Source organism: Phascolarctos cinereus, unplaced genomic scaffold (genome assembly GCF_003287225.1).
Source record: "Phascolarctos cinereus isolate Bilbo 61053 unplaced genomic scaffold, phaCin_HiC Scaffold_2;HRSCAF=192, whole genome shotgun sequence".
In the NCBI taxonomy this organism is placed as follows: Eukaryota; Metazoa; Chordata; class Mammalia; order Diprotodontia; family Phascolarctidae; genus Phascolarctos; species Phascolarctos cinereus.
Genome location: NW_027555625.1, coordinates 241169099 through 241241187, shown reverse-complemented (window position 1 = coordinate 241241187; position 72089 = coordinate 241169099). Strand labels below are relative to the sequence as shown.

Genomic DNA, 72089 nt, shown 5'->3' with positions numbered 1-72089 from the left:
CCCAGTGAAAGCGATCAGGAAGGTGAGCTATGAATGGGTCCAACCTTGAGCACATCATTTGTATCCTCTAGGCCTCAGTTGCCCAATTTATAAAATAAGGACGATATATTGCCTTCTTGAGGGCAGAGGACTGGACCACACGATCTTTTGACCTCCTCTCCAGTGCTAAGAATTTATTGAGTGTATACACAGCAAAACGAGGGTAAATCAGGCCTCAAAGTGGATTTTTTGTGTTCTAATTTCCCATTCTGTCTTCCTTCAATACCCATGTACAATGGGTGGTAAGCAGTAATCACCTTCATTCTAGGTTATAAAGACAGACTTAAACTCTATGGGTATAGTGACCAGGACAAGCTGCAGCTTCATTTCTCTAAGGCCTTTGATGCATGTTCCTGAAATAATCTTAGTTCTTCTAGAACCATCCCTTTAAGCAAAGGAATCAGGGAGGAAAAAAACTCTCAGTCTGATTTTATCGATGGGGAAATTGAGGCACAGAGAACTCAAGGGACCCTTTCCAGGGGACACAGCCCATTTGTGGTAGAGTCAAGAATTAGAATGAATGTTGAACCTGGCCCCCTCACCATTGGGGTAATTGAAAGAATGTTTCCATTTCCACTCCTGATGTTTGGGGACGTGTAAACCCAGCCACAATATCAACTGAATCAAGTTCATGTAAACTAAGATTGCAGAAGATTGTGGTCCCCCCTTCCCCCCAACCAAATAGCTGAACAAACACAAGTTCTGTCAGGAAGTGAATTAAATTTGCACTTAGATTAATGATCTTGCAGAAAGCTACCGAGACACATCTGCAAGGATATTAAATAAAGGAGACTATGACACACACACATCTATTAAATTCATCACAGCCACATTGGTAAGCCTCCAGCTTCAGCAGCTGGGGGTGTCTCTGTTTCTCACCTACTGAAGAAAACCCAGGCCCAGAAGTTTCCTTGTCTCTCATCATTAGCATTGTCTGCAGAACTGTGGGGCTGGCAGACCACTAACCCAAGAGAAATTTCTCCAGTGAGCCACCTGACAAAATCCCTTAATGCCCAGGCAGGCAGGCCAGGGCCAGTGGACGTGGAGAAATGATCACAACACTGTCACTTTGGAGAAGGGATCATTCCAGGGCTACTGTAGCACAGAATCAAATTAAGCCAGCCTAACCCACTGCAAACGACTTCTGCATGTCTTTCTAGCAATAGTTGTGTATTTTGTAGTATTGCTTTTGTAAATGTCCCAAGTATGAAACTCAGTTATTCAATTTGCTTGGCTGTTCCCTAATAGAACAACCTAATTAAACATGATTAGTTTTCTCATTGCATTAATCTAGATCCCCACATATAGAAAACACCGAATCTAATTAGAGAATACAGCAATCATCTGAAAAATGTACAGATAGGCCAGCATACTTTAAGGCAAAAAAAGAACAAAAAAAAAACTCAATGCTGGCTAGATTTTATGCTTTTGGTTTCTCTCTGATGAGGAAAAAAGTGATAATAAAATAAAATAAAATACCATTTTACAGTTGTGGTTTGACTATTTTCATAAATAGCTTCCTATTTTAAACACAATACGTTCTGGTAGATATTCCAGAAAGGAAGTGATTATAAAATGTTTTATCAAGGGGATAAGATGGAGATGTTACTATAGAATTCCCCTCCTACCAGCTCCCGTAATTCAGAATGATTTTACTGAATTCAAATAGTCCAATTCCATTCCAATCAATTCAATTAAAAATACTTATTAAGAGTCTGCTACATTCAGTCTCTATCCCTAGCATGAGGCATTGGGCCACAGGTAGGGATACTATGATAAAACCAGACCCTACCATCAAGGAACTTACTTGCCAAGAAAGTAAAAACAAACCATGAGCAAAGTGATGTCAAGCAGAAATTTACAAGAAATGTCTTTGGTGCAAAGAACAGAATCAAAAGGATTATTGGGGCTTGTAGGTCCGGAAAAGGAGGCAGGCCAGTGGCGAAGGATGGCGAGGGAAAACTGATAAACAGACTGAACACTGCCTTTGTACCTGCAAAATAGTAAAAGAAACAGAGGAAGACATCTGGCATTTTGGGTGGATTGTCTATGGACGATTTAAAGAAAGAAAAACTGAAGTTTCATGGAATGTGGAGTTATAGATAAGGCACAATCTGCAGCAGTGGAGAGACTGCCATTAATGAGATCAGAGATCTAGTGAATTAATGGAACATACATAAAATCAAACCAATATGGATTTGGTTTGATCAGGATCAAATGGGATCAGCAAGTCAAGGAGAAGAGCTAGTCTGTAAGTAGGTATTGATGAACACTTGAAGTGTCTTGAATTATTTCAGATGTTTTTAAATGACAGAGAGAGAGAGAATGACAGAGAGAGACAGAAAGAATGAGAGGGAGAAAGAGAGAATGAGGGTGGGAAGGAGGGAGGGAGGGAGAGAGAGAGAGAGAGAGAGAGAGAGAGAGAGAGAGAGAGAGAGAGAGAGAGAGAATCAGTAAAATGGAAGAATTTTTTTTTGGTATGGCAGCCACCAAGCTTTGTCATTTCATCTGCGTGAGGATCTCTCAATGTGGAAACTTCCTCCATTTAGGTAGACTGGCACTATTTCTGTAACATATAGTCTTAAATGGGTGTGTGGGCCTCTGAAAGATGACGTAATTTGTCCAGGCTCAAACAGCCATTGTTTGTAAAAAGCAGGACTCATATCCAGGTCTTGATTAGGTCAGCTCTCTATCACTATACCATAATGCCTTTCATGTCTCATAAAAGTGTATAATTAAACAAATATGATCACCAACCACAGGGGAGGAAAACCAGGCTGTTTGTGTCAGTACAGACAAGGGGAGAAGTGCTAGATTTGGAGTGAGAGGACTTGGGTTTAAATTAATCATTCAATAAGCATTTATTAAGTGACTTTTTTGTGCCAGACGCTGTGCTAGAGATACAAAGACAAAGAATTAAATAGTCTCTATTCACAAGGAGTTTATGTTCTATTGGTAGACTTAATATTAATAGCAAAATAATAATAACTAGGACTATTTTAAAGTTTGCAAAGCACTTTACAAATGTCATCTCATGCGATCATCACAACAGCCTTCTGGTGTTATTATCCCCATTTCACAAATGAGGAAATCGCAACATATATATGTGAGCATACACAAAATAAATAATTTTTTTTAAAAAAGGTAATTAAGGAGGAAGATCACTAGTGGTTGAAAGAATCAGGAAAAGCTTCATGTAGAAGATCGTACTTGAGCTGAGACTTGAAGGAAATGAGAGCTTCTATGAGGTGGAGGTGAGGTAGGAATTCATTTCAGGCATGGGGGCTGACCAGTGAGACATCATGGGGATGAAAGCTGGAATGCTGTGGAGACTTCCAACCAAGATGCCTGCCTGAATGGGAAGCAAAAAACCCAGCTCCCACTGGAGCTACTCCAGCAAACCCCTGAAGTTTGGACCAGACCAAATAATGATCACAAAATCATCTGAAAAACCACAATGATTTCTTTCACCTCAGAACTGCATGAGACATCAGCCAGAAGCCTGAGGACAGCTGGGAAAGGGGGCCACCAGAAAAGCCAGTGCCAGTGCAGAATGGCTTCCCAGATCAGTCAGAGACAGACCAGTGGCACATACAGCCTGAAAGGTTCTGTGTTCATGCAAAGAAAGAGTGGAGGGCTCCCCCAAGAAAGCTCCTGCGTGGGGAATTTGGCAACCCCAGAGAGGCACAGTGGGAAGTGAGCAACCAGTACTGACCAGGATGATACTTCAATGCTCAAACTCTGGTACCAGGGCTCTGCGGGCCCTGACATTCTGTCCTGAGACACCAGAAAGGGTACTGAAGATACAGCACTCTGAACCTCAAAGATCTGGGGAGGCCCAAATATAGGAGGAGGTGGTCACAGAAACCCAAGGCATCCAGGTCACCACTAAGCAAAGCAGGCCACTTCACCCACAAATATAGCAAGGCAAAGAGTCTAGCCCTGGCACAAAGCCCCAGTTCAGGAACTAACAAGCTGGAGAGATAAATAAACCAAAGAAGATACCAACCTGTAGGTCTAGAGATCCCCAAAAGGATGGAGAAAATAACTCTAATATTTGCAAATAGGGTCTTAAAGGGGAAAAAAAGGATTTTCTACAAGGACTATAAGAATACCTAGAAGAAATGAGGTAAGCAATAAAAAGTGAAATAAGAGCTCTGGAAGAAAGAATTGAAATAATAAATGTCTTAGAAGATAAAATGGTAAGTATTGCCTAAGAAAATGACCCCCTGAAAATTAAAATGATCCAAACAGAAATCAATGATTCCATGAGACATATATGTGTCCCTAGTCTGTCTCTGACACACTAAAATTTAGACATAAAAAAATTAGAACAGAATCAAAAGTTTTTTTTAAATAGAGGAAATGCAAAACACCTGATATCAAAAACAACTGAAATGGAAAACAGGTCAAGGAAAGATAATTTTGAAATCATTGGGCTCTTTGAAAACCATGATGTTGTTTAAAACCTGATACCTTTTGTCAAGAAATAATAAATGTCCAGATATATTAGAACAAAAGGGCAAAGTAAAGATGGAAAGAATCTATCAATCATCTCCTGAAAGGAACCTCCAAAATGAAAAGTACCAGGAATATGATAGCCAAAAATCCAGAGCTCCCATGTCACAGAAAAAAAAAGAAACTACTCTAAGTATCCTAGAAAGACACGCTGCAGGTACCAAGGACCTACAGAAAGGATCACATAAAACCTAGCACCTTTTACCATAAATGAGAAAAGATCTTAGAATACAATATTCCAAAAGGCAAAGCCTTACAATAAATAGTAACTTACTTTGCAAAGCTGAGTATAATTCTCCAGAGGAGAAAAACATATCTTTAACAGAAGAGGGAACTGTTATGCATTTCTGATGAAAAGACCAGAGCTCAGTAGAAATTTGGAAATACAAACACAAGAATCAAGAGAAATCTAAAAAGGTCAATTTATTTGAGCAGTTGGGAGGCAGTAATACCATGGTAACAATATGGTAGTAATATTCTAATAGGGGAGAAGAAATAAGTATCTCTTTAGAACTTTAACGTCTTTAAAGCATAATGAGAGAGCAAAATAAGAAAAATAGTCTGGGGTATGGATTAGTTCTGTTCTATGGGTTTGAAAAGGGAAAAGAGAAGGAAGGGGATTAATTTAATACACCAGCATAGAATGGAAGAAGAAGAGGTGGAATTTTCTATTTCTCTGCAAATATGGGAAAAGGGTGGGGGAATGAACATTAGATGAACTTCACTCATTTGAATTGGACAAAGGATGTTTGAACACACACAAATCATTTGGTGTAAGAATACATCAAACTCAACAGGGGTACTAGAGGAAATGGTGGGGTGTGGGAAAGAGAAGCGCTGGAGGAACTGAGGAACCAGGAAAGGAACTGAGTCATAAAAAAAAAAACTTCCTGATCCTGAAAGTGGGATTAAAATGGGGTAAGGAAGGAGAGAAAAGAAAAGAGCTAGACTTGAAAGGAGTGTCTTAGATTTCCCCTTAGACAATTGCAGGAATAGCTGAACAAGTTGTGGTTCATAAATAAAATGGAATATTACTGTACATAGGAAATGACAAAAGAGGCAATTTCAGAGCATCGTGGGCAGTCTAGACTAATGCAGAGTGAAGTCAGTAGAACCAGGGACACAATTTTATACAAAGATAATAACATTATAAAGAAAAAGCCCTTCAAAAGACTTAAGATCTCTGATCAATGGAATGACTCACCACACTACCAGAGAAGCCATGATTAAGTATGTTATCCACCTCCTGACAGAAGGGTGATGGACACAAGGTGCAGAGCCATACTTCTTTGGACGTAGACACTGAGTAGATTCATTTTGCTTGACCATACTTACTTGTTACAAGGTCGGTCTAACCCTACCCTGTCTTTCTTCCAGATCTTAATTGGGAAGTGGGGGAGGGAGGAGGGATTAGAAATAGAAATACCAAAAAAAGGAATCTTTTTTAATGTACAGAATAGAACAGAAGGAAGTTCAGAAAGAAGCATAGACAAGCAGGACAGTTTTGAAAATAATATGTTGACTTTATACATATAAAAAGAAGCAGCATGAAATGGATATTCATTATTTCCTATAGAATTTTATTTTTGTATTCTGCTGGGAGAATGAAAATGCTCTTGAAGTTCAAAATGAAAACAAAACAGAACAAAATAAAAAGACATAAGAAAAGATGAAATGTTGTACGTGAGTAACAAAGAGAAAGCCATTGAGTTTAGAAAGGGGAGTAAAACATGACGAGGTGGCAAAGGAAGTTTGGGGTCAAGTTGTAAAGATTTTTAAAAGCAAAAGGAGTTTATAGTTCTTCTAGAGGAAATAAGGAGTCATTACACCAGGGGTGGGGTGGGAAACCTGCGGCCTCGAGGCCACATGTGGCACTCTAGGCTCTCAAGTGCAACCCAGGCCAGAGGCTCCCCACTCCTGCATTAGACTTTATTGAACAGGAGAGTGATGTGGTTGGAATTTTGCTTAAGGAAAATAATTTTGGCAACTGTGTAGAGGAAGAATCAGAGTGAAGAGAAACTTGAGTCAAAGAAGCAGCAGAGGAAGGAGGCCCTTTCCGAAGTCGAGGCAAGAGGGATGAGGCCTAGAGCTGACATAGTAACAGTGAAAATGGAGAAGGGCCAGGTGTCAGAGAGGTTGTGATGGTGAGGAATTCCAGGAGAGGCACCAAGGTGAAAGAAATGTGCCCCAAGTCACAAAATGAGACAGCATCGAGGCAGGACCAAGCCTTGGCTTCTCTGACTCCATGGTGAGCTCCTGCTCAGTTACCTGAAATCTTTGTTATCTTAGGCAGATCATTAAATCTCTAAGCCTGTTTATTTTTAAAATGAGTGACATGGGCTAGATGACCTCTAAACTCCCTTACGCCTCTAAATTTATGATGATAATAGTATGATCCTACGAACTTAAGTAACTTCACATGTTTTCAGAAGATACATGTTTTTAATAGAGACCAAACCTGTGTTGTAGAAGAATTTTTTTTTTGGAGAACAGGAAGGACTTTTTACCTACAGTGGTATCAGAATTCCTCCCTCCACTGATTCATGTTTTCAGTTTATAGGCTTAGAAAGTACCTTGAGGAATTGAGAAATTAAATGACTTACTGTAGCTAGTATGTATATAAGGCAGGATTTGAATCCAGGGCTTCTTGGCTCCAAAAATAGCTCTCAGTCCACAATGCGACACTCAGAAGGGGCCTGATGCTCTTTAGGTAAGTTAATACATCATTAAAATTACATTGGTTTTTACTCAGCATATCAGAAACTATTAAAGTCATATTTTCCCACACATAGCAGACTTTCACTCTCCCCTTGACTGTCTACATAATCCCAGGCACAAATTGTACATGTTTGACATCTAGAGTTCATGAATTCACTTAATAACCATTGTAGAATCATACAGCTAGACCTGGGAGGGTCCTGAGAGGCCATCTGATCTATCCTTTCATTTTACAGATGGGAAAACTGAGGATGAAAGAAGTTAAGTAATTTGCCCAAAGTTACACAGGTACTATCAGAGCAGGATTTGCATCCTAGACCCTCTCTCCAGAGACAATGTGCTTTCCACTGTGCCACACAACCTCCCATCAAATATAGGCAAGTTAGTATAAATGTGGTATTTCTGTTCTCAGACATAACTTATTTAAATCAAAGTTTCTGTCATGAACAGGATCTTTTAACATATAAGTGTTTTCATCTTTGCAGATGATATGACGGCATTCTTAGAGAATCCTAGAGAATCAACTAAAAAACTAGCTGAAATAATTAACAGCTTCAGCAACATTGCAGGATATAAAACTATTTCATATAAATCATCAGTATTTCTACATGTTACCAACCAAGTCCAGCAGGAAGAGATATAAAGAGAAAGTCTATTTAAAATGACTGCAGATAACATAAAATACTTGGGAGTTTGGGGCAGCTAGGTGGCGCAGTGAGCAGAGCTCTGACCTTGGAGTCAGGAGGATCTGTGTTTGAATCCAGTCTCAGATACATAACACTTACTAGCTGTGTGACCCTGGGCAAGTCACTTAACCCCGATTGCCTCATAAAAAAAAAATAGGGGGCAGCTAGGTGGAGCAGTGGATAGAGCACTGGCCCTGAAGTCAGGAGGACCTGAGTTCAAATCGGATTTCAGACCAAACACTTGACACTTACTAGCTGCGTGACCCTGGGCAAGTTACTTAACACCAATTGCCTAAAAATTAAAAAAAGGAATTCACACACACAAAAAAAAATACTTGGGAGTTTATGTGCCAAGACAAACCCAGGTAGACTCTGGGTTTTGAATTTGAACTGAATTGAACACAATTACAAAACGCTTTTCACAGAAGTGAAGAATTAGAGAGCTATACAATTGGAGAAATATTAATTAATTAATTAATTAATTAATTCCTCATGAGTAGGGATGTAGACCTAGCAGTGCTATTGCCAGATCAAAGGGTATATGCATAGTTTTATAGCCCTTTAGTCATAGTTCCAAATCACTCTTCAGAATGGTTGAATCAATGCACGATTCCACCAACAGTGCATTAGTGTCCCAGTTTTCCCTCCAATACCTATCAATTTCCTTGTAAGCCAATCTAATAGGTGTGAAGTGGTAACTCAGAGTTGTTTTAATTTGCATTGCTTTAACCAGTAGTGATTTAGAGCATTTTTTCATATGACTATAGGTAGCTTTAGTTTCTTTGTCTGAAAACTGCCTGTTCATATCCTTTGACCACTTGTCAATCAGGGAATGACTTGTATTTTTATAAATTTGACTAATTTCTCTATATTTTGAGAAATGAGGCCTTTATCAGAGATGATTGTTATAAAAATCTCCCCCCCCAGTTTTCTACTTTCCTTTTAATTTTGGTTGCATTGTTTTTGTTTGTGCAAAAGCTTTTTAATTTTATATAATCAAAATTATCTATTTTATATTTTGTAAAGCTTTCTAAATTCTTTCGTTATCCATAGACCTGACAGATAAACTATTCTATGCTCTCCTAGTTTGCTTATGGTATCACCCTTTATGAGTAAATCATATACCTATTTGGACCTTATTTTGGTATATAGTGTGAGATCTTGATCTCTACCTAGTTTCTACAGTTTTGCTGTTTTACAGTTTTCCTAGAAGTTTTTGTCAAATAATGAGTTTTTGTTCCAAAAGTTTGGATCTTTGTGTTTATCATAGACTAGATTACTATGATTGTTTACTATAATGTAATTTGTATCTAATCTATTCCATTGATCCACCACTCTGTTCCTTAGCCAATACCAGATGGTTTTGATTTTGATTACCACTTTATAACACAGTTTGAGATCTGGTACAGCTAGATCACCTTCCTTCACATTTTTTTTTCATTGATTCCCTTGATATCCTTGACCTTTCTAACAAGTCTTTATTAAGGGCTTATTATGTGCTAGATTCCGGGCAAAAGCCAACATTCAACAAGTTTTTATTATATACCTATGTGCCAAGTTCTGGGCAAAGGACTAACCAATCAATAAGTTTTTATTATATGCCTATTACGTGCCAAGTTTGGGCAAAGGACCAACCAATAAACAAATCTTTATTAAGTTCCAGGTCCCAGGCATACAAAGGCAAAAATAAAACAGTCCCTAATCCCAAGGACCTTATATTCCATCAAGGAAGACAATATGTACATACATAAGTATAAATGAACCATTTACAAAATAAACATAAGGATGAATGAACAATTTTACCATGTAAAAGGGGAATAATTGGTTGGAGGCAATATGTTAAGGGATGTTGCATAGTCGACTTGTACCTAGGATTGGAGTCAGAGGACTGGGTTGGAGTCCTCACTAGTGACACTTGCCACTCTTAGAACCTAGGGCAAGGGCCTCTGAGCTTCCATTTCTTCCTCTGCAAAGGAGAAGCTTAGCTATCCCTCCAAACTCTGGAATTTTAAGAATCTATGAATCCTCCAATATCACAGACAAACATCCCCACTTTATCATAGTTCTCCTCAGCTAAACCTCCAGGACTTTGGCATTTCCAAGCTTCATTGTACTATTTGGTTCTCAGCATTTTCAGTCTTCTTTCACCTTACTATCCCCATCATAACCCCCAACACAGTCTTCCATCTAGTAGCACGGACCTCCTTGCTATTCTTCCTATATAATGCTCCATGGATTCCAAGTGTTTTCACTGGCTGTCCCCCTATGCCCGCCATGCTCTCCCTCCTCGTCTCCACTCCTGGCTTCCATGGCTTTCTTCGAATCTCAACTAAAGATCCATTTTCTGCAAGGAGTCTTCCTCTGTCCTTAATTTTAGTACCATCCTTCTGAGATTATCTCCAATTTGTCCTTGTATGTATCTTGTTTGTACAGGGCAGCTAGGAAGCACGGTGGATAAATCACTGGGCCTGGAGTCAGGATCTGAGTTCAAATCAGGTTTCAGACACTTCCTAACTATGGAACCCTGGGCAACTTATTTAACTTCTGCCTGCCTCAGTTTCCCCAACTGCAACATGAGGACAATAATAGTACCTACCTTTCAGGACAGTTGTGAGGATCAAATGAGGCAATATTTGTAAACCACTTAGCATAGGACCTGGCACATAGTGGGCATTATATAAATGCTTATTCCTTTCCTTCCCTGTCTTTCTCACCTGGTTTGCATGTTGTCTCACCTATTTATTATACTATGAGCCCCTTGAGAGCAGAGACTGGCTTTTTGGTCTTGGTTTGGAGTGGGTGGGGGTCACCTTTGTATCCTTAGCACTTAGCACAGTGCCTGGCATGTAGGAGGGACTTAATAAATGCTTGCTGCCTTGTTATTTTTAGTTTAAGGTGAGATAAAAATGTGAATTGGCAATAGAGATTTTTTTAATGTTAAGTGTCCTCTCTTAGAGACAGAGTCTGGGCCTGGATGGACAATAGCAAGGACTTGGGCTGTTACCCCAACTTCCAAAAAGTCACAGAACTAACACCTAGATAAAAAGATCATCATTGGCTTAGAGCCGGGAGCCACTTTAGTGACCTGTAGTCCAGCTACCTTGTTTTACAGTTGAAGAAATCTAGGCCCAAAAAACAGGTTTGCCTCAAATCACACAGGTACTAAGTGGCAGAGCCAAGATTCAAACCCACGTTTTTTGACCTGAATTATTTGAAGTAGCATTATACTGTGCTACACTATACTATACTGTACCACATATCCTATAAGATATACTGTACTATATAAAATATTTTGTATTATATTAATTATATTATATTAATTATATCATGTCATGTCGTATCGTACTGTATCATATCGTATTATATATATTATATTATATTATATTATATTATATTATATTATATTATATTATATTATATTATATTATATTATATTATATTATATTATATTATATTATATTATATTATATTATATTATATTATATTATATTATATTATATTATATTATATTATATTATGCTATGTTATGTTATGTTATGTTATGTTATGTTATGTTATGTTATGTTATGTTATGTTATGTTATATTATATTATATTATATTATATTATATTATATTATATTATATTATATTATATTATATTATATTATATTATATTATATTATATTATATTATATTATATTATACTATTATACTGTACTACTAGGAGAGTCAGAGGACTGATTTTCAGACCCTTGTTCTACATTGCAAATAGGTGGTGTAATGGAAAGAGTCCTGGGCCTGGAGTCTGGAAGATCTGAGTTCAAATTCAGCCTCGGATACTTGCTAGCTTTGTGATTCTAGGCAAGTCACTTAACACTTATTTGTTTCAGTTCCTCATCTATAAAATGGGGACACAATGGAGAAGGAAGTGGCAGAACAGGGTAGGATCTTTGCCCAGGAAACCCCATGGACACAAGTCACACAGAGTCGGACATACTTGAACAAAAACAAAGTATTTACTATCTTGGGTAAGTCAACATCTCTGCACCTCAATTTTCTCATCTGTAAATGTAGATGAAGATGATCTCTAAGGTCTCTTGAAGTTCTAAATCAATGGTCCTATGATCCTCTGTGCCAAGGTTTAAGAGTGTCACGAGCCATGGGTTGGCAGTACTGTGTGCTGTGGTTGGGTAGTACCAAAATATGGTAAAAACAGCCCAGGGACAGGAATCAGGAGATGGGCACTCTAATCCAACTCTATCACTAACTTTGGCATAGGACTTTCACATAATCTGTTCCCCTTTCTCAAGTTCAGTTTTCTCCTCTATAAAATGAGGGGGATTAACTAGATAATCTCTAAGACTCTATCCCATTCTAAAATTCTGCATCTTTCTCCTGTCTGCTTCTTAGTGAGATCAGTGAGATCTCTATATAGGAAGGTTTTCTCAAACAGACATATGGAATTACATTAGTTGGGAAACCGGAGGTATGAGAACAAAGAAAACAAAGGCAGGATATGGAAGAAGTCTTTTCAAGTTAAAGCTCTACAGATGGAGTCTTATCCTTGAATTTAAACCATTCGGGCCCTCAATAACATCTGGGCCATTTTCCTTTTCATTCTGACGGGTTCCCACATGCATCGTTAATTTCAGTGCTCTAACCTGAATCATTAAAGGAAGCAATCTTCTGACACACGTGGACCATTGGGTGAGTTGGGCATTTGGGGATGGTTGGTACCAAAACATATCTTTTTTGGTTTGTTGTAACCTTTCTAGGGTGCCTGTTATGCTATCAGATTGGGAAGGAAATCAAGTATGGAGAAATATCAACTGGGAAATCAAAGCTGAACAGATGGCCAAAGAGCTAAATGGCTTACAGATCAGCATTTCCCTGAATCCTGGCTCGGCCAGAATGTCAGTTACTAACGAGTTCCGTCTGAAGGCCTAACCACACGAGAACGTGGGCCCAATTATGAGGGGCAAGATAACGGAGGGTCTAGCTCAGTTCCTTTTTGAATCCTGTCAGCAGGAAAGCAGTCCAGAAATTATAGCCTTGGAAAGCTTTATTGTGGGTCTCCTTGGCTTCCCCACATTGGCTTTTCCTCAGCAATACTCACAGTGGGAGCTTCATGGAAAAGCTGCCCGTGGTAAGCTGAGAGCCCATGGGAGCCCAGGAGAGCACTTTACCTAATCAAACATCTCTGCCTTGCAAAGCACACCCATTTCAGCAGAACCCAGACAACAAGCGCAGAAGTGATTGGTTATGTGACTTATCCACTCATAAAGTTTTTAGAAACATTTTTCTTCTTAATAAAACTATTGGCTTTGTGAACCACAGACCTCACTCAGTGTAATCACATATTTTGGTAACCATTTCCCACAAGCCAAATTCAATTGAAATAAGTTTAAAAATGCTCACTGAAGTCCTCCTCTGGTGCCTCAAAATGACATGGAGGTGACCCTGAATTTTTGATGACAGCTGTGTCATTGGAACACAAGCTCTGGATGGTCCTGTCCAGTAATGGACCTAGTAATAGGCTATTATCTAAGAGCTGGACTAGGTAACTTTGGGGAAGCTCACTCCAAAAAGTTAGCTACCCAAACAATATAATTTTGGAGAGGCTTTCATCTCTAAATCTTTGATCTTTAAATTAGTACTATGACTCTTTGGAAGATAGGAAAACAGGAAAGAAGATAAGAATGCCCGATTTTCCATAGCCAACTCGTTATAATTGTCCACCCAGATCCAGAGTCTGTTTTTAAGAGAGAACGGTTACATTAAAAGATAGATATATTAACTCTTTACACTTCAACTCCAACCTTAGCATAAGCTCTAACTAATACACATTGAGACCTGAACAGTACATTACGGTAGACGAAACTATCAACTAAAGCATGGAGTGGTTGAGACCAATGTCAATGGAAGGACATCCCATCAGTGAAGTCATAGATTCCTTGGAGTACTAAAGCATGCTTACAATTACAGAAAATGTGCCCACCTTAAAAAAAAAAATCTGGTGGCCATTTTGCCTTTCAAAAATAGTCTGAACTAACAATCAAGAATCAGATGTGCCTTGTGAGACAGTTGTGGGAATTGTGTGAACCAAATTGATTCCATCTTGTGACTCAATTCTGCATCTAGCTCATCTCCCTTTCTCTTCAGTTATAGGTCTAGTCTAATTTCTGTCTTGAGAGAAAACTTAATTTTGTTTGAACATAGTTCTGCATTGCTAAGAAGCTTGACCACTCTACCTGTTGCTTAGAGACCCTTAACTAAGGACCTAGGTTATGATGACCAGAAACCTAGTCAGATCTGAAGACTGATGCAAGAAGTTGTTTCATAATTATACATCTTAAGCACCCTATACGTCTTATCTAAAAACTGGTCCTGTACTTAACAATTGTTTACTATTTCCTTGCTCCTTTGAATACAGACACTTTGGGGTAAGTGGGACACCTTTTTTTCTATTTCAGAGAATTGTACCTGCTCACTCTGCCCCCTCCAAACTGTTGACACTCACTCATCCCCCTTCCAACTCAGAACACCCCTAATCTTTCCTCCAATTAGAAATCAGATTACCTAATCTTGTATCCTGGTTTATATACTGTTAATTGTTTTCTTTTAATGCATAAAAATCTGTCTCCTCCTGTATTCGGGGTCCAGTGCCCAAGATGAGGAGGTCTTGTCCTGATTTGCTGTGCAATTGGCATGAATTGCTTAATAAATCGATAACCTCGGAAGCTTGAACTTGTATTTCTTCAGTTATTTCAGATTTCACTTGTCACATTTCATAACCATTAGCAGCATTCTAAATTTGACCAAAATCAGTTGACTCCCTCAAGATATTATAAAACAAAGAGTCAGAGAGATAATCTCTAAGTTTAGAGTGGCTGAGTTGAATCAAACTTCACTGGTCAATGGGTAAATAAATTACATTTTGTAAGAAATGCATATGTCCTTGATGACATTAGTGGTACAGGAAGAATCACAATTATAAGGAACTCAAAGGGCAATAGGAAAACATCTAGTAGGTGTAATCAGACTACATATTGCCAGCTAGGTAGTACAGTGGATAAAGTCCTGGGCCTGGAGTCATGAAGACCTGAGTTCAAATCTAACCTCAGACACTTACTAGGTATGTGACCCTGGGCAAGTCACTTAACCTCTACTTGCCTCAGTTTCCTCAGCTGTAAAATGGAGATAATAACAGCACTTAGCATCCAGGGATGTTGTGAAGATCAAATGAGATGATATTTTCAAAGCACTTAGCATAGTGCTAAATGGCATATAGTTGGTGCTTAATAAATGCTTGTTTTTTTTTTCTTCCTTACCACTATGATTTGTGTACAGGGTTGACATAAAAGATAGAATCAAAGACACATATAAGATATGATAGCATGCTGGAAATAACACTAATTTAGAGTGAGAAGATATGGGTTAAATCCTAGCTCTGCTGCTTACTGCCTGCATGATCTTGGTCAAGTCATGTAAAGCTTCCCTCACTTAAATCCAATTTACTTGCAAGTCACATGATCACCTTCCTGATGTCCTCTCCAAGAATGAAGGACACATAACTCACCTTTGGGGGAGAGGCCTGTCAGTTACCTTCAACCTTGTTTGGTCCGTCAGCCAAGATGGTTTACTGGGGTATGGCCAGTGCTCATGCTACAGCTTCTTGGAGCCACAGGTGAGAGTTGAGTGCCAGGTAGACACCAAAAGTGAATAAGCATAATGGACTTGGAGAGAAGCATCAAAGAATCTTAGAGCTGGAAGACCCTTCAGAGGTCATTTAATTCAGCCCATGGAAGAAAAAAAATCTTTTCTACAACATAGCTGACAAATGGTCATCCTGACTTTTCTTGGAAACTTTCAATGAGGAGAAAGTCACTGTCTCTCAAGGCAACCCATTTCAAGTTGTGGGTAGCTCTGATTGTTAGGAGTTCAGATATTAGGATATTCTTACTAGCTTCTTGAAATGTTATGTGAATCTCTAAACAACACTCCAAACTAGTTTATGTCCTCAAACACCAATTTACATTTTTTAAAGTCTCTACTCTTAAAGTAGTTGCTATCTATCTGTATCAATGACGGTGGGAGGTACCTACTTTGACATATCCTGAAAGAATTGAAGACAGTCTAGGTTCAAATCTCACCTTTGACCCTTAAGAGTTATGTGACAGGAGTCAAGTCACTTCATCTCTTTGCTCATCTGTAAAATGGGGATACCATTACTTGTTATATATCTGCCTTACAGGGTTGTGGTAGAGCTCAAATGGGAAAATGTAAAATGTTATCAAGTGTTCCCTAAATGTTAGTTATTAAGTAGTTTTCTCATGTTCACATAGCTAGTGCCAGAGATGGGATTCAAGCCCAAGTCCCACTCCTTCCAAGTTCAGCACACTACCTATTAGGCAACACTCCCTTTCTAAATGCTTAGTGAATTTCCTTCATCCCTTTCTCAGTCCCGAGCAAAATTCAACCTTGAATTGTCACTCTGACTGCCTGTCAGCTCTTATTGACTGTCCAATTCTTTGGCAGTGCTATTAAAACAGACTATGTGACAGTAATCTATTGAACAAGAATTTATTGAGCTCTTACTGTGTGCTTTGGATTGTACTACGCTGTGTGGAGACACAGAAGAAATATAAGATAAAATCCCAACCTTCAAGGGTCACAATGTGCTATAATAGGGAAAAGTGTTGAATCTATTGTTAATAATCATAATCATAATCATAATAACTAACATTTGCATAGCACTTAAAGGTCTACAAATATATTATCTCATTTTTTCCTTACAAATAACCCTGGGAGGTAGGTGCTACGATTATCCCTATTTTACAGATGAGGAAACTGAGGCAGGAATAGGTTAAATAGTTTGCACAGGCTTATATAGCTGGTAAGTATCTGAGACTAGATTTGAATTCAAGTCTTCCTGACTACAAGCTCAGCATTCTATTGTACACTCCTCCCCCTGGTTGCCCAGGTCTGCTATTCCCTGGTTGTATAACCAGTCATTTCATCAACCTAAACCTCAGTTTCTTCATCTCCTAAATGGGGATAATAACATTTACTCTACCTATCTCACAGCACTTACTCTAAGGAAAGTGCTTTGTAAGCTTTAAAGTAAGAATAGAATTATGAGCTATTATGATGGTGATCATAATCATTATTATTCAAAAGTTCTAAAGTCCTTTGGAGGAAATACCATTTTAACATAAGGAAACATCTTGGGAATGATAGAAGGCAGGCTATAATTAAATGCAGTCTATGTGGTATAGACTGTAGAGATGGGACAGATTGGAGGAGGAGATCAATGAGAACTGGGGTGACCAGCTAAGGCTTTATGAAAGAAGTGGGTCTTGCATTGTGCCTTTGAAGAGGCAGGATTTGGAGAGGCAGAGTCCAGGGTCCTTCACTCTGGGTGATAACACAGATGTAATAGTGAGCAGCCATCACTTGGGTACCAAGTATTCATTAACACAGTGCCTTCCCATACAAGGCTATCCTACATCTACTTTGTATGTATCTCACATATACTTACATTGTAAATATTGTCTCTCCTGATAGACTATAAGCTTCTTGAGGGCAAGGACTGCTCCATTTTTGTCGTTGTATCGCCAGTGCCCTGCGCAATACCTGGCACATAATAGGCAATTAATATATGCTTCTTGACTGAAATCTTGAAAAGTCAAACTCATCCCTCTATCTATAGGCACCTCACTTTCTCAGCCAGATGACAGGTTTGGGGTTTTTTGTTTGTTTGTTTTCATTTTAAGCAATCTGGAGAAGGAATTTCTATCACCTTTCCCATTCCAATACTTAATAACCTTCAAAAAACAAGTGGTAAAAAAAAGTCTCCCAATCTACGTCAACCCTCAGGCAGCAACTCCAAGCTATTTCCTTTTTAAATTTGCCTTCAATGGAAACAGATGACAGCTGTTCACTTGATAGATTTAAAGGTTGTCACTAAGTCCAGATCTATGCAGCCTTTGCCCTTCTAAGGTGGAATATATCTGCCTTTCCTGGATTCTGGTCTTTTTTTCTATCTCACCTTTGATACGGATTCACCTGAGAGAATAAGATTCACAAAGTGTGGTCAAGGATGAATCTTCAGTGTTCAAACACCCCAAACCTCAGATAGCTTGCCTTGGGGTGGGCCACACAGCCTAGTCCCCCTTTCCCATCCCCACTCCCACAAATACACAGGGGAGAAGCCACTTGTTGTACTAGGTGAAAATCTGTATTCATACCCTTACTATTACTTACTACTCTTGTGACGTTGGGCAAGTCACTCAACCTTCCTGGGTCTATTTCATCTATTAAAAGAATGGGTTGGACTAAAATACCTCTAAGTTTCCTTCTAGTTCTGATCCTACAATCCAGTAATCTCACTCCACACATGCATTGATTCAGCACCTTTCTATACAAAGCTACTTTTCATCAGGTGTGTGTTGTTTCTCCTGAGAGAACTTGAGCTCCTTGAGGGCAGGCATCGTTCCACTTTGTGTCCCCAGTGCATCGTGCAAGACCTGGTGCAAAGGAGGTGATTAATAAATCCCTATTGATTGACTGAGACCTTGAGAAATCATTTAAACCCATCCCTCTGTCTACAGGCACACAGGGAACACAGACACAGATGCCTGGGGAGAGCCATTCAGCAAGAACAGCAGCACCATTTGGGGAGATGTCACTGGCTTTGGAGTCGGAGACCTTGGCTTCAAATCCCAGCTCTTGTACTTTATTCCCTGTGTAACAGTAGGAGAGTCAGTTTAAGCCTTCCAAGCCTCAGTTTCCTCATTTTAAAAACGAGGGGGGTGGACTAGATCATTTCAAAGGTCCTGTTCAGTTCTAAATCTTTGAGCTTGTGACCCTGCTGCCAAAGCAGCTGGGTGGTGCAGTGGATAGAGCACAGGGCTTGGAGTCAGGAAGACTCATCTTCCTGAATTCAAATCTGGCCTCACTTACCAGCTGTGTGATCCTGGGCAAGTCACTTACCCCTCTTTGCCTCAGTTTCCTCATCCGTAAAATGAGTTGGAGAAGGAAATGACAAACCACTCCAGTATCTTTGTCAAGAAAACCCCAAATGGAGTCAAGAAGAGTCGGACACAACTGAAAATGACCGAATAACAACAACAACAACGACACCCTGCTAAATCTTCTACTTGGAGAAAGACAGAATCACAACAGATGGGAAAGTTTGGAAGGCTTACATGTAATCTGTAGGAAGGGAAGGACTCCCAACAATGAGAGCACAGAGCCTTTGAAGGATTCTTAAACACAGGGCCTATTCATTCAGCCAGACCTGAGCAAGCTTCAGTCTGGTGATGTCTGTACTAGCCACATTCCCAGAGACGGGAGAGCAGACTGCAAAGCTGTCTGCTAGGCAGGTTTCCTACCTCCCCTTTGTGTGCATACATGGAGGCCTTGCCCAGATAACAATTAGCAGGGCAAACTAGCGCCTGAAACAAGTTCCCTTTGTAAATAAAGGTAGGTGTCTGGACGTGGCTGATCCTCTTTCCTTGACAGGCTCGGAACACCTTTGGTAAACACACTCATTCAGTCGTCCTGTGAGAGCATGTGAACACACCGATTTCCAGCCTGACTGCAGATAGGCCGCTCTCCCTTTTTGTGAGCATTGCTTTTTCATTCGGCTTAAGGCAGTTTCTTGAGCCACTGAAAGACTAGAAAAAATCTACTCAGTTCAGTTCAATTCAACAAATATTAAATGCCTGCTGCATGTGTGATCCTGTGCCAGGTGCTGAGGAAGTCACAAAATTGAGATGACAGACTTGCCTGCCCTCAGAGAGCTTACTATCTACCAGGAAAATAACAAAAACCAGGAATCAGGACCCAGAATTACTGTGTCTAATCTAATTTGGTGTCAAGGTTATTGTCTCCCCTGCTAAATTTAACAACATTTTCTTTGGTTCCCCAAAAATCTGTGATTTGGGAAGTATACTATTGCTACCTCCAAAGTAAATCACAATCCTTTTATCAGAGGATCAAAGAATCCTTGATTTTGAACTGGAAAGGACTTTGGAGGTCATCAAGTCTACTGAGGTGCCTAGAGGTAAAATGACTTATCCAGGGTCATATAGCCACCAAGCATCTGAACAAAGATTTGAGGCCAGGTCTTCCTGAGTCTAAATCCCAGCATCCTCTCCACTATGCCATTTTGTGGCCAAAATATGTATGGTTCTCTCGGCTGGTCTTGTGATGAGCCTCTCTGGACCTAGTAACGCTGGTCCTTGGACAGTGGACATATAGTCTATGACCAAATTCACATTCAGGGTTTTTCCAGTTTGAAAGGACCAGATACCACTTAGTAGGGAAGTAAGATATTTAAATTAATACCAGTAATACAATCTCGGGTATGCTAAGTACAAAGGAGAAGTTCACACAAAACGCTCTGAGGGCTCATTTGGCACTGAACAGAGACCATGTGATCATAGCTTTAGATCTAAATAGGGACCTTTGAAGCCATCTAATCCAATTCCCCTCCTTTCACAGATGAGGAAACTGAGGCACAGAACAGTCAAGTGGCTGGCTCAAGGTCACCCACATTGAAAGTAGCAGAGCTAGCATTCAAACTCCAGCTCTCCAACTTCTATCAATCAACCATAAACATTTATTAAATGTCTCTATGTGCCGGGCACTGTGCTAAACAGACACCAAGCTAACTAAATGATTATATTATGACCTTGCTTTTTGATTTAGGGAGTGGTCAGAAAGCTCAGAGACAGCCCTCATACTCAGTGTATCCACAGTCATAGAAGTGAGCCTTGTTACATGTCATTGATATGTTACCTAAGAAACTCTGTATACATTGCAACTTTTTTAAAAAATCAACAATAATAACACCTTGAGGGCAAGGACCATTTTGGTTTTTTGTCTTTGTATCCCCAGTACCTAATATACGGTAGATGTATAAAAAAATGCTTACAGAATTGAAAAATAACTTATTAAAAAATTATAAATGCATTCATATTTTTAGATGTCATTTTTAGATCACTGAAATAACAAGAGGTTTGGTGGTATTTGTGTCCTAGAACCCTCCTGAAAGTCCCATTGACAGAGAGGAAAGAACACATACATGGCTCCATTTCTGGAGAACTCGAGGCTGTCCTTGAGAATAGGCCTGATGTGGATGGAGATGGAGGACCTCAACCTCTTCTCCCAGATGCCATTGTCAGTGACCTTCTTGCTCCTGAGCTATCAATGAGGACCCCAACCCCTTCTGCTTTTGCTATGAGGAAAAGGTATTCTTTTTGGCCTTGGAGCAATGAGGGAGAAAATGGCCATTTTTAATCACCCCTCCAATACCTCTCAACCTAATCAATGCTTGGTGGGGTTCAGAGCATCAATGAGAGTATTGATCTGAGCCATGTCAATGTACCAGTGGGGCTTGTAAGCTGTTTCCAAATTGTCCTTTCAGCTGAAACCCTGCAGCCAGTTGGTGAGTGTATTTCACAGCAGGCACATTGGAGGGGAAAGAGATGTGGAAAACAGCCCAAAGTGGGAGCATGTGATTGTTCCAGAGGTCCAGCTTACACCCCAGTCTGCCAGAGACGTGGTAAGTCTAGAGACAGAGCAATGAGTCAGAGTCCAGACAGAGAGTCATTGGAATCCTGGCTCAGCCAATACTTCCGTGGCCTCGGCAAGTTCCTCCAGCTCTTGAAGACTCAGTTTCCTCCTCTACAAAATGGGGGTGATAGTAATTAACATGAACCTACTTCATAGAGTGGCTGTAAGGAAAGTAATTTGTAAACATCAAAATGATATGTGTAAATAAGTTATTACTATAGTGACTGCTAATAAGCTAAGAGGTAGCAAATTTCTATTAGCCTTTCAAACCGTTTGTAAAAAGGCTCGCCAAGTCACTAAGGCAAAACTCCACAATGACTCTAGGATGAAGAACATTAGCTTCAGAGTCAGAACCCATTGGCTTCAATCCCGTTCTGCTGCCCCAAGGTACTATCACGTAGTGAACAAAGGTCAAGAGACCTCACTTTTGTCACCTGTCAGCTTGTGTGACCATGGGCAAGTCAACATGTCTTTAAACTCAGTTTCTTCATCTGCAAAATGGGGATAATAAGATCTATAGTACAAGCTTAAGCGTATTGCTGCAAAAATTAAATGGATGATTTATGTATAGGACCTGTGATTTCATTGATGGAGGGGGCTTCAGATAAGGAACTCCCTCTTCCAATGCAGTTGAGTCCTTTCTCTGAAACCTAATTTGAGAGAATATCTCCGAGCAGAGGTGTCAGACTCCCCACCCACTGGCCACAACTTCCAAGTACAGCTCAGACCAGATTGAAATGTAATTGGGAAATGTTTAACAAAAAATAAATAAAAATACCATACAACATAGATAATGTCAATTTGTGGTTTTCTAGGTCAATAGTCACCTCTCAGGGATCTATCTCTATTTGAGTTTGACACAACTGCTGTAGGGCAATGAGAGATTAAATGACTTAACCAGAGTCATGCAGCCAGTGTATAATAAAGGCATTTCTAGAACCTAGGTTTCCTGGTGCCAAGGCCAGTTGCTCCCTTAATCTACTACACTATGCTGCCTCTCGTAATGTTTATAAAGCACTTTCCAAAGCTTAAAGTCCTATATCATTGTCAGGTATTGGTTGTTATTCTTACTATTTGTGCGACTTGGGCAATTTCACCCTTTAAGTATTTTGACCACCCTGGCAATGAATGTTTTGTCCATCTGAAACAAGAGGTTGGACTAAATGTTTTCAAGAACCTATAGCACCTCTGAATCCCATGATCTTGTGGATTTTCCCAGGCTGACCAATAGTGGAGAGTTCATGGCAACTCCTCAAGTGGTTCCTGTTGGGTACAGGGAAAGGTCTCATCCTCATGGCTTATAGGAACAGCACCAGGAATCAGCTGCTGAGACACTCCTCTGCCCAGGTGTCAAGTAAATATTTGCAAATATTTGGCCAGGTATGAGGGAAGAAAAACTAGGTGAGGCATGTGGACGTAAGGTAATGACAAAGTTGGCACTTAAACCCTGTCACCTGATTTGGGTTGGGAGCAGTAGGTTTGGGAAGACCCAGTGAATTCCTATAACCGACTCCAGGCTTATGAACCCACAGTGACTGTTTCAACAGCTATGTTGTCCCACCATAGCCCATCAGTGCAGCAGAAAGAATGATGAATTTGGGGTCAGAGGACCTGGGTTCAAATACAGGCTCTGCTACTTTCTGCCTACCTGTGTGACCTTGGACAAATGTTTCCTCACCTGTTTAAGAAAAAAAGATGATCTCTAATGTATCTTCTGTAGCTAGGTGGTAAGGTGGATAGAGTAGTGGGCCTGGCGTCAGGGAGACTCATCTGAGCTCAAATGCGGCCTCACATGTTTACTAGCTGTGTGACCTCGGACAAGTCACTTAACCCTGTTTGCCTCAGTTTCCTCATCCGTGAAATGAACTGGAGAAGGCCATGGCAAATCACTCCAGTATCTTTCCTGGAAAAAAAATGGGGTCACAAAGAGTCAGACACAACTGAAAAACAAGTGAACAACCATGTACCTTAGAGCTCTAAATTTATAGTCCTATGATGATTCTAACCACGTTAAGAAGAAAATACATCACCACATTCTTTCTTGTCTCTGAGCCTTGGTTTATGCCACTTCCCCATGCTGAAGTCCCCTCCTCCCTCCTCTGCACCTATTTTTCCATCTCCCTTCAACCCCATTCTGTAAAGCCTTCCCAGAACATCTCACCCATCTGAGATCCTATTGTATGATCTATATCACACATTGACATTTATGATAATAGTTGTCTTTACAAACACCCTCCCCATGGGTTCCCCTGACATTCAAGGGACCCTGAGTTCTTGAAGCCTGTCAAAAGGCTCAAGTGTAGGTGCAGTGATGGACTGTACCTACATACCCAAAGACAAGACGAACTAAGCATCCCCAGAGAAATGGGTTCTTTAGACCACAGCAACCTTGCAAAAGGCCTGGGATCTGCCTCCATGGATTGAGTGCCCACACTGACAAAGCCATAGGATGTTGAAGAACTGAAGTGACAGAAATAGGGAATAAAAACTGGACTAGTGATTTCTTTGAAGCTGGGAATTTCCTCTACCAATGCAGATGAGCACCTTCTCTTCAACTTATATTCTTAGAGTTACCTGGGGCAGTAACTTGCCCAGGGTTGCAATCTGTATGTGTCAGAATCAGGATTTGAACCCTGGTCTTTCTAACTCCAAGAGCTGTTTTTTAGCCACTACACCATGCTGCCTTTCATTGGGTCGAGGTAACTTGCATTTCTAAAGTGTTTTCCTTTCCACTGCGAAAGTGGTGCAAATATTACTATCCCTATTCCATACATGAGGAAACTGAGGCATGAGGAGGTTAAGTCATTTATTCATGGTCCCACAGCCAGTAAGTATTAGAGTCAGGGCTTGAGTCTTCTGACCCTAAGACCCAAGGGACTCTTACATCACAACACTTTGTCTGCCTCATATACTCCCTTGTATTGTGAGTTCTCTTCCCATGAGTATATGTGAGGTCTCTTCAACTAAATTGTAAACTCCATAGGGACAGAAAGCATGTTTTATTCATCTTTTTACTGCTCATGGTGTCTACCCTGCTACGTAGCACACTGTGGCTAACAATAATAACAACAACATTATATACCATAAATATATTATTATATGTATATAGTTATAATGTAGTACATAATATAAATAGTACAATAAATATAATTTATATACTTAATATACTTAACATAATATGATTAATAATAAAATAACAACCATCAAGCATTTATTACCTGCCGATATGTGCAACATGCTATGCTAGGTATGCAGAGACAAAATATTCTCAAGGAGCTTTTTGGATCATAAGATCAAAGGTTTAGAGCTGGAAGGGACCTTCCAGTCAAACCCCCTTGTTTTATGGGTAAGGAAACTTAGACACAGAGAAATTAAATGACTATCAGGGTCCCACCACCAGTAAAGGCTTAAGGTGGGATTTGAACCCCAAAGTTCCCAACTCCCAGTCCAGTGTGCTTGCTACCCACTATAACTCTATGCTTCTCAATGTAAATGACTCCTGCTTACATTCTACTAGGGACATGAAACTTTGAAGCAACCATTCTATAGGGCTTTGGGCTTACCAAGAAGCATCTAAGATAGGTGGTATGTCATTATTCCCATTTTAGAGATGTAACACCTAAGACACAAAGTGACTTGTCCAGGTGTCCCCTGAGCTGGCCTCAGGGCTGATTCTTGGTTCCAAGACAAGACCAGACAGTGCTATTGCTTCTAACAATAAATGTTTGTTGAGCGACTGACTGATTTGGTTCAGCTTCTTCTCCAAAAGGAGAAGGACCCCGGTGGTTAGGCAGAGATGATGACCTTGAGCACTGAGAGTAAACGGATCAGAGTTGGCTGCTTTTAGAAAAGGTGGAAGGTTGAACATTTGACTACTCCTCAAGTTCTAAGGCAAAACACCTGATGTCTTGCTCACATCATTCTTTTGCCTAACTGTAAACAGGCTTAGGCTGTATCTTCTTTCTTTTCTTTAAATCCAGAACTACTCATTCATTGAACTTCTGGTGTGGAAATTTCCTCTACCAACAAATATTGGTCATTCACAGGTAATTTGCAGGATTAGTGAGATGTCAGAGACTAGACTTAATCTTAGCTTTTCCTAAATCTAAATTTAGCTCTCTCCCCACTATTCCACACTGCATCTGTGGACTGCCTCTGCTTATGAACTGAAGTACATGCTGCAGGGCAGTTCCTCCTTTCAAGCACACAGGATTGAAACCATAGATCGAGTTGGAGTTGGAGGCTGCCTTCTGATCATGACTCAATCCATCTGGTTGATAGGGAGAAGATGGGGGAAACTAACAAACAAACCCTGTGAAACAGTTGTCAACTTTAGAAAGACAGAGTCTCAATATGACTCTGAGAAAGGAGTGGAAGGAAAGAAGGGAGTGGATTTTTATAACGTTTCTATAAGGTTTCCAGTTCTCTCAAACACCACCCCCAATTACTGATAGGATCAAAGCTTTAGAGCTAGAAGAACCCCCAAACGTCATCCAGTTCAATCTGTTCATATCATACATGAGGAAACTCAAGCCCAAGGAAATTAAACTACTTGTCCAAAGTCATAAAAGGAGTCAATGGTAAAGTCAGCATTTGAACCCAGATCTTTCAGTTCTAAATCCAGATCTCCAACTATAGAATATTAGTAAAGCTAATCTAAGTACCAGTAATATAATTGATCATTTATACTTTTTAAATTACCCACCCCTCTATTCACTATGCCACAGTATGTTTGGTATTTTTCTTAATTTACTTAAATTTGCTTCCCTTTCATTACCTTACTTGATTCTTATAGAAGAGCTGGGAGAGAGCTTAGCAACTGCCTCACCTAATCATCTCATTTTTAACATAAAGTGTAGCTGGACTTGGCATCGGGAGATGTGGGTCCAAAGTGTGAACTAACAGTGCCCTGGGCAAATCGCCTCCCCTTACTGATCTCAGTTTCTCCGTGTAGACACTGCCCCTCCAATGACAAATGAAGGGATTGAATCAAATAACCTTCAAGGCCCCTTCCAACTCTGGTATTCTCTGCATCTGTGAAACTGAGGCCCATCGAGGAGATAGGATTTTGGTCCTTTTGTAGAACAAAGGACAACAACCAGCCAACCATGATTTACCCAAGATCACAGAGAGAGTTGGGGTAGATCTGGGATCAGAACCCAGGGATCAGACTCCTAATCAAGGATTCTTCCTGCTAATTACATTGCATGGCTTCCAAAAACTTAAATTAAGACAAGAAAGAAGCTAATCTTGGTTCACTGGGACTTTTCCAGCCACACCAAGACGTTTCAGAACAATAATAATAATGCCTTGAGTATGTGTACTTATGTGTATAGCATTTTTAACTTTTCAAAGCTCTAGCTGAGCTATTACCTCATGTTATCTTTTATACCTTCCAGCTGAAGAAGTTTTTAATAACCAGCTGGCCCTCTGTGGGTCAGCCCTGGCCTCATCTGTTAACCCAGGTGTGTTTCCATAGCAAATGATGTGATTGGCACCTGAGCTCATTTAGGGTCCTCATGGAGCATGGGCAGTGGACCCTGTGTTCAGCTGAAAAGAGCCCCAGTTCAGATAATGAGAGGTGACATGATGCTGGCAGCCTCCCCTCCCAACCATAGCCATCCCTGAGCTACCAGCTCAGCCTACATTCCTAACCTGAAGCAGTGCCAACCTATGGAGGAGATGAGGCTTTGCTGATGAAAGGGTAAAGAATAAGAGGCAGAGGAGAGAAAGATAGAAGAACCATTTGCTCAAGCCTGTGGCAGGAAGCTGGGTGGGGGGGGCAGGATTCCCATTCCTGAATCACTGCTGCCCCAATTCCAGAGGCCAGATTAAGTAAATGAAGCTGTCAATCTGGGTTTGCACAATTCAGATGCATTGTATGCACAACCAAAAGGGATGCTGAGCAGGGCGGGGGAAGGGTGGAGAAGGCCACTACGACACCTAAAGGGCTGGGAGGCTTGAAGGGCTTCTTGGTAGAGGGGACCCCATCCATGGAAGGGGGAAGCACAGAGTATTCCCGAGATGCCAATGCCTCTGCCTTGTAAGGATGCCAGAGACACATGCTGCCAATTTTGCCTCTATTCTCTTCCCTCTTCTTTCCATCCTTCACACAATGAAATTTTCATAACACAATCCTATCATAATGTAACTTCTCTATGAAGAAAGCTTCAATAGTTAACCATTACCTACTGAATCGAATTAAAAATTCTGACTCTGGCATTCAAGGGTTTCCACCGTCTCTCAGGCGTTATCTTATATAATTCCCCTTTATGTACTCTATGTTTCAAGTCAAAAATGGGCTCTGTGTGTGTGTGTGTATGTGTCTTTGTCTCTCCCCCTCTGTCTCTCTCTCCCTGTCCCTGTCTCTGTCTCTGTTTCTCTCTCCCCTTGTCTCTGTCTCTCCTCTCTCTCCCTCCATCTGTCTCTCTGTCTCTGTTGGTCTCCTGTCTCTCTCTTTCTGTCTCTGTTTCTCCCTCCCTCCTCCCCATCTCTCTCTGTCTCTCTCTCTTCTCTCTCTCTCTCTCACACACACACACACACACACACACACACACACACACACACACACACACACACACTCTGTTTCTCTCATTCTCATCCTACAATAGACTGTCTCCACGTCTTTTCTCACACCGTGTCTAACTAGGACATTCCCCCATCCCTTATCTACTTCTCAAAGATACTCCCTTCTCTCAAGGTAAACTCAAATGCCTCCCACTCCCTGAAATCTCAGCCCCCACCCCCTGCACTATTCTCAGCTGAAAGTGATCTCAGCCTCCTCAAATTTCTCACTGAGTTTTGCCTGAAACTCTGCTTTGCGCCTAGCTGACTTTGTTTCAGAGTTATCTATGCACTTGTCCTTCCCCCATCTGACTGTTAGCTCCTTGAGAGCAGGGTTGATGTCATATCTTTAACTGGGGATTTGTATCTGAAGAAGATTTAGAGGAGAGTAAGATGGGGGAAAGTGCAAACAACCAGCACATAAAACCTTTTCAAGAAGTTTAGCTGAGGAGCGGGGGAAGAGATAAAAGAAATTGCTAGCTGGGATAGGAGGGTTAAGTGAGGGGTTTTTTTTTAAGTATGGGGAGATTTGGGCAAGTCTGGAGGCAGCAGGAAAGGAACTAGTAGATGGGGAGGGGTTGATGATCACAGAAAGGACATGATAGTGAGGAATATCTGCTGGAGAAGAGAAGAGTAATTTGTTATTGTTTAGTCATTTTCAGTTGTGTCCAATCTTCTGTGACCCCATTTGGGGTTTTCTTGGCAAAGATACTGGAGTGGTTCACCATTTCCTTCTCCAGCTCATTTTACAGATGTGGAAACTGAGGCAAACAGGCTGAAATGATTTGCCCAGGGTCACATGGCTAGTAAGTATCTGAGGCCAAATTTGAACTCAGGTCTTCCTGACTCCCCACCAGGCACTCTATCCACTATACCATGTAGCTACCCCAACAAGGAGGTTTAGGATCAAGGAGATATGTAGGGGTTGGCTTTGTCGAGGGCAAAAGTCACCTCTTCATCAGAGACTATAGTGAAGAAAATAATAGGGAGTGATAACAGGGGATGTGAGATGAGGAAAAGGTGGGAAATTGTGGACTCATTTTTTTCAGTAAAGTAAGAGGGGAGGATTGGGAAGGGGGTAATACAAGAGACTTGAAATGAAGAGAAAGTTTAGAACAGTTTCTCTAGTGAGTAGAATAGAGACTCAATTAGGAAGGAGTAGAAGGATTGCCTTGCTACAAAAGGGGCCCATTTGAGATTAAACAATGTACATATGTAGCAAACACAGTCTCTATGGTTTTATGACTTCCTCTAGCCCTATTCTGCAGCATATGAGTAGTAGTGAAAGAGGAGTACAGTGAGGGTGAGTTTGGCAACACATGGCCAGGGACAAAAACAGGGAGCAAGGGATCTGAAAATAGAGGAAAGTTCTTCTTTGTTCAACAAGAGTTCAAGGTTAGGAAGGGAGGTAAGTGTAGCTAGAGCAGGAGTAAGGGCCCAGGAAAGTACTGAGGGGTATAGAGATTGGAGGTCATAATGAGGACAAAGACAGGCTTAGGTGTTACATGGTGCAGGGACAGGTGGGATGAAGGAGAAAAGATTAGAATATGAGAGGATATACAGAATTCTTTTGAAAATGGAGGGGAGGCCATGATGGCAGAGTAGGGGCAGCTCCCCAGCTGAACTTTTGTGACGTTCTCCTCCAAACAACTTTAAAATAATGTCTCAGATCAAATTTTGGAGCAGCAGAGCCAACAAAAAGCTTCTGGCCTAAGAAGACTTAAGAAGTCAGCAGGAGAAGTCTGTGACACTGTGGTGGAGACTTGTCTGGAGCCCATACACACTGGAGGCAATAGCAGCAACTTCAGCAGCTCTTAGCCCAGAGATGGTAAGAGGGTTGGACAACTGATCAGAAAGAGATTATAGGGGATCCTTCATTGGAACTGGGTTCAGCTGGTGCTGAGTGGCAGCTCTGTTGCCCATATATAGTTCTGAGTCACAGTTCCAGGGTTAAGAGGAACACTGGGGGTTCGTCACTATAACTGCAGGGGACCAAGGGCCCTTCCTTGGTGAGCACAGACCAGAAAAGCAGTAACCATACTTTTCCCAAAATCACATCACTTTGGAAGCACCAAAAACATGCAGACCTCCCCCACCACCCGAACTATCTCTGAAAATAGTACCACAAAAAAAAGCCTGAAGCTTAGAATAGTGCCTTCCCACCCCTAGGTGAACAGAGCCCCACTTCAACATAAAGTTCAAAGTCAGGAAATAGGCTGGAAAAATGAGCAAACAACAACAAAAAGAATTTTACCATAAAAAGCTACTACAGGGGCAGGGAAGATGAAGACCTAAATTCAGAAAAAGAAAAAAATGTGAGAACCAAAAAAAAAAAAAAGGCTCAAAGAAAAATGCTAATTGGACCCAAATGCAACAAGAATTCCCAGAGGAGTTAAACAAAGAGATGATAGCGGCAGAGGAAAAATTGGGGGAAAATGAGAGTGATTCAAGCAAATTATGAAAAGAGAATTAATAGCTTGGTAAAAGAGGCACAAAAACACCTTTAAAAACAGATTGGGCCTAATGGTAAAAGAGGCACAAAACTTCACTGAAGAGAACTCCTTAAAAAGTAGAATTGACCAAATGGAAAAAAAGGTACAAAAACTCACTGAAGAAAAAAATTCCTTAAAAATTAGAATTGGACAAGTGGAAGCAAATGACTCCATCAGGCATCAAGAAATAATAAAATAAAGTCGAAAATAGAAAAAAATGTGAAATATCTCATTAGAAAAACAACTGACCTGAAAAATAGATCAAGGAAGGATAATTTAAGAGTTATTGGATGACCTGAAAGCCATGATCAAAAAAGAGCCTAGGGGGGACGGGGCCAAGATGGCAGAGTGAAAGCAGTGACTTGCTTGAGCTGTCCCCCAAACCCTTCCAAATACTCATAAAAAATGGCTCTAAACAAATTCTAAAGCAGCAGAACCCACAAAAAGACAGAATGAAACAAATTTCCAGCCTAAGACAACCTGGATGATTGATCAGAAAGGTATATTACACCAGGCTGGTAGAGGAGCACAGGCTGCAGTGAACCTGGAGCAGGCCTCAGAGGACTGAATCACGGGCACCTGTGGAGGTTTCCAGACTCCTCAATCCACGAATGCCAAAGACAACTTAGAAGGTCAGTGGGAAAAGTCTGTTTCTGTGGTGCTCAGAGAGGAAGGCGGGGTCAGCTCCATTCCCCAGAGCCGGGGAGCTGCTCCTGAGCTTTGGCCCACAGACTGAGGGGGAATCCAGTGGCTGATCAGAGAGGATTGCAGGGATCTCTTTGCCAGTGCTGAGGCAGGAATCTCTTGACCATGTTTGGATCTGGGTCACAGTTCTCGGTGGCAGTCCTGGGGTAAGGAGGAGCGCTGGTGTGGTAGAATGCATAGTGGCTATGGAGAGGAACCCCTCCTCACAGTTACAGGACAGAAAGGAGTACTTGTGGTCACAGGCCAGGAAAGGAGTAAACCCCTTGCCCCTTATCATACCACCTTGGAAGAACTGAAAATTTACAGGTCCCTACAAGTATCTCTGAAATCAGCTATACAAACCCCCAAAGCCTGGGACAGTACATTCTCCACATTGGAAGCAGACTCTTACCTTAACAAAGAGTTTAAAACTCAAGTAATTGGCTGGGATCATGAGCAAGCAGCAAAAAGAGTCAGACTATATTATCTTACTTTGGTGAAAAAGAAGATCAAAATATACAACCAGAAGAAGACAACAAAGTCAAAGCTCCTACATCCAAAGCCTCCAAGAAAAATATGAATCAGTCCCAGGCCTTGGAAGAGCTCAAAAGGGATTTTGAGAAGCAAGTAAGGGAAGTAGAGGAAAAACTGGGAAGAGAAATGAGAGTGATGCAAGAAAATCATGAAAAACAAGTCAACAGCTTGCTAAAGACCCAAAAAAATACTGAAGAAAATAACACCTTAAAAAATAGCCTAACCCAAATGGCAAAAGAGGTCCAAAAAGCCAATGAGGAGAAAATGCCCTAAAAAGAAAAATTGGCCAAATGGAAAAGGAAGTCCAAAAGATTACTGAAGAAAATACTTCCTTAAAAATTAGAATAGAGCAATTGGAAGCAGTGACTTTATGAGAAATCAAGACACTGTAAAACAAATCCAAAAGAATGAAAAATTAGAAAACAATGTGAAATATCTCATTGGAAAAACAACTGACCTGGAAAATAGATCCAGGAGAGAGAATTTAAAAATTATTGGACTATCTGAAAGCCATGATCAAAAAAGAGCCTAGACATCATCTTTCAAGAAATTATCAAGGAAAACTGCCCTGATATATTAGAACCAGAGGGCAAAATAGAAATTGAAAGAATCCACAGATCTCCTCCTGAAAGAGATCCCCAAAGGAAAACTCCTAGGAATATTGTAGCCAAATTCCAGAGTTCCCAGGTCAAGGAGAAAATATTACAAGCTGCCAGAAGAAACAATTCAAGTACTGTGGAAACACAATCAGGATAACACAAGATTTAGCAGCTTCTACATTAAAGGACTGCAGGGCATGGAATATAATATTCTGGAGGGCAAAGGAGATAGGATTACAACCAAGAATCACCTACCCAGCAAAACTAAGTATATAACTCTTCAGGGGAAAAAATGGTCATTCAGTGAAATAGAGGACTTTCAAGCATTCTTGATGAAAAGACCAGAGCTGAATAGAAAATTTGACTTTCAAATACAGGACTCAAGTGGAACATGAAGAGGTAAACAGGAAAGAGAAATCATAAGAGACTTATTAAGGTTGAACTGTTTACATTCCTGCAAGGAAAGATGATATTTATAACTCATGAGACCTTTGTCAGTATTAGGGTAGTTGGAGGAAAAAAATTATATGTATGTATATATAGATAGATAGAGGGCACAGGGTGAGTTGAAGATTAAGGGGTCATATCTGGAGAATAAAATTAAGGGATGAGAGAGGATGATACTCGGAGAAGAAGAAAGGGAGAGGTAGAATGGGGTAAATTATCTCACAAAAAAAACAAAAAAGAAAAGTCTCTTACAGTGGGGGAAATGGGGACAGGTGAGAGGGAATGAGTGAATCTTATTCTCATAGGATTTGGCTTACCAAGGGAATAGCATACACATTCAATTGGGTGTGGAAATCTGCCTTACCCTACAGGAAAATAAGGGGAGAAGGGGACAAGAGAGCAGGGGGATGATAGAGAGGAGGGCAGATTGGGAAAGGGGATAATCAGAAGCAAATACTTCTGAGGAGGGACAGGGTCAAAAGAAAGAATAGAATAAATGGAGGGCAGGATAGGATTAAGGGAAATAGAGTTAGTTTTTCACAACATGTCTACTATGGAAGTGTTTTGCATAACTGCACATGTATAACCTATATTGAGTTGCTTGCCTTTTCAATGAGGGTGGGTGGGGAGGGAGGAAGGGAGAAAATTTGAAACCTAAAGTTTTAAAAACATATGTTTAAAACAAAATGTTTTCACATGCTACTGGGAAATAAGAAATACAGGAAATGGGGTACAGAAGTCTATCCTGCCCTACAGGAAAATAGAAGGGGAAGGGGATAAGGGAAGGGGGGGAGAGATGGAAGAGAGAACAGACTAGGAGAAGGGATATTCAGAATGCATGCCATCTTGGGATGGGGGGAGGGGCGAGATGGGATGAAAATTTGGAACTCAAAATCTTGTGGAAGTAAATATTGAAAACTAAAAATAAATAAATTAATATTTAAAAATAAATAAATAAACAGCCTAGACATCATCTTTCAAGAAATTATCAAAAAAGAATTGCTCTGATATCATATATACATAGGGTAAGATAGAAATTGAAAGAACTCATCAATCCTGAAAAAGATCCTAAAATGAAAACTCTCAGGAATATTGTAGCCAAGCTGCTAGGTCAAAGAGAAAATACTTCAAGCAGCCAGAAAGAAACAATTCAAATCTTGTGGAGCCACAGTCAGAATCATACAAAATTTCAGCAGCTTCCACATTAAAGGAGGGCTTGAAATGTGATATTCCTGAAGGCAAAAGAGCTAGGATTACAAGCAAGAAAAACCTACCCAGCAAAATTGAGTGTAATCCTTCAGAGGGAAAAACGGATGTTTAATGAAATAGAGAATTCTCAAGTATTCCTGATGAAAAGCCCATCACTGAACAGAAAATTTGATATTTGAACACAAGAGTCAAGAAGCATAAAAAAGTAAACATGAAAGAATAATCATAAGGGAGTCAAAGTTAAATTGTTCATATTCTTATATGGGGAAATGATGCATGTAACTATTAAGAACTTTATGATTATTAGGGCAGTTAAAAAGAGTCTACATGGAAGGCATGGATGTGAGTCGATTATGCTGGAATCACCTCCAAAAAAAAATGAAGGGGTGAGAAAGAATGCACTTGGAGAATTTGGAAGGGAGAGGTAGAATGTGAAAAATTTTCTCACATGAAAGAGGCACAAAAGAATGAGCTTTTATAATGGAGGGGAAATTGGGGGGAGTGGCAGGCAATGCTTGAATCTCACTCTCCCCAGAATTGGTTCAAAGAGGGAAGATACACACACACACACACGCACACACACACACACACGCACGCACACACACACACACACACACACACACACATACACACACTCAGATGTGTACAGAAATGTAACTTACCCAATAGGGAAAAAGAAGACAAAAAGAATAAGAAAAAGGGGGGAGGGTTGATAAAAGGAAGGATGGATTAAGGGAGGCAGTAGTTAGAAGCAAAATAAACTTTTGAGGAGGGACAGGGAAAAGGGAAAGAAAGAGAGAGGAAGAAACAGAAAGAAATGGGGTGGAAAGAAATACACAGTTAATAATCATAACTATGAATGTGAATGTGAATGGGATGAGCTCATCCATAAAATGGAAACAGATAGCAGAACAGATTAGAAACCAGAATCCAACAATATGTTGTTTACAAGAGATGTGCTTGAAACAGAAAGATACATACAGAGTTAAAATGATGGGCTGCAGCAAAATCTAATATGCTTCAGTGGAAGTAAAAACGGCAGGGGTAACAATCACCACCTCAAAGTAAAAGACTATGCTAAAAGGTACCACAGAGAGTGAAGTAATACCAAAACTTTTTACCATTAGTTGCTCTGATAAAGACCTCATTTGTCAGGTATATACTGAGTATAGAACTGAGTCAAATCATAAAAATAAGTACCATTTCCCAATAGATAAATGGTCAAAGGATATAAACAGTTTTCAGAAGAAGAAATCAAAACTATCTATAATCATATAAAAAATGCTCTAAATCACTATTGATTAGAGAAAGACAAATTAAAACAACTCTGAGGTACCACCAGTGACAAATGCTAGCATTGATGAGGGAAAAATAGATACACCAATAATTTCTAGTGGAGTAGTGTACTGGTCCAACCATTTGGGAAAACAATTTGGAACTATGCCCAAATGGCTATAAAACTGTGCATGCCCTTTGACCCATACCACTAGGAGGTCTGTATCCCAAAGAAAACTAAAGAAAAAGGAAAAAGATCTACACATACGAAAATATTTATAGCAGCTCTCTTTGGCAGTGCAAAAGAATTGGAGATTGAGGGGATGCTCATCAATTGGAGGATGGCTGTACAAATTGTGGCATATTTATATATAGTATTATAGTACTATTTTACTATAAGAAATGACAAGTTGGGGGTGGAGTTCAAAAAAATATGGCAAGACCTGTATGAGCTGATGCAAAGTAAAGTGAGAAGAACTGAGAGATCATTGTACATAGTAACAGCAATGTTGTAATGATCAACTATGAAAGACTTGGCTACTCTGGTCAATAGAATGATCCAAGACAATTCCAAAGGACTCATGATGAAAAAATGCTATCCATCTCCAGAGAGAGAACTGAAGAACTCAGTGCAAATTTCTCACTTTCTTTATTTTTCTTGCTTTTAAAAAAATGGCTAATATGAAAATATGTTTTGCATAATTTCACATGTATAATTGATATATTTACTTGCCTTCTCAGTGGGTGTGGGCAGCTTGGGAGGGAGGAAGGGAAAGAATTTGGAACTCAAAATTTAAAAAGGGAAAATGTTTAAAAAGAAATAAATAATGAAAAAAAGAAAGTGGAGAGAAGAAAACAGGATACTTGTTGGTAATGGCAAGATCAGGCAGGGGTAGGGAACCTGTAGCCTTAAGGCCACATGTGGCCCTCTAGGTCCTCAAGTGTGGCCCTTTGACTGAATCCAAACATCACAGAACATGTCCCCTTAATAAAAGGATTTGTTCTGTAAAACTTGGACTCGGTCAAAAGGCTGCACCCAAGAACCTAAAAAGGCACATATGGCCTTGAGGCTGCGGGTTCCCCACCCCGTTAGGCCTAGGTGTAACTGAGGTGGAGTATAGAAATAGGTCATGGGTGTTGAGCAGATTGAAGAATTGGAAGGCTAGAGTATTTTATTTTAGGCAACATCCACATGTATGTTGAAATCTCCTGTAATAGGGCAGGAGTTGGAGAATGTGAGTCAGGCAATGAACTTGGTGAGAAAAGAGGGAGGATGTCCTAGAGGTCAGAAGATAAGGCCCTCAGAATCTGGATTTGGGGGATAAAATTGATAGAATGAACCTCAAAGTGCTGAGTAATGGAATCAAAAAGAAAATCTGGAAGTGAAAATGGATACCAAGTATTCCAACTGCCAGTATCATGAAAGATGTCACATACAGAATCCAGAAAACAGAGAAATTGCCTAGCAATGGTGAGATTCTCTAACAATGCTTTATGGCTGCTAAAAATAAAGTAATTCAGTCATAACTTACCTTACTTGAATGCTTTAGTACATTAGCAATCTGATTTCATAGACTCTGCCTCCAATGACAGATTGCAAGCCCTCTGTGAACCGATGATGAGTCTTTCAGAACTTAGCCTGGCTGGTCCTAAGATAATAGATGTGGAATCCATACCTCAGACTGAATCCTTTCCAGCTTGGTTACAGATGTAACAAGATCATTGCCAGTAGGGACTGTTTCCTTCTCTGTGCTTATACTCCCAGTGACTAACAGTGTCTGGTAGATAGTAGATATTTAATAAGTACTCACTGATTGAATGACTGATTGCCAGAGTTTACGTTCCACTAGCATAGCCTTCAAGAACACAGGGTCACTTCCGTGCCACGATGAGATGTCATCATCAGACATTACTGGGAGTAGACTGGATTATTAGAAGGGTATTGTGCAGAACAGTTGGTGTGGAGGAAAGAACACAGGGTTGTATAATATGCTTCACATGCCATCCAGCTAAATGCCCCAGTGAAATAGAAATAATAATAATAGCACCTGCCCCATGGGGTTGTTGTGAGAATCAAATAAGGTATATGTAAAGGACTTCGCAAAATTGAAAGTGCTATATAAATGTTAGCTGCTATTTATGATGATTATGGTTATGATTGCAATTATGATTATCATTATTTAACCAGAAAACGCAGGCCTGTTGGGTCATCTTGCCAGCTTCCCAACCTCAGCATAGGTATCTCCCCACCACCACCACCCTCACCATGGCTCTATTCACAATCCCAATGACACCCCAGACCAAAAACCACTTCCCTGGCTACCATTCCTCTATAGGATTGTTTCCTTAAGTCTTTGAGGGCAGGGACTGTATCTGTATCCCTAATGCCTAGAACACAGTAAGTAATTAATGAGTGCTTTTTTCATTCAAATCTTTGATATGGTATTTGCTACCAATATAAACCTTAGCAATTCACTTTGGATCATAATTCTAGAGCTGGAAGGAACCCCTCAGTCAATCTAGTCCAACCCCTGCATTTCACAGACAAATTACAGAGGCTGACCCAGAGATTAAGTGACTTGGCCAGGGTCATAAAAGTAAATATTAGAATTAGAATTGGAAGCCAGGTCCTCTACCAACCAATCCAGGATGCTTTCTATCAGACCCATGCAGCCTTCCCTTCTTGGAGCCTCAGCTTCCTCATCTGTAAAATGAGGGGCTCAGACAATAGTGTCCATTACCCTACCTTAGTCATGGCTCTGACCAGCATGAGAAGAATATTCCGACCACTTACTTACTGGCCAAGAATAATTAGCAACAATCAGCAATCTCATCCAGTTATGGAGCCCTTTTTGACTCAGTGCATTATTCCCTCCTTTAGACTTAACAAATACCTCCCTTACTTTGTATTCTTACATGGTTTGTATTGTATTATGACTTGTATCACCAGCCATGTTGGGAGTACCTCAAGGGCAGGGATTGTGTCCTCTAAAGCACAGGCATAGGAATAAGGATACAGTAGGTGCTAAATGTATGAATGGATGGCCACTTTCCCAACTTGGTCAAATGGTGGCCTTTCAGTTGGTTGACTGTCTTCTGGTTTAGAGAGGAAACATGGTGCTTAGGAAGGGTATCCTGAGCACCTGGTATACATTTAGGAAATATTTGATAGATGGATGAATGAATGAATGAAAATTATGTGAGGGTCTAGCTCAGGCCCTGTCCAATGCCTCCAATTCTAGAAAGTAATGCTGTTTATGAATCCCAGAACTCTAACCCTGTCATCTCCCCTGTGAGAATATTGTAACAGGCTGTTAAAAGAAGCCCCAAATCTTAAATTGAATCTGCATGTTTACAACCAAAGCAGCTATGCAAGGCATACAGTATGAAATTTTAATATTTTAGGTAAGCAAGCCATACATCTTGTCTAGACACCAGAGAAATTTTCAGACGCAAAATTATTTTAAATGCTTAAGCAAACAATGCAGACTTTACTTCACATCCCTACCAGATTATGGAATGTCATTTACTTTAAATTTGCAAGCAGACATCACAGAGCTAGAGAAATTGCCTGCAAGAAAAATCGTCTGACACTTATCACTGCATTCCAGTGGGACTCAAGTGATGTCAGCTGGCTTTCTGTTTCTCCCAGACAATTGAGCTGCTTACAAATCAATAAAAACAAGGTTTATTGGGACATTTTCTTTATCATCCTTGAGTCCCTCTCATTGTCATAGCGACAAAGTCTGCACAAATTGAATCATTAAGCACAGAAATTGTCTTTCAGAAACATTTTTTGGTGGGAGGTGGGAGAAAGAAAGGGATGCTTTGCTGGGGTATTTATGACAGCAGAATTCCGATTTATAATGTTTTGCTTTATTTCTCTTTTATTTGCAATCTGGAAAGGAGGGAGGGAATTCCCCAAGGAGGGGAATCAGACAGTTGTATTGAACAGAGACTTTTTAATGTTGCAGTCAGGGCTGAGAGTTGGAGGGGGTGGCAGGAAGATGAGAAGGTTGGGAAAGAAGGAACTTTTCAAAAGCATCATGTTTCAAACTCAATTGGAAAAGGATGGGTCAGCCCAGGGCCAGCCTGTGGCACAACTGTGAAAAGTTGGTCTCCAGTACCCTCTCATTTTCCTTCATCCCTGAAAGAGAGCATAATATTCAGAAAAGAGTTTTGGGTTAGGATTCAGAAGAGGTCTGGGCTAGGATCCCACTATTGACACTACCTATATGGCCAAGGACAAGCCAGTTAATCTCTCTGAGCCTCAGTTTCCTTATCTGTAAAACAGAGATAATAGAACCTGTAGCACTTAACTCAGAGGGTTGGTGTTAGGTTCAAATGAAACTATGTATGTATGGTGCTCTGCAAGCCATAAGCCACATATAGATGAATTCATTCCCTCTGGATACTTGGGGTCTGAGATGTCAGAATCCCCATCTGGCCAGGACCCTGTGGTTTATTTGTCTCTTTCCCAGCAACCTAGCATCTCAGCCATGGAAGGTAATTTAAAAGTTACTGCCTCCAACCTCCTGCTCTGTAGTGTGTAGGAACCTCCTCTGCAGTATTCATGAGAAGTGGCTCTCCAGTCTTTATTCAAGTATTTCTAATAAAATGGAGCTCTTTACATAACAGTCAACAAGGATTTATCTATGTGCCTGGCACTGTGCTAAGTGCTGGGAATACAGATACAAAGAGAAAGAAAGACAGTCCGCACTCTTACAGAACTTACATCCTAATGGGGAAAATAACACATTAAAGAGAGCTGAAAAGGGGGGAAGTACACACATATCCTATTTGGGGAGCCTAGTCAAGAAAGTTTGGAGTACATCCTGGAGAGGAATGAAGAGGTGACTCACCTCGGCATGCTCTGGAAATTGGAGCAGTGGAGGCTACTTCCATGGTGTGAGTTCCAGGGCTGAAGAGAGGATGAAGGTGTTTCTGGGGCATGGCAGAGAAAGTCTGGAGCGCAGCCTGGAGAAGAATGAGCCATTTCTAACAATCCCATTTGTGTTTTGGGAAGCTCTCACTATCTGGAAATTCTTTCTTATATTGTTCCCAAATTTGCTTCCTAGTAATCCCTTACATTTCTACTGGGTAATATGGAGAATGGGCACCTTTTATTGTGTAAAGTCTTGGTCTTCTGGTCAGGAAGACTTGGGTTGGAGTCCTGCTTCTGACCCATACTGGCTATGTGACCCTGGGCAAATCACCCAACTTCTCAGTGCCCAAGGCTACTCTCTAAGACTATAAATTCAACAGGAAGCCTTCCCTAACTCCTCTTAATACTAATTTAAATGCCTTCCCTCTGTTAATTATGTCCTATTTATCCTGCATATAGATGGTTTTGTATGTATTTGCATGTTGTCTCTCCCATTAGATTGTAAACTCCTTGACGGCAGGAACTATGTTTGCCTCTTTCTGTATCCCCAACACTTAGCGGAGTGCCAGGCGCATAGTAGGCACTTAATACATTTTTGATTGATTGATAGCAAGTGCTGATTGTCATTCATAGGGGGATTGCTTTCTGCCGATGAAATTACGGGTATGGTCCAAAAATATCATTCACATTGATCTTAATTCTGCTCTGTGGGATCACATTGAATGCTTGTTTTTTTCTCATGACAATGCTTTGAATCCTTGCAGACAGTCATATGACCCTATGGAACTCGGGATTTGGAGTCAGAGGGATTTGAGTCCCATCTCCATCTTTTTCTACCTGTGTGACCAAATCACTGTCCTTCTTTTGGCTTCATTTTCCTCATCTGTAAATTGATGAAGTTGAGTTAGAATGATTTCCAAGATTCCTCCCAGTTCTAGAGATCTAGGATTCCTAAGACCCATTCCTGATATGACAGGCTTTCTACAGCCTTCGTTATCTTGGTTTTCATCCTTTGAATATGCTTCTGTTGGTCGATGTCCCAGAACTGACACAACATTTCAGATATGTCTGATTAGGGCAAAGTGCAGGGCAAGAGGGCTCCACCATCTCTATGTGATTACTGATTATCCTTGGCCAACAAGTAAATGTCAGAATATCCTTCTCATACTGACCAGAGCCATAACTAAGGTAGGGTGATAAAGGCTTTCTCCCAAGGGACCAAAATTTAGAGAGCACTGCTAACAGTCACACCCAACGAGAGTTCTTTTCTGACTTGTTTCTATCATGCTCCCCACTCCTTTTCCAGTGATTACAAGAAGGATCGCATCAGTGACCCAGAGTCTTTTCCTACTCTCTCAACTGAATTTGATATAAAAAGTTGATTTCAGAGTATGCTTTCTGAAGCTTGCAAGGTCCCCAGATGTCTAATTGATGTTCCATTTGTTACTGGTAGAATAAGAACAATAATAATAAAAATGATGATAATGGTGAGTATGATGATGATGATGATGGAATATACAGTCTTAGTAAGCTATAGTAGCTTAAAACTGCACTAAAACTTTTTGAATTCTACAGTGTTTTAAGGTTTGCAAAGTGCCTGATGGGTTATTTTGCTTAATCCTCACAACCACCCTGTAATATAGGTGGTATTATTGTCTGCATTTTATAAATGAAGAAACCAAAGCTAAGAGGGTTAAGTGACTTACCCAAGGTCACACATCTAGTAAGTGTCTGAGGGAGGATTTGAACACAGGTTTGACTGATTCGAAGACCAACTCTATATCCAGTTTGACCCCCTAAGAGTTTGTGATGGGTTGTATTGAGGACAGAGTTTGAGTGCATAGACAACAAAGGGGATGTGTGTGGGAGAGAGAGAAGAAGGAGAAGAAGAAGAGGGAGAAGAAGAAGAAGGAGGAGGAGGAGGAAAGGGAGGAGAAGGATAACTGATAATGAATAGAGTTAACTGACTATGTGAGGTTGTGAGACCATGAGAGTGATCTGTGGATGTTTCTCGATCCCCGAAGTTTGCTGGTTTATGGGTGTATCTAGGTATGGATCTCCAGAATGTTCAGTTCGCTCCAAGGATGAGCCTTGATTAGTAAGTGTAGGGGGTCTAAGAAGTATAACATTGGTGACTGATGAGATTAAATAGATGTCAGGTCCTAGTTCTCTCCCTAGAGAGGAGCACCTGGGGGCAGTAATGTGAGCCCTAAGAGATGGCCTATCTAAATGACATGGTTCTGAGCCCCTAGTAGTCTATTCCTGGAAAAGAGGGAGTGGGGCAGGATATGGAGAGAGGACTCTAGTCAGAGTATATAAAAGCAGGTCTATTGCAGGTTCAGAGGTCAGCAGGGAAGGGTTCTTGGAAAGGACAATTATTCCTGTTAATTACTCTCTCCATCAAGAAGTTCTTCTCTAATGACCTAAATTATTCTTGTTGTAACTGAGGCCATAGAAAAGCTTGTCTTTGAGATGAGACTATCCTTCTTGTGGGTCTGGGTAGAGGTAATTGTCCTCAAGCTTCGTATCTTTCTTGGGCCATGTCAAAGAATAATAGAACTTCTTGATTCAAGGGGACCTCAGAAGCCATCTAGACCAATTTGGACCTGAACAGAAATCTCCTCTTTTTTTTTTCTTGGCTAGGCAATGGGGTTAAGTGACTTGCCAAGGATCACACAGCTAGTAAGCGTTATGTGTCTGAGGCCAGATTTGAACTCAGGTCCTCCTGAATCCAGGGCTCTATCCACTGCACCACCTAGCTGCCCCCTAGAAATCTCCTGTGTAAAATGCCCAGTAAATGGTCCATGTGCAGGAGACACCAAGAGGCTAGAATTTGGGTTGTGATTAGGGGAAGTGACTGAGAATGTAAATGTAGAAGTGGATATGAGATTACCATTTGGACTGGGGCTCAGAGTACATGAATGTGGGGTGGCAATGGAACTATTGTAGGAGTCAGATAGACTAATTGAAGGGCTTTGTTTGGGCAGAGTGGTAGAATGGAAAGAACACTCAATTTACCTGACACATAGTAGGCACTTAATAAATATTTATTGATTGATTGAATTTGGAATCAGAAAACCAGGATTCATATCCTAGCTCTATTACTTAGTACCTGTGGAAACCTTGGATAAATCATTTAACTTCCTTAGGTCTCAATGGATGGATCAATTGATCTCCAGAGTCACTTCTGCCTCATAATTCTATAAATTATTGTTTTTGAGATCACTCAAATCTCCCTACCACTGATTCATGCCCACATTTAGCTCCCCTTCTTCCAAGAGCACCCCAGCAGGGTTAGGCTGTCACAGGAGGAAGAACTTGGAGAATTTGCTATTGGAGACAATTCATTTCCTCCTAGGCTCTCTTCTCCCAGCAACAAAATAAGACTTGAAAACAAGGAAGGGAGACTTTAAGACTCTGCATTTTTTGCCTTTTCCTCATGGGACAAGAGTCCAAGCTGAGAAAAACAGTACAATTCAAAAGGAAAATAAAGAATAAACAAGGCTGTAGCCCAAAGCTCCTAGTCTTGGCTCTCTCTAAGTAAGTGAATCTTTGACTTCTGCCTGCTTCAGTTTCCCTCTTTTTTGGGAGGGCAGCCCATGGACCTTCTGCCTAAAAATGATCTGATGACTCTTTGGGAGATTTCTTCATTTTCCAGCTCCCTAACCCAGGGCCCTGGTAGCCGGCAAGTGAAAATAGGCAGGGACAGGCATGCCACGGTGCAGGTGTGCTGGTGTCTAAACTATCCATCAACACTCCAGAAGAGGCCACCAACAGATGCTGAGGGAGTTATTCACTTGAGTAAAGAAATGGCACAAGAGCTGCTTTGAATGGGGAAAGTGCCTACGCTTGTTAATCCAGCAGGCTACCAAATCACAAGTGTGCTATCTGAGAACAGGATGGGGAGCAGGGAATGGATATGGAGGGAGAGAAGGAAGAAGAGAAGGCATAGAAACCAGGGAATTGCACAAATGGACAGGATCTTGGTGTGCATCTGGTGGTAGAGCTTAGGCCAATTCACTGCCTAGTAGATCTGAGTTCAAATCCTACCTTAGACATTTATTAGTAGCATGCCTATAGTCAGTCATTCAACACCTAAGCACCTTAGTTTCTTCATCTGTTAAATGGGGCTAGTAACACTTGCATTACCTACTATATAAGGTTGTTATGATGATATTGATGTACGCTGTTATTTTTCCCCTTTTTTATGTTTTACATCGAAGGTACTAGGAAAAGACCATTATCCAATTCAAACCAACAAATATTCATTAAGGACCTGCTATATGCAAGGCACAGTGTTGTGCCCTGGGGTTACAAAGACAAAACAAAAGAATCGTCCCTGACAGAAGAGAGGTTATAGTTACTAAGAGGATGGTACATGTGTATAGGTAAGTATATATGTGGAGAGAGAGAGAGAGAGAGAGAGAGAGAGAGAGAGAGAGAGAGAGACTAACAACTGGGGGGGGGGGAATCTGGAAAGGCTTTCCATAGGAAGTGACCCCTGAGCTGAGATTTAGAGGAAAACAGGTCGTCTAAGAGGCACAGGTAAAGAAGGACTATCTTCTTTAACCATTAATTATGAGGCAATTTAAATCTTTATCTTTGATTTCAAAATATCTGTATTATAATAATAAGATGTGATATTGCAAAGTGGTTAGAGTGCCAGCCATGGAGCTAGGAAGACTTTGGGTTCAAATCTGCCTCCAACAGTTACTGCAGGGGTGACTTCCAGAGAGTTACTCAATGTTTTTATTGCCCTTTCAATAACTCTAAGGCAGAGGGTCTTATGGAGTTGGTGAATTTTTTTAAAAAATTAGATAACTGTATTTCAATATAATTTATTTCCTTTGTAATACTATGTATCTTATTTTATGCATTTAAAATTTACCCTGAGAAGAAGTCTAGAGGGTCCACCAGACTGTCAAAATTTTCTATGATGTTAGCTAAAATTTATATATAGACTTCTAAGTTTCGCAAAGCACTTTACCAACATTATCTCATTTTGTTCTCACAACAACCCTAGGAGGTAGGTGCTATTATTATCCCCCTTTCTCAGATGGGGAAAGTGAAGACAGAGAGGTTAAGCATCTTATCCAGGGTCACACACCCAGTAAGTGTCTGAGACTGAATTTGAATTCAGGTTTTCTCACTCCAGGTCTAGTACTTTTATCTAATAGGCCATTGAGTAGTCATGGCACACAAAAAATGTCAAGAACCCGAACCCTAAGGCTGTAAGTTACCAAAATTTGCTAATATTTAATCAATGGAAGGAGTTTCCATACCAGGAATTGCTCACACTGATAAAGTTGCAGGCCCAGACAATAACAATAATAATAGCAATTCATATTTCTAATGTACTTTAAACTTTACAAAGTGTTTTCCTCACAATTATTTTGTGACATCAGTAAGGCAATGATCATTATTCCCATTTTATAGATGGAGACTGAGGTTCAGAAATATGCCCATTGTCACACAGCTGGTCAGAGCTAAGATTTGAACCCACATCACAACTGAATTAGAAATGTATCTTCATGGGTTCAAATTCATAGAATCATATCTAAGAAGATAGCTATATTCTCTAATTCATGCTACATAGTCACTGTGTGACCTTGGGTCAGTCACCTCAGCCTTTTATTTCACACCTAGAAAATAAATCTTAGTGACTAGATAATGTCTAATAAGCTCCCTTCCAATGCAAAGATGGTGTTTTAATCTGGTCTAAGGTACATACAAAGCTCACTTGCTAACTAGAAAGAAAATAGGTCCATTTTGTTTCCTCAGTAACTGTTCAATTTCAGATGAAGCAGGGCTCAGGTTCGGTAGTCATAGACTGCTCAAGCTGGAAAGTGCTCTTTAAAGACTTTCTAGCTCAATCTCCCATTTTGCTGAGTTCCAGAGAGGGAAAGTAGCCTGTCCAAAGTCACAGAACCATAGACTTAGAGCCAAACGAGAGCTCAGAGGCCATCTGGTCCACCCCCTCACTTACAGATTAGGGAGCTGAGACTCAGAGTGGGTAAGGGCTCTCTTTCCTTTCCTAGGTGGTGCAGTTCCCTCTGACCTTCTGAGACTACCTCCAATTTAAACTGTGCAGATCCTGTATCTTTGTTGTTGTTGTTATTCATTCATTTCAGTCCTGTCTGACTCTTCACAACCCTGTTTGGGGTTTTCTTGGCAGAGATATTGGAATGGTTTGCCTTTTCCTTCTCCAGCTCATTTTACAGATGAGAAAACTGAGGCCAACAAGATTAAGTGACTTGCCCAGTGTCACATAGCTAGTAAGTGTCTGAGACCAGATTTGATCCCAGGTCTTCCTGACTCCAGACCCACTGCTCTATCCACTGCACCACCTAGCTTCTCTGAATATCTTGTATGCACATAGTCATTTGTGTGGCATCTCCTCCATGAGAGGTAAGCTCCTTGAGAGCAAGGGCTAGGTTTTTACCTTTCCCCAAGACTTAATATAGTGCCTGGAATGTAGTAGATACTTTTTAAAAATAAATGCTTGTTGACTGAGTGACGTTACCCATGGTCATGCAGCTAGTATCAAAGATAGAATTTGAGCCCACATCTTCCTGACTCAAGGTCATATATCTTGTAAGTAGCAAAGCTGGACTGAGATCCCAGGTCTTCCAACTCTGCCATTTTAATTTCCTACCCACCCACATCCATTCTGATAAAGAATGGCTTGCTGTTCATTAGCAGCAGATGACTGGCTTTAGACCTGAAAGGGAACTTACTGGTCATCTGCTCCAAAACAGGGAGGTTGCCCAAGATTTTGAAGTGGTAGATGGAAGTAGCAGGATTCAATCCCAGGTCCTCTGCAAATTCTATTTCTCTTTCCCTATGTCACATTGCCTTTTTTTTTTAATGCTCACCAAGTATAACAACCTCGTGAGATATGCAGAATAAAAGTTTCTATGGCCCTTTCACATAGATAAGGTAGGGAAATAGTAATAAGGTATAGATTTAGAGGAAAATAATAAAGTTAATAGGGAAAACTGCTGCATGTCAGAACCAGGCTCTGAACCTAGATCTTACTCTAGGTCCAGCAAACTTATCCCTCCACTGACTCAGTGAATCAGCCAAGCTTCATTAATCACATATCGAGGCCAGCATTACCTTGGATATGTCAGCATCCCTGCCTTGATGGAGATAAACCACAATCAGAATACTAGCTTACGTTTACATAATCTATACAGTTTGTAAAGTGCTTTATGTACAGCACCTCACCTGATCCTTTCTGAATGAATTATTTTCTAGGCATAATTCTCCCAACCACTACTTGTGAAATGGGTTTTTGTTGTTGTTGTTTTAAATTTCAAGTAGAGGACTTCAATTTTATCACTACTGGATCTCACCTACTGGATTCAGTCCATTAATCTAGCCTTTCAAGGTTTTTTTTTAACAGATTATCCCTGTTTTATAATCCCAGAAGTCCCTTCTAGTCTCCTGTCCCTTGTAGGCCTCAGTACAAAAAGAATACTCTCTCTTGTCTCTCTTGCTTTAGTGATGTACCTTCAATCAGATCTGTCCATTGTTGGGATCAGGAAAATGTTTAAAGCCTTTGGATCCAATCTCCTCATTTTACAGAGAAAAATAAATGAGTCTCTGAGAGGGTCACCAATTTGTTCAAGTCCATTATGCCACAATGTCAAATGGCTATTGGTCATAATTTGGACAAACAGAAGGCTCTTGGCCTGAACTACTCCATTATTTTTTTTTACCTGAATACAGTCAAATTGATATGACCTAGAATGAGAGAAAAGAAAAGGAAAGGGATGGAGACAGATAGGAAGCAGAGAGAGACAGAAAGATTGCTAAATTTATATCCCTACATTACCACCTCGTCTAGCATTCTGATCATCAGGCTAAAATTAAGTGGCACAATTCAATATTCCATTCACACTTCTCATACTTATTTCTGGTAATTGGATCATGGGCAGCACAGCATGGATTTTGGCAACCTGGTTTTACATCAATGACTGGGCTGGGCCACCTGTAACCCTATAACCTACGGACTCTGGCCTTCTTACCCAAATCTCAGTAGACAAAAGGGGTAAGCTTGTCCATGAGGGAGTTGGCCACCAGATGAAACACTTGAATTTTCCTTGGTCCAACTGGCCAAGTCCACCTGGAGAAGTCATTGAATTACAGAATGAGACCTCAGAGGCCTGCATATGAACAAGCAAACCATCTGCAGCATCCCATTCAATGATGGGGAAATACCACCAAGCAAGGCAATCCACTCTTGGAAAATCCCCATTGTTAATATGTTGTTATTTTTTTATTACATAGTCAAAAACTCTGCCTCCCTCAATCTTCCATCCATCTACTGCAAGTCTGTCCACTAGGACCAAGCAAAACCAGTCAAATCTTTCTTCCACATGACAGTCTTTCAGGTACTTGATGACAAGCAACATGGTTCTCTAAGTCTTCTCTAGGTTAAACATTTTCTATTCCTTCAAATAAATTTCATACATTTTCTCCTACTTTCTGTCCTCTGGATATACTCTAGTTTGTCAATTAAAGTGAGGTTTCCAGAACTTAGTGGAGATGTGGCCATATTAGAGCAGAATATAGCAAGACCATCATGTTCGTTTTTCTGGACATTATCCCTCCTTTAACACAGCATAAGTTTAGAAGTAAATTTTTTAGCTCCCATGTCACATGGTTGCCATTTGTTGAGCTTGTAGTCCACTACATGCTACCTTATTGCCATTTTCCCCTCATCCTGTATTTGTGCCATTGATTTTTTTGAACCTAAGTGCCTTAAGAATTTACATTTATTCTATTTAATGTCACCTCCTTAATTTGGTCAATTGTTCCAACTTATCGAGAGCCTTTGGAGCCTGAACATTACCTACTCATCTCTCAGAAACTCCTGGGATCTCTTGCTTCTAATCAGCACAGGCAACTACCTACCTTCTTAGCCAAGTGACCTCCCTCAAAACTATGTGGAAAGAGGTTAGAGATTAATTCCAAGAAAGTTGCGTAAGGCCAAAGAAAGCACATGAAACTCTTATTCTTGCTATGGTGGAAACAGCTGGGGAATGGAGGATAAGAGACCCTTAGCTTGTGTCCTGGCTCCGTTACTTACCAACTCTGTGACCTTGGAAATTTACCTCACTTTTCCAAGCCTCTGGTTCCTCATCTGTAAAATGAGAACAATAATACTTGCACTACCCATATACGTAATAAGGCTATTGAGAGGAAGTAAATTATAAAATACTATAATAATGTGATTGTTATTATTATCATCATTATTATTATTACCAGAAGGCCACCTGACCTATTATTCATTTTGGCAAAGTTATGATTGTCAGTGGCTTGGAAGCTTCATTGTTTAATGGTAATAAATCCTTCCATTTGCCCACTATGTTGAGAGTCAAGTTCTGCATTTGGAGTCTGGAAGACCCGGCTTCAAATCCCACCTCTGACAGTGACAGCTTTCTGATGAGTCTCTGAGCCTCAGGCAACTCTCTCCAGACTCATCTACTAACTTAGAGACCAGCTTAATGATATGCAACCAAAGAGACCTCACATTCTTGATTCATTGCCCACCAGCATGCTTTTCAAAGCTGTATGACATCTATTTTCACATTTCCACTTCCAGTAATCTTACAAGGCAGTTAGATCAGGACTCATCCCCATTTTACAAGTGAGGAAACTAAAGTACGGGGAGATTAAATGATTAAAAGATTAAACTCAATTCCACAAACATTTATTAAACAAACTTAATAAAATTTATTAAGCATTTATCAAGGAAGTAAGTTATAATGATGAAAATCAAACCCAGGTCTCCTAACTCCCAAGTCCAACATTCATTCTGTGCTGCTTCCTCATGGAAAGATGACCTTTGATCCCTAGAAGAGCTTATACATAGGGTCATAAGATGATAGATTCAAAGCTGAAAGCTACCTTATAGGACACCTAACTTCTTATTTTACAGATGAGGAAACTGAGACCCAAACTGATGACTTGCACAAGGTCACACGGGTAGTAGATAGCAGAGGCGGGGAGTTTGAACCCCAAGCTTTTTGACTGCAGAACCAGAGCTCTCTCCATTACTGCACTTGAAAGATTCATAATTCAATCAGGGTGAGTGCTCCGTGCATTGACACAGACCATCCAATAGAGAGGCTCTTTGTGAATAACAAAAAGAATTTAATTCTGGCCCTTATTTATTCAAACAAGGCAAGCAGCTGGTAAAGCTGAACAAGGCCACCCGTTCTCATGTGAGTATTTCTCTATGTCCTCTTGGGTGAACGCCTTCTCCATGTTCTCATCATTCAGCTCCAGGACAACATGACTAGGGTTCAGAACAACTGTGAAGCTAATGCCCATCTTGCTTTCAAATCTGCATCATTTTCATCCTAGTGAAATTTTGGCATGAAAGGGAGAATTCCCATTTTATGTACATGTATGTATGTCTGTGTATATGCATGTGCATGCCAATACAAAACAGCTAACACTAGGCACATTTTAGAAAACAGAGTTTATGGCCTTAGATCAAGCCATCTCCCTGCCTAGAATGTCCTACTCTCTTATCTCTGCCTTGCCAAATTTTACCCATTCCTTAAGGATACTTCTAGTCCCATCCCCACCATGAAGGAGTTTCCCCCCTCCCCCACTCATTCTGACTTCTCTCCTCTTTCCTTCCTTCTCTCTTCTTTCCTTCACTTATATGCCCACACATTTCCTTTGTGACAGCATCAATTGTGTTGCTATTCAAAATAATCATTATAATAATTCACATTCCCCTGGTGCTTTACAGTTTATAAAGCCCTTTACATGCATTATCTCATTTCATGCTCACAACAACCCAGTGGGCTAAGTACTACAAGTGTCATCCCCATCTTACAAGTGAGGAAACTTAGACTAAGAGGAGAAGTGATGCATGGGAGATAGCATTGTGTAGTTGGAAGACTGCTGGATTTCAAGTCAGGGTACCCAGGCTAAGCTCTTAACTCTGCCATTCACTACTTATCTTGCCTGGGACAAATTACTTCACCACTTGGGGCCTCAGCTCACTCATCTGTAGGATGAGGGACTAGATGGCTTCTGGGCTATATTCCAGCCATAAGTCTGTGATCCTATGATTTGTCCAGGGATGCATAGGCTAAGCAGTTGAATCAGGATTCAAACACAGGTCTTTGGACTCCAAGTCCAAAGATTTTTGTAATACATCTCTATCTGTCTAAATAGAGCTATATAGTAAACATATATTTCTTATGCATAGATAGATAGGTAGATAGATAGATAGATAGATAGATAGATAGATAGATAGACAGACAGATAGACAGAATATCCAAAAGTCTTAGTGCCATTTAAGCTATTAAAGCTTAGCTCTATATGAAGGTCAGTTATTGTTATGATTTGTTAAATGAATGAATACCGGATCAGAATCCAGCCTCCAAACTGTTCTTTATGTTGTCAAAATGGTTGCCTACTGCTCCAACATGACCCAACCAACTTGCAGCAGACATTTCTATCCCACTTTCTACTCATGGCTTCCTAAATCGAGAGAAGGATGTTTCTTGCCAGATTTCTGGGCTCAGTCATTTCCAAAAATGAGCCTATAATGTGGATCAGAACTGGAGAGCACTCTCCTGACTATCAGAAAAGAACCACCGAAGAGGCTCATCCCAGAGCTCTGGCTGTCTTCCAGCTTGGATAATGAGATTCTGTCTGGCTGAATCCTCCTGTTGTCTTCAGTCAACTACAAAGCATCTAAGAGATTAGAACAAAAGACAGAGTCTCCCTTGGAGCTTTTCAGCCCAGCATCTGGATAGAAAGGGCCCTATGTCAGGTATGCCACTAGCCAAACCTCTATCCAGACTCTTCATCAGACCTGACCCTGACAACCCCCCAGAAAAAGGCAGGTTTTCACAAAACTCTGTCTTCCTGCAAGCAGAATAATAAAATCTCAGAGTTAGGAGGGGTCTCAGAGGAGTCACCTCGTTACTCAGTTTTTCCTTACAACAATTCAATGATGTTAGGATTATAGCTATAGATGCATCATGGTATCTCAGCAAGAAATCTCTTCTATGCCATTTTTGATCTGGGGCCATAACTGACCTTCTACTCTCCACCTTGATTGGCACCCTTCATAGTGGACCTGATGGTTAGACTTCCACACCCAGGGTGGGAACTCAATGCACTTCTCTTTGAAGCTTCTGCCCTAGGACCCAACCCAGTTGATTGGTGACTAGGTACATATAGACTAGTTCACTTGGCCTACTAGAGCTAGTGGACGTCCTTAGACATCACACCATGCTTTAGGCTCTAATTCCATTCAGCCTATTTTCACTCTACTCCCCTGTTTTCCAGACAAACCCAATTACTGCTCCCCTACATCATATATATATATATATATATACACACACACACACACACACACACACACACACGTATATACATATATACATTTATATAAATATACATAATATATAATATGTGTGTATATGTATATATACACACATATGTGTATATGTATGTATGCATGCATGTATATATATGTGTGTGTGTGTGTATATATATATATACATATATATATATATATATATATGTATATATATATATATATATATTTAAGTTTCTTGAGAGTAGAGGCTATCTTTAAAAATATTTGTATCTTCTGCACTTAGCCCTGTGCCTGGCACAAGCACTTAATCCTTTTCATTTCTAATTAATTAATTCATTGTTTTGTTTTGTTTTTCCTCTCTTTGAGACTGTTTCATAAACTCATTCAGGCTGGAATTTTAGGTGCTTTTCACAGGCCTACTCCACTGTTGATCAACACAGAAGTTTTGACCTGATCTGTTTCTGATCTGAGTTGGTTCACTCCTTCTTTGGCATCCTGGTGTCCCCCCACTTCCCAGGAGCTCACCATATTGGTGCTAGACTAGCACACCCAATGGCCTTTAGCCCTATTACTACTCAGAATTCCCACACTCAAGCAATCCATCAGTCAAATAGTAGGCATTACAGGCGTGTGCCACCATGTCTGGCTATTCATTTCTCTTCAAGAAAGATTCATTCAGCTGATTCTTAGAGTCCTCTGGTGAAAGGGAGACTAATACTTCCCAAAGCCATCTATCCATTCCTCCTTTGGAAAGTTCTAAACATCAGGAAATTATTTCCTTATATTATGCCAAGATCAGCCTGGCAATTCCCACCAATTCACAGGATCATAGATTTAGGTCTAGAAGGAGCCCTGACATGAGATCTAGTCACTTCCCTCCATTTTACAGATGAAAAACTAAAGCCCTGTGAGTTGAAGTTACTTGCACAGGCTCACATTGGTAGATTCCTTCTAATTCTTCCTTATGGAGCCTAATAGAACAAAACTAATCCCTCTTCCACGTGACAACCCTTCAAATGCTCGAAGATGACTATTTGATCTCACCTGTAACTTCTCTTTTCCAAACTGAACATCCCCAGTTACTTCAACTAATCCTCTCATGGCATGATCTTTACCATCCTGGTTATTCTTATCTTGATGTGTTCTGGTTTGTCAAAGACCTTCTAAAATGTGGCTGCCAGAACTCATTGCAGTTCTCCAGATGTGGTCTGACCAGATGTTCTAATAAGATTCAGAATTTCAAGGAATTTAGACAAAGCCTCCCACTAGGTTGGAATCCCCAGTTTCCTTCAAAACCCAGCTTATGTTACTTCTACAATAGGTTTTCCCTGATCCCATGGAGGCTAGCACCTTTGCCACCAAATTTATCTTGTATTTATTTTATATGTATAATGTATATAGTTTCTCTCACAAGCCCCATGGGGTCATGGACTATTTTTATTTTTTGTATTTGTACCTCCAGCATCTAATACTGACCTGGAATTTGACAAGTGTTTAATAAATGTTTGGGGATAGATTGCTGTTGATCTAATTATAGGATTTGTTGAATACTATACAAACCACAAAGACATACTCCTGCATATATGGAGGGTACAAGAAGACATGTACGTTTCTGCTTTATCACCAATCACTGAATGACTCATCGTTGGCTCATCTGTGGGAAATTACATTTCCCACATGACTGTTCCCACAATGTAAGCTAACCATAATAGAGCAACCCTGGCATGACCCAAAGATCTAAAGCCGAGGTATCAAACAAGGCCTGATTGTGTGACACTCACAAACCTCCTGAGTACCATATAGCCTGAAGTAGATTAAATTGTAATTGGAAAATTTGTAACCAAATAAATGAAATATAGTTAAACATAGATGATATTATATTTCTAAGTCAATATGCAGACCATCAGGGATCCTCCTTTATGGATTAATGCCTTTTCTCCCACCCCACCCACATTTCTATTTGAATTTAACACCACTGATCTAGTGGGGCCCTGTAAGACCTAAAGCCTTCTTCGGATAAGTCAGATAAGACTAAATGGAGGGGTTAGTAGAATTCCTTTGGAGTCATTGATATTCATCAGTCACTCTAGCTATCTCCACCCTTATATTCTCTGGTCTGGGCAGATCAGAAAAGTTGGAAGACTGTCACCTCCCTAGTCCAATACATTATGACTAATGATAAAGTCAAAGAGAGTTTTAGCTTAACTGGCTGTTGTTAGGGGTGGGTCTGCTCTGTTTCATTTGCATCTAAATTAGACACTTGGTCACTAAACAGTTTACTTAATTGTTCAACAAAAGGAGGTTTACTTAACCCTAGCAAAGCAAGGATATGGAAGAAGGATATTTAGAGTGTAGAGATGTGGGTGCCTTGCATGGTCTTCTGACATTTACCAAGTTAAAAGGGCACCTACCCAATGTAGGTGGGACCATTTATGCCACTAGGTGACCAGGAAGCCAAGTTAACACAGACAGCCTAAGACCACTAAGATAGTACATCAAAGGAGGCATAACTTGAGCCTTGCCAGAACCTTGAGCCAATCAAATCTTGGCTTTGTTGCCTTTTAGGACCCAATCCATATTGTGAAGGGAGAGGAGAGCCTTGGTAGATATCAGTCCTGTCACACCCACCGTATTGCATTGTGTACTCAGGAGTAGCTATTGAAAGGTGAAGGAAAGCCCCTAGTTTGTGTGTGCATGACACAGCTTTCCATAATCCTTGCCTGAGTCATAGAAGAAAACATTTATTCAAACACATTTAGTGCTTCATAATTTACAAAGAATTTTCCTCAGAAGTACCTTGTGAGGGATGTAGTACAATAATCACCACACCCATTTAAGAGAGGACAAAACTGAAGCTCAGAGAGACGAACTGACTTCCCCGAAGTAAATGACCTGGACTTCAATTCTTGGTAAAATTATCAAAGTATTTAAAAGGGGAAATGGTTCTTACCAGGAACCAACACAGCTTTTTCCAAAACAGGTCATTCCAGACTAATTTCACTTTATTGAGAGCCAGAATGGAGTTTTGGCTTGAAATCAGGACACCTAGCCAGGAAGACCTGGGTTCACATCTCACCTCAGATACTTATAAACTGTGTGGTCCTGGGGCAAGCCCCTAAATCTCTCTCACCTTCAATTTCTTAATCTTTCTAGCTCCAGAGCCAGGTCCTCTATCCTTTACACCAAGTTTTTTTCTGTGAGTGGCCAGATGCAAAGAATAATCCATTCATTGGTCACTGACAACATGGATCAACTAACCAGTATAGTGCCCCAGGGATCTGTCCCTGGCCCAGTGCTGTTCAGCATTTTGTTAGTGTCTTGGATGAAGGAAGAGATATTATGATTATCAAATTGCAGATCATATGAAGTTGAGAGGGATAGCTAACATGTTGTTGGAAGATGGGATCAGGACCAAAAAATATCTCAATAGGCTGAAATAATGAACTGAATCTAATAAACCAACATTTAATGAATAGGAAAGCCTATGCTTGGGTTAAAAAAGAAACCAATTAACTGCATAAACACAGAAAATGGGGAGTTGTGGCTAGACATCAGTTTGTATGAAAAATATTTAGGGTTTTTAGTGGACTGCAAGTTTGATACAAGTCAATAGTCCTGTTGGTGACAAAGCTAACTCAATCTTAGACTGCATTAAGAAAGCCAGAGTCCAAATAAAGCAGTTGGCTTTACTCTGCTCTGATCAGACAACATCTGGAATACAGTGTTCATTTCTAAACACTATATTTTAGGAAAGACATTATTAGGCCAGAGTGCATCCAGGGCAAGGCCAGCAGAAAGAGGACATGAATGGAGGACTTGTTGAAAAATAGGAGAACTGCTGAAAGAATAAATGACAATTAACCTAGAGAAGAGAAGAGCCAAAATAACTAGCTGAAATCCTAAATTAGATTACCCCTCCAAGTCCTTCTCAGTCATAATCCCTCTTGGCCTCTCTGCAATATTTGACACTCTGGACCACCCTTTCCTCCCAGAATCTCCTGCCACCTTGGATTTTTATAATTCTGCTCTGTCATGGTTCTCTTGCCACCCGTCTGGCTGTTCCCTCTCCGTCTCCTCTGCTGGATCATCATCCATGACTCATCCTCTGTGTGGATGCACTCCAGGGCTCTGTCCTGAGCCCTTTTCCTTTCTCTCTACAATTTCACTCTTAGTGATCTCATCCGTTCCCATGGATTTAGCCATCACTGCTATGCAGATAGTGTCACCTGAACTCCATTCCTATATCAGCAACTACCTAATGAATATTTCTGAATAAATGTCCCATATGTACCTCATACTCAAAATTTCCAGAGAACTCATTACCTTTCTTCCCAAATCTTCTCATCTTCTCAATTTCCCTATTTCTATTGAGAGCATCACTATCCCAATTGCCCAGTTTCATGACCTCAAAGGCAACCTTGACTCTTCACTTTTCCTCTTTTCTCAGTTACCAAGTACTGTCAATTCTAGCTCCATTTCTCCCACATCCAATCCTCTCTCTCTACTCAGATGGCCAACACACCTGGTCCTTATAACTTCTCATCACAATGTGGAACATCACATTGGCTCCCTAATTGGTCTCTCTACCTCAAGTCTTTCCCTTTTCCAGTCTATTCTCCACCCAGCTGTTAAGTAGAAATTCCTTTTTTCTTTCTTTCTTTCTTTCTTTCTTTCTTTCTTTCTTTCTTTCTTTCTTTCTTTCTTTCTTTCTTTCTTTCTTTCTTTCTTTCTTTCTTTCTTTCTTTCTTTTTCTTTCTTTCTTTCTTTCTTTCTTTTTCTTTCTTTCTTTTCTTTTCTTTCTTTCTTTCTCTCTCTCTTTCTTTCTTTCTTTCTTTCTTTCTTTTCTTTCTTTCTTTCTTTCTTTCTTTCTTTCTTTCTTTCTTTCTTTCTTTCTTTCTTTCTTTCTTTCTTTCTTTCTTTCTTTCTTTCTTTCTTTCTCATGATTCAATCCATAGACCCAAAATTTGGTTTACTTTATTTTTTTGGCATGCAAATTGATATTCCTACAATGCAGGACTGACCCTGTCTTTTCTCTGCTCAAGATTCCTAATTGCCTCTAAGATAAAATACAAACTTGATAAGTATTTCAAGCCCTTTACAGTCTTGCCCCAGCCTACCTTTACAGACTCATTCATACATTACTCTCCTTCATACATTCAATATTCCAGCTAAATTGGCCTATTTGCTATTCTCTGCACATGACATTCCATCTTTCATTTTTGTGCCTTTATACTATAACCACAGCATTCCCCTCATCTACTAGTTTAGCAGTACTCCTGTCAAAAAGGAAATGAGGTTAGTCTGGCATGACCTGTTCTTGATGAAGCCATGCTGGCTCTTTGTAATCACCATTTCCATTTCTTACTGTTCCCCAACCACCTCCTTAATGATCTGTTCTAAAATTGCCCAAGGAATTGGAGACAAGCTCACTGGCCTACACTTTTCAGACTCTGTTCTCTTTTCCTTTCTTGAAAATTGGGATAACATTAGCTCTTCTTCACTCTTGGGATACTTTGCCTGTTTTCCATGATCTTTTCAAATATCACTGACTGTGAATCAGCAATTATAACTGCCAATTCTTTCAGGACCTAAAAATGCAATTCATCTAAGCCAAGGGACTTGAATTCATCAAGGGCAAATTGGCATTCTGTTATTGTCTCCTTACTTGTCTTGGGTATCAATTCTGGTAGTCATGTTTTTTTTTTCCTGTCACTTCCCAACATAATTCTCATTCTCTTCTACAGAGAAAAGAAAACCAAATTAAGAGTTAAACAGCTCTTCCTTCTCTCTGTTGTTAGCTACCATCATCCAATTCACTCCAAGCAAGCACTTCCATTATCCTTTCTTCCTTTATTCCTCCCTCCTTTCCTTTCCTTCCTTCCTTCTTCCTTTGTTCTTTCCCTCCCTCGATCTTGCAGCATTCAGACTCACACATTAAAATAGAGCAAAATCTGCCAGGCTCCTAAATACCAGGTCTTCAGTATCTGCCTATACCTGGTAGGGTTACTGGAACATGGTGGTAAAAGTTCAAAGTGTAGCCTAGAAAGAAACAATGAAGTCCCAGCAAACTCACAGAGCCCACTCTATCTAGCTGGTCCCAGACTAGATCATGTTTCACATCCCCCTTACTTCTGCTGCTACATCCAGATGAGGGCAACCACACACCACCTTTCTACTTCTTGATCTAGTAATAATGATCAGGTCAGGACCACTGTTACTTCTGGAAATTATGTGTCAATCAACTCCCCTTTATGGCTCTTCTCACCACCCCTGTGACTTCATAGAACAAAATAGCCTTCCCTGGCCACCATTCTTCAACTTGCATTGTCTCACCCATTTAGAATGTAAGCTCTTTGACAACAGGGACTATCTTGCTTTTGCATCTGTATCTTGGTGCCTAGCACAGTACTAGGCACATCTTAAATACTTAAAAATGTGTTTCCTTCATTCATTCATTTTCCAAAGCATCCAATGAAGCTTCCTCATGCAGTAGCTGGTGGAGCCTTGTCTGCCAGAATTAGGCATTCTATAGCCTCCTTTCCTCTGGGAAGAAACTGCTCTTTGATATGCTCATCATTTTCCATCCCTTCTCACTGTAGCCTTCACTCTTCTTCTCTTTCCCCTTCTAGTTCACAGTGTTACCATGCACAAGGCGAGATCATCTGCTCCTCACATAAAGACGGCTGACTGGCATTTCTCATTCCCTTCAAAACTGCAAGACATCTACCTCCCCAAGGGGAACAGGTTGTAGAACTGGAAAGACCTATACCAATCTTCTAGTGCATCAGTTCTCAAATTTTTTTTGTCTGTGGACCCCTTTCCGCTCTTATACTTTATTGAGGATCCCAGAGAGTTATTGTTGATGTGGGTTATATCTATCAGTATTTGCTGCATTAGAAATGAAAACTGATAAAATTTTACATTATTTATTAATTCATTTAAAATAATAACAAACCCATTACATATTTTTATTTAAGAATAACAATATTTTGCAAAATAAAAAACAGGAAGAAGCATGACATTGTTTTACATATTTCTGCAAATCATTTTAATGTCTGGCTTACTAAAAGGCAGCTGGATTTTTATATCTGTTTTTGCATTCAATCTGTTCCGATATGTTGTTCTGATTGACATAACCAAAGAAAATCCAGCCTCATACAGATATGTAGTTGGAAAAGGAGTATTTTAATTGACAAACAATGTCAATATTATGATGAAAATCATTTTGACTTCTCAGACCTCCTAAGGGGTCTGACACCCTGGGGTCCCAAGACTACATTTGGGAATTAACTGTTGATTTAATCCAACCTCTTTATTTTGTAGAAGAGGAAGCTGAGGCCCAAAGAGGGAGGATGACTTGCCCAAAGGCACAGAGCCAGCAAATAGTAGAACAACTCTTTAGACTCTGGTCCTCTGACTCCAAATCGAGACTTCTTTCCATTCCACTATGCTGCCTCTCCCATGAAGGATCACTTGGATACTCTAACCTCTCCACCAGACTACTCCCCATTCAAGCAACATCTTTCAGACTCTAGGGCCATAAACATAACTAGTGAGGCCATTTTTTTCTTATCTTATTGGCATTTGCCTATACCAAAAATATTTTTAATATTTAATATTTTTAATAAAATAAATCTTGCGGTGCTTCTGTTTAGGAAAATAACTGCTATTGTTGCTACATTTGGAGAGGTGTTTGGTTTTTTTGTGCTCCTAAATGTAGACTCCCATCTGCAGTGAAATGTGTACTCTAAAGTCCCAAAAGTTGTTTGCATTACTTTCATCTGAGGGCCAGCCACAGACCACCAGGAGGACCCACACAAATTTGAAGACCACCCTCAGGGGCACAAACCTCAAAGCAGCCCACATCAGAGACTAGTGCTGAAATAGTTTTTTTTTCCTTCAAAGTGGTGGCATGGAAATGAAATTCTGGGCTTTTGAGTCGGAAGAAAGCCTAGAATTTCAGAGTCTGAAGAAATCTTAGAACCTAGGATGTCAGAGTTAGGAGATGGCCTATGAATGTGGACCATAGAATGTCTGATCTAGAAGAAACTACAGAATAAAGAAGACATGATATTAGAGTGAAAGGTATCTTTAGTCCTTAGGGGGCCATCTAGTTCAGTCCTCACATTTTAACCAATGACATAATTGAGGAACTAAGAGAAGTAGCTTACCCACACTCACTCAGCTAGAACAGGGCCAGGAGTGAGGAGATCTGATTTTAGTCTAGCTAGGCACATTTAATGATACTCTAGTGTGTGTTCTGGGAACTCAAAGTAGTCCAGTTTGACTGCTGCAGTGGAAGATTGAGGAGGGTGTGTAGAGGCCACGTAGGATAGCAGACAGCTCAATCAAAAGTGAACTTCCCTCTGGACCTTCCCACTTCTAGCACATGACAATTGATAGAATATGGTCAGGGGTAACTGAGAAGGAACAGCCAAGGATGACTACAAGGTTACAAACCTGAAGGACCAGAAGGACTCATCAGAAATATGAAAGTTTGAAGGAGAGGTCAGGCTTCCTAGAGAAGATGATATCTTTCATTTGGGATGTATTGCCTTTGAAATGCTGACATACACCCATTTGTACTAAGAACCCCTGAGGCAGGACTTGCTCCAGGAGGGAGATTGATTCTGTCTTCTCTCTGGATCATTAGGAGCCATATAGATCCTAGACATCTCACAGCTGCTGTAAGTAAAGTCTGCGACAGGCCGCTATCGATGGTTGCAAAGACTATCCGGGCTTTGTCCTACTGTGGCTTTTCTCTGAAGGCTTGGAAGATTTCCATGCTCCCCCCAACCTCTATCCAAATATAAGGGGATGAAAATTTAATCAGTGTCTCTATTGTATTCTTCCACCTTGGCTCCCTGTCCCCTGTCTTTTCACACATCCAAAGCTCAGTCTGTCTAAGGTCCTTCCTGCCACTGCCACTGAGCCCCATCTTCAAGCTGAGCACTTCCAGTGTCTTTTGTGGGGGACATTTTCAAATGAAACGTCAGCCAGTGCATGCAATTAACAACATTCGACTTACAAGGTCTTTGTAGGCAGGAGAATGGACTACTTGGAAGCTTGGTTCAGGGAAGGCAGAAAGTATAGAAAATGAGGGAGAGGGCAGAGGAGAGAAAGAAAAAGAAGGAAAGAAGGAGAGAAAGGAAAAAAGGAAAGAGAGAAGGAAGAAAGGAAGGAAAGAAGGAAGGAAGAAAGGAAGAAAAGAAGGAAGGAAGGAAGGAAGGAAGGAAGGAAGGAAGGAAGGAAGGAAGGAAGGAAGGAAGGAAGGAAGGAAGGAAGGAAGGAAGGAAGGAAGGGTCATACAATCTACTGAAGAGATATAAAACTTAGGTGAGACATGCTCCTCACCTTCATGAAGGTGAGTTATGTTCATACATAAATATAGAAAACCACAATACAATGTTTCTCAGTAAATATGTCAGGGAAGATATGAAACAAAATGATATGACCCTAATTAGATAGTAGGACGGTAGCTGCTCCTGATGGGAAGGAGCTGCATCTCTGTAACTTCCACCCATTGCTCTCACTGAAAAGTCACTACTATCAGGGGATACAGCATTGGATTTAGAGTCAGCAGAATTTTAATCCAAGCCCTACCACTAACCTCCTGAGTAAACTTGGGAAAATGCCTCAGTTTCCTCAGTTGTAAAATGGGAATAATAATAGGACCTATCTTATAAGGTTATTGTGAGGATCAAATGAGAAAATATTTGTAAAAGTGCTTAGCACAGTGCCTGGCACATAGTAGGTACTACATAATGCTTGCTATAAAGAGGCTTCTTCTTTCTGAACAGAAAGTTCAGTTGCCTTGTCTCTAAAATGAGGAAATTGGATGAGATATCCTTTAAATTCTCTTCCAGCCCCAAATCTTATGAACCTATTCTCCTTGTCCATCTTAGGAAGGCTCTATTGTCATCTCCTCCCTCCCCCTCACTTCTCCCCTTCCTCAGCAGACTTCATTTAATGACTTTCACTCCCAGTAATTCTAGGTTTATTTTGAGAACACCGGGGAATCCAACATGTCTTTGTTGTTACACTACAAACTTCACTTATTTACAAAGAGGGGTGGAAGTGGGGTGGGGCAATGGGGAGTATCCTATCTCTTGACTTGTAACAAATCAAAAGAAATTCCAACCTCAGCTTTGCACTCTGCATGATGTCACTCCAATAGGGTCTTTGCATTAAAGATCTCTGCCAGACTTAATTTGAATCTTCTCTGTAGTGTCTAGGAACTGAATAGCAGCAGGCAGAGGACCTATTTGAGTAGGCTAAGGCATTCTACATGTCCTACATGGTCTAAAGCCTAGGGCTCAATTGACCCTACTGTAAGGGAGAGTTTAAAGATCTGATCCTTATAAAAACACATAGCCCCCATTCAACCTAAACATACCACCAAATCTAGTCTTTGTGGTTCTTTTTTATTCTAGCCTTTGAAAGAAGAGATGCTCTATTGTCTCCAGGAATTTCCTTACCTGAATACAGTCCAGGATACAGGCTTCTGCAAAGATATCATCAGAAACACATTTCTGGTACTGATCAAACATCAACAGTAGGGAAGAGGAGGAAACTAGTCTCATTGGACTGAGAGTGTTTAGCCGTAGGGCAGGAGGCAGGAGCTGCCATCCTGAATTCTTTAGGAGTTGAACAATGGAATGATGCATTATGAGAGGTAAGTTAACTGGTTCAAATGAAAAGCAGACCCAAGAGGAACCTTCATCCTAGAATGAACCTAACATAAACCTAGCCTTAGATGCAGTTCAACAAAGTTCATTTTGCATTTTTTTTCTGCTTTCAGTTTCCATATATTGGCACTACCCCAGCATAGGCAGGACTTAGCAGAGCCAGGATCAGTAAAAGATATTTAAAATAGTCTCCTGCTTTGGAGACTTAGAGAACTCATTTTTTTCCACACAAAAGATTTGGGGGAGGGGGGAAGATTTCTCCTCCAGGAAGCCAGGCACACCAATAAACTATTGGTGGAACTGAAAATTGGTCCAACTATTCTGAAAAACAATTTGCAATTATACAAGAAAACTAACTAAACTATTCATAACCTTTTCATCCAATAATCCCACATCTGGGCATATACCCCAAAGGAGATCAATGACAGAAAGAAAGACTCCATAAATATTTAAATATTCACAGAAACAGTATTTATAGTGGGGGGGGGGTACCTTAGAAACAAATTATTTGCCCAATTGATGGGTGAATGACTGAACATACTGTGGTAGATAAATGTAATGGAATATTACTTCATGGTACAGAAAGACAGATACGAAGAATTCAGAGAATCATGGAAAGACATATGAACTGCTTCAGAAGTAAGAAAGCGAAACAAAAATAAAATGAATGATGATTAGAGTAATGTAAATGAGGACATGAAAAGATGGCAGAATTCAGGTTAAAAATAACAGCCAGAAATGCTTGCAGGTTATGCTTAGGTTAAAACACAATTCCTATGTGTTAAGAAGTATCAAACCAGAAAAGGGGAAAGTTATTTGTACTGTCCGTTGATATCCCCAAAGTACAGTAGAAAAAGAGCTGGCTTTAGAATCTGAGAGTCTGGATTCAAATTCTGCCCATGTCTTTGAGCAAGTCATTCAACCTCTCTGGGCCTCAGTTTCTCTATCTATAAAATGAGAAGATTGGACCAGATGATCCCTAAGGTCCCTTCTAGTTCTTAAGTGCCCTTATGACAGTTTTAATTATTGGAAGGAAGAAGTTTGGACGTAAAGAAGAAAGGTTTAGACGTAATTGATGTGGTAAAACAAAATGCATCAATTAAGAAAACATTATTTAAAGGCAGCTGTTGTTTTTTTTTTTCAGGAAAAAGACAAATTCCCTCATATCTTTGCTGGCAAAGGATCACAGAGGCATAAACACTTAGAGCTGGAAGGAGCCATAGAAGTCTTTTAGTCCAGCCTCTCAGCCAAGGCAGGATGCTCATCTGCAGTTTCCCTGACCTGTAATCAAGCCTCTTCTTGGGCACTGAGACTGATAAAGAACTCACCTTCTCAAGAAGCAGCGTCTTTCATTTTCTAGAATGTTCTTTCTTCAAGTGAGCCAAAGTCTGTTGCATTTCAACTTCCAATCACTAGTCCTAGATCTGACTTCAAGTGCAGCAGAGAACAAACTGCCTTCCATTTCCACATGATATTCTTTCAAACACCTAATTCATTCAACTATCCTTCACAATGCATGGCTCTGAGTTCTTTCATCCTGCTTCCAGACAGGTTCAAATTTTCCAATTTCCCTCTGAAAATGAAGCATTCAGAATTTTAAAAGGCAATTAATTCCCCATAGTCTTGTTTTATCAGTAGAACACAGAATTTTCCAAGCTACGTTGTAAGGAAGCATAGGCTTCTACAATGGATCTTCAAAAAACTGTTTGGGGAAAAGAGTCATGGCAGCCATGTTCGTTCCATCTCAATTCCACAGCAAATGGCCCTCACACCCAGAAGGGCCCACAACTTCTAATTGCTGATTTTGAAGAACTTTGTCTTTATACTTGTAGAGTGCTTCATATAGCTTGGAATTATGGGAAAACCCCTTAGAGTCAGGAAACTTTGGTTCAAATCTGTCATTCACTGTGACTGACCATGGGCAAGGCAATTAAACTCTCTGAACCTCAGCTTCCTCATCTCTGAAATAGGAATGAGAATACTTATTCTATTTATCTGAAAAGGAGTATTGTGAAGAAAATGCTTTGCATACCTTAGTATGCCAGAGAAATCCCCATTATTAGGGTTATCTGTTACTTTCCAAAGGGATCTCACATTCATTATGTCTTGTAAGCTCCATTACAACCCTGTATGGTAGATAGGGTAGATATTAGAGCAGGGGTGGGGAACCTGCAGCCTCGAGGCCACATGTAGCCTCAAGGCTGCAGGCTCCCCACTCTTGTATTATAGTCATGGGAAGACTGAGACTCAGAGGAACTAAGGGACATCTTGCTCATACAATGAATTAGTGGCAGAGTGAAATCTAGAACCCAGGCCCCCTGAGTCCTAATTCCAGCTTCTCTCTACTATAATGCATTATCTTTCCAAAAAAGACCTGGTATTTCACACTTCTTTAATGCATGTATCAAGAAACATTGTGTAGTATAGTTTTCTGTGCTTGTAACATATTGACAATACTGGGTTAAGTAATATCCAAGCAGGCATGGACTACCTAAACTTTATATCTCCCCCAGCAGTAGGACAATACTTTCCATAGAGTAGACATAAATATTTGAGGATGGGAGGAAGTAAGGAAGGGAGGGAGGGAGAGAGGGAGAGAGGGTGGAAGGAAGGGAGGGAGGGAGGAAGGAAGGAAAGAAGGGAGGGAGGGAGGAAGGAAGGAATGTATAAATTCCCCCAAGCCTTAATGATATGCTGAAAAGGTCAGACCAAAAACAAAAAAACAACTCTCCAACAAACACCAATTTAGTTTTAATTATTGGGGTATTCCAGATGAAAGTAGCAAATTTTAGGGATCCAGAATTATCTAGATAATTGCTCCAATTCTTCCCTTCATTCTACATGTGTAGACACAGCCTAATTGCCCAAGTCGCTGCTGGGGAAGGGCAAAGGACAGGGAGGGGGAGCAGGTGTTGCTCAGGCAGGCGGTCCCAGCTGACCTATTTCACTGTCTGTCTCACACGTCTATTCTAAGCAAGAGTGAGCTGACACATCCCCACTCAGCCAGGGCCCCTCCGGCCCGAGCACTGCAGTGGCTATTACATAGCAAGGCAGGAACTAGTGCTGAAAGCGTCATTTAAAAATAAAATAAGACAGGGGAACTCATTTATGCTGAGACCATGCGATTCTCCCAAGCTGCCTGCAGGACAGAACAATAAAAAATTTATCCTTAATAGCATTTTACTGAAACTTGCCACAGGAGACATTTTTTCTCCCCACAGTTGTTAGGAATGATTCTCATCTCCCTTACATCCCATGCTGCCTGTGGTCCTTATGGTCCCCAGCTGCTGCTGCCTCCTGCCCTCCCTCCCATCTCCTCTCCAGGGATGTCCAAGTCTATCTTCTTTCCTTCCTTGCTCTTTAGGAGCTAAGGGGTATGGCTACTGACAGGTATGAAATGATTAGGAATAGATAGGTAAGCATGTGTTTATCTTTCTCTCCTGCACTGCCCCTCCCCCTCAACATGTAAAAATGCTTTATTAAAGGAAAGAAAAGGGAAAAGGGCAACAAAGAACTGGCACTATCTTTAAGTTTAGCATGGTGTCCTAGCTTTGGGGTCTAGAAAGACCACTGAACTTGGAGTCAGGAGAACTGGGTTCAAATATTTACACTTATGATCTGTGTGGCCTTGAGGGAGTGACTTGACTTCCCCTGGCCTTACTTTCCTCATCTATAAAATGAAGGGGTTAAATTAGGCTTCTGAGGTCTCTCCTATATGACCACAAGCAAGTCATTTAATCTTTCTAAATGTCAGTTTCTTTATCCATTAAATGTGGCAGAGTGTAGAAAGCACTGGAGTTGAAGACAGGAGACCTGGGTTTAAATTCTAATTCTATTTACTAGCTAAGTATAGAAAGCACCGGACTTAGAGTTAGGAGGCCTGGGTTTAAATTCTTATTCTCCTATTTAATAGCTGAGTGATCTTAAACAAGTCACTCAATGTCTCTTAGCCTCAGTATCATCATCTACAAAAGAAGAATACTGTGCTGTCTCACAGGGATGTTGGGAGAAAGGTGCTGCCTAAAATTTAAGAGTACCAAGGAAATATGATTCCTTATCTCACACTGCTGTCTGGAGACAGCCTATAGAAACAGAGGTAGAATGATCTCTGAGTGGGTTGGCAAGATTTAGAGCTAAAAGGAGCCTTGGAGAATCACTTAAGAGTCAAGCACCCAAGACTGTCCCCTTACATGATGTAATTTCAGGGACACTCAACATGATTCCCTCCCTCAAAAAATCTCTCTCCCACTGCCAGCCACAGTCCCTGAAGTTCCTCCATTTGAAATTAATTCCCTTGGATAAAGCAATATTCTCACTTCATACTTTCTTAGGAGGCTAACATCAAGCAATTATCAATCACTATCATACTTGTGTGACTTAGTCTACCAAATGTGTTTTGCTGATGTAGGTAACTAAGGACACTAATAGAAAGAGATTCTTTTTTAATTGGGCTGTGGAAGGGAGAGTATAGGACAACGGATTTTTGTGATCTGGCTTGCAGAGGTGATCTCTCCATTAGAGCATCTGACTCAAATGTTTGTGAAATCCAAGGTCCAAGGAAAGTTCTTGAAATCTCCTGCAAATACACCACCAAACACAATAGCACCCTGTATGCACAGACACCCCAACTTTGGATTCTGTGTCCTCATGGCATTGTGTCCTGTGGCTCACACTTCAGTCCAGGATTAGCACTACTTGTAGCCAGCTCAAGACCAACATCCTTCATCAACACTTCCCCAACTTCCCCTGGACCTTTAGAATTCCCTTCTTTGGATATTCACATTCCTGAATCTAACCCACACAGTATAGTACTTGAACCTATACTATCATTAGCTAACTCCTTCATTTTCATGTGTCTGTCCTGTATCCCTAGAGAGTATTAGATTCTGAGAAGGAGGTGGGGGCCAGGAGAGGGATTGAGCCAGTTCTACAATTTACCAAGCATTTGTTAAGCAACTACTAGTACCGCCCTAAATGCTTGAGGTAATACCAAGTTTAGATAACACGAAATCCCCACCCTCATGGAGCTTAAAGTCTAGCTGAGAAATAGGTGCATAGACAAATAACCACATTGCTTTGTAAGTAAGAGGGGTCCAAGCAATGCGCTCCGGAAGGTGTAAGGGAGGAAAGGACTTTAATGAGAGGAAGGATCAGAAGAGTTTTCTAAAGGGAGATAGAGCTGGGTTGGCCTTTGAATGAAGTAGCAAATCAAAAGAGTGGAGAAGACATTCCAGATGTGAGTAATTTCATGAGGAAGGAAGGAAGGAAGGAAGGAAGGAAGGAAGGAAGGAAGGAAGGGGAAGGAAGGAAGGAAGGAAGGAAGGAAGGAAGGAAGGAAGGAAGGAAGGAATGGATAAGTTCCCCCAAGCCTTAATGGCATGAGTAGGGGCAAGAAAAAAGAAAAATGTAACGTGTATATGGACACAATCCATTTTGGGAAGGGAAGGAGAAGGAAAATGAAAGAAGGAGTGGAGGTGAGAGGAGGGAAGGAGAAAACAAGGCAGGGAAGGGGAGGGGAGGGGAAAGGAGAAAAAGGGAAGAAAGAACAAAAACACAAAAGAATCTAAATTATGGGTGCCCCAAAATGCAATGGAAAGATGTGCAATGGGTATAGTAGGCAGTAGCGTGTTAGTACATGTGACTTGCCCATGCAAAGCGGGCATCATCAAGAATGTGTATGGTCAAGGAAAGGAGGCAGGCCATCTATATAATAAGGAGAAAAACCGGTAGACAACCTGAGTATTGCCCCAGCATTTTCAAAATACTAAAAGAACCAGAGGAAGCCTCCAGTTTGTTGTGTAAGATGTTTATGGGGAGCTGGCAGAAAGTTATAGACACGTATTACACCAGATAAAAAAGTATGGATGAGTTGTGATCTATGTAAGGTAAGAGACTGGATGGGGGAGAGGGGTGACGAGGAGAGAACCCACAATGATAACATCCTAGTGTTGACGCGTGGTTGTCTTCATGATGCTCTGGTTTCCATCAGGTAACAGCCGCATGCTGAGTACGGGAGAATTTATGGACTTTCCATACAGTCTCCAGACCAGAGGAGCTTCTGAAATAGGCTTTCAATGAGCACTTGCACTCTTTTAAAAAGCCATTTCTCCATCCAGCTACCTGTTCCATAACTTGTGCAAATGGAGACTTTTATCCTTTGCTTTATACATGAAATAAATCAATCAGATTTAACAAAGAAAAGAATATGATTTCCCAACAACCCTGAGTACAAAGGTGCCATTCTGCAATTTAATGAAGCCTTTAGTTTCAAAAAAAGGGGGGGTAAGAAATCCTTAGAACCTAATAAAAAGATTTCAGTATCCATAAAACTCAGACAAGAAATGTGACTTATAAACCTTTCAGGGAGCAGTATAACAATGGCGTCCAGACGGGGAGGCATATTTCAAAGATATGTGTATATATGCATATCTCCCAAATTCCAACTGGATTTCTGGAGCCAACAGAGCAGCATGGAGTCCAACCTCTGCAGACATAAACCAAATGGCCTAAAATATTTTAAGAGCAAATGTAAACTTTGCATTCTGTGCCTCCACATAAAACAGGAGTCTCACCAGCCTCAGCCGGCAAATGAAGTCTTTATTTACATGTCACCCTCATGACCTCATTTCTAAATTCAAACAAGGTAATGTCTCTAGTAATGGGATGTTTGGGCCTGCCTACCCTGAGAGCGCATATTTTATCAGCCTGTTGTTAAAGCAGGGATGCAGAAAAGGCTCCTTAACACCTTGATAAATCATCACCATTTCCCTACTGAAGGTTATCGCCAGATGGGTGTCTGTCAGAGTCCATTTGAAAGGTCTGGCCTTGATGGTGATGGAATGGGCTTGTCCCCCACAGCCCTAACAAATGGGTTTCAGCTCAGTTCTGTGATTATACAGTGTGTTTACAACCTCTGTCCTGCTGACGATGCAGGGAATATTTCTTATTTATAGGCCTGGGCTGAGGATTACATTCAGCCCTCCCACGCCAGGGGTACATAGCCCCCTGCATGCTGTAAACCAAAAAAACACTTCACCTTCATGCTCCATGACTTTGTTGGGAGCCTCTGTTTACCCCAGTAGAGCTGTCCCGACCTTGAACCTGGGACAGATTCTTAGGAAGATACAAGAAGTCATCCCTAGCTCTGAGGAGCCTCCCTGCATAGCCTGATGGCAAGAACACTAGACCAGGATTCAGGCTCTCAATAGTATCTATCTACTTGTTAGCTATATAGCTTTGGGAAAATCATTTCTTCAAGGGTTTGGACAGGGGTCGTCTCTGAGGCCTCATTTCTTTATTCTATGTAATAATGTGCAATGCTATGACCCCAGAATGCATAGCACAGAGCATAGGGCACAAAGTAGGTGCTTAATAGATATTCGTTCAGCAGAACAATTGATTGAATGACTTCACAAAGCCACTGCAGAACATTTTAAGTGAAAGTCAAATTTTAAGCAACTTCTTAGAATGAGTTTTTAAGAAAACTTTTTTTTTCATTTTCTAAGAGGTCTTAGATCATGGGCTTTAAAGCTGCAAGACTTTTCAGTGTGGTGTAATGGAAAGAGCCTTGGGTTTGGAGTCATTTGGGTCACAGGATTTAGTTGTGAAAAGGTCATCTTGGAGATCACCTAATCCAGTTACTTCAATTTACAGATATGGAAGTCTGAAGTTCAGAGAGGTCTCAAAGGCAATAAATAGCAAGTCCAGGATTTAAGCCCAGATCTTCTGATTTGGTGCAGTAGTGAACATGGTAGTTGATTTACAAGTCTACTGACCTGAGTTCAAATCTTATCTCTGCCTCTTGCAACTGTGGGGAAGACATTCTATGTATAAATGTGTGTATGCACGCACACATTCCTGTGTGTTTGTGTATATGTGTATGTATCTATGCATATATATGAAACAAAAAGGAAGAGGAGGACGAGGAAAAAGAAGAAGAGAAGGAGGAGAAAGAGAAGATGATGATGATAACAGAGAAAGGAGAGAGACACGTAGAGAAACAGACAAAGGGGGAGAGAGAGAAAGAGAAAGAGAGAGCACATGAGAAAGACAGAGGGGGAGACAAAGACAGAGACAGAGAGAAACAATATATCTCATAAGCTCAATCAATTAAAACAAATCCCTACAATGATCATGTCCCAAGATGTGTTTCTCATTCAATATCTTAGTCTGTCATCACCTTTCTAAACGGGAGTAGGCAACATTCTTAATCAGTCTTCTGGAATCAAGTTAATCAGAATTCTTAAATATTTCAGAATTGCCTGTTCTTATGATATTGATCACATAGTATAAATTGTTCTTCTGGTTCTTCTCATTTCACCCTGAATCAATTCATACAAATCTTCTCAGGTTCCTTTGAAACTGCCTTCCTTTCTTTATTTCTTACAACACAATAGTATTCCATTACATCCATATACCATAATTTGTTAGGCCATTCCCCATTTACAGGTCCCATTTACTCTTAGATTCCTGTTGTTTGCCACTTCAAAGAGAGCGGCTGTACATGTTTTTGCACATATAGAAATTTGTCCTCTTTCTTTTATTTCTTTGGGGTATAGGCCTGGCAGTGATATCACTGGGTCAAAGGACATGAACTCTTTAGTAACTTTTGGGGCAGAATTCCAAATTACTTTCTAGAATGGTGGGATGAATTTATAGCTCCACCAACCATGCATCAATGTGCCTGCTTTCCCATAGCCCCTCCAAAATTTATCGTTTTCTTTTTATGTTAGCTTTGTCAATTTGATGGGTGTGAAATAGAACCTCAGAACTGCTTTAATTTGCATTTCTATAATTATTAGTGATTTGGAGCATTTTATTTCA

The 72089-nt window shown here is 40.5% G+C and overlaps 1 protein-coding gene across 1 annotated transcript; it reads right to left on the bottom strand.

Annotated features, from left to right (window-relative positions):
* Nucleotides 1-39228: 39228 nt before the first annotated feature.
* Nucleotides 39229-63248, bottom strand: LOC144455615 (uncharacterized). Its single transcript, XM_078149069.1, has 3 exons — nucleotides 63057-63248; nucleotides 40192-40306; nucleotides 39229-39476 (listed from the first exon to the last, which is right to left on the bottom strand). The coding sequence occupies exons 1-3, from the start codon at nucleotides 63243-63245 to the stop codon at nucleotides 39406-39408; spliced, it is 375 nt and encodes a 124-aa protein (XP_078005195.1). The 5' UTR covers nucleotides 63246-63248; the 3' UTR covers nucleotides 39229-39405.
* Nucleotides 63249-72089: the final 8841 nt, after the last annotated feature.

Coding starts and splice junctions, on each gene's coding strand:
- LOC144455615 (XM_078149069.1), bottom strand. CDS start 63,245: ATGCATCATTCCATTGTTCAACTCCTAAAGAATTCAGGATGGCAGCTC. Junction 40,307..63,056: donor GTATCCTGGACTGTATTCAG/GTAAGGAAATTC, acceptor ATTCTTCTCCAG/GCTGCGCTCCAGACTTTCTC. Junction 39,477..40,191: donor AATTTCCAGAGCATGCCGAG/GTGAGTCACCTC, acceptor GCTCTCTTTCAG/GGATGAAGGAAAATGAGAGG.